Source organism: Empidonax traillii, unplaced genomic scaffold, assembly GCF_003031625.1.
Source record: "Empidonax traillii isolate 1590-97213 ecotype Southwest subspecies unplaced genomic scaffold, ASM303162v1 scaffold130:size970688, whole genome shotgun sequence".
NCBI lineage: Eukaryota > Metazoa > Chordata > Aves > Passeriformes > Tyrannidae > Empidonax > Empidonax traillii.
The window spans coordinates 757,910-829,069 of NW_020955323.1; the positions used below are offsets into that span (position 1 = coordinate 757,910).

The following is a 71,160-nucleotide window of genomic DNA, read 5'->3' on the forward strand; positions in this document are numbered from 1 at the left end:
CAGTAGTTTCCCTTCTCTGGTTAGTTCCATTTTCTGTGCTATCTAAAGTATCAATAGTCAGATTAACACCTCTTTCAAATGTAATCATTTGCCCCCTGTGCAATTCACTTGACACTTGAATGATGAAGAAAGGCACCGAAAGGAAGCAAAAGAAGTTGGAGTGTTTCTTCCAGCTCCACTACTGAAAGCAGGATTCAGAGGCATGTTTTAGATACCTGCCAATGAACATGTAACTCTTGGGTATCCCTGAATGCTGATTAAAAGTGATTCTTGCTGAGGTTGTGCAACCAGTCTGAGCTGTGAAAGAGTGGAGCTAAAGGTCATTACCACACAAAGCTGCAGTTTAATCACTTCTAGGTACTACATAAGAAGTTTTTTTTTTTTTTTTTATTGGTCTTGTGCAATTTACTCAAATGCAATAGGCTGTTGAATGATAAACACAAAACAAACTCTAACCCTTTAGCCTGAATAATTACCCTGACAGTAATAAAATTTGGTGACAGGATATTACAAGTCATTCTTACTGTGGTGAAGCATTTGTGTAAAAACAATGGGTGTGTGGTTAAACGGTTTTGATCACTGAAGGAAAATGCACATCTGAATATTTGCAGTTTCACTATGGTGCCCAAGAATAGCTGCACACTACTGTTGCTACTGGATATGGCTGCTGCATAAAATTGAAAGATATGAGTGAATTTGCTGTTTCTGTGTTGCCATTGACAATCTTGCATTCTTTTCTCTTCATGCAAAGCTTGAGTGGTGTCCCTGTAAGTGTCTGTGGTTTTAAAACCAGACAAAACAGAGTCTTAAGATAACTGTAGATGTTAAATAAATAGCATCATGAGCTAGCACCCCCTACTTTGCAGGAGCTAAAAGCACCTGATTTCTATCTTGACTTGACGACTCTAAGAATAACAGGTGATAGATAATTCTACTGATTTTGACTGGAAACTATGTAATATGTTACAATGTGTCTATACATTGGTCTATTTGGGATCAGAATTTGTCCTCAAAAGACTAATTCTTCTGAGCTCTGACACAAAAAAATATTAGGCATTGATCACTTCTGTTTGATCTGATAACATTCATGGATGAAAAACTACTGAAGCCCTCTCTGCATAGTCTCCAATGCAGCAATGCCATTCCTATCTCCAAAGCCCTGAATGCTGTACATTGCATCTTCACCCTGGAGACCATCCAGTACGAATTCTGCCTGTCTGTGACAGCAAGGCTCTGATAAAAGTCTGTAGATAAATTAAATCATCAGGTCTTTTCTTCCTCTGAAGGTTAATGACACAGGGGAGGCTGCTGAAACATGAAGTGGGCAGACACAGTGGATACAAGTGAGCTTAGAGCCAGCTTGCAGCAACTCCTGAAAATTTCATGGTATTTAACTCCTGAGGAAAATAAGAACTGCCTATCAGGACGGCGGGTCCTCCGACATTTTGAAGCTCAACACAGTTTTGTTGTTTTGTCCACAGAGAGCTTGTCTTCTGCATCAGCTCCAGACTTCCAAATCCAATCTTGAAGCAAGATCCAAGAACTGAAGATTCGATTCATTTGCTCAGTAGTTTCCATAGTTCAGCTCCATTGTTCTGCTCACGCATTAATCTGAAGCCTCGCCTAAACCTTCCCTGCTGCCAGGATGAGATGTGGGCAGCAGAAGACATGGCAGTTTATGAACAGAGACTTTGACTATTGACCATTCCAACTGGAAGCAAAATAACTGAGCAAATTTTTCTTAGTGACTTTAGACTTTGGATCTTCATACTAATAAAAGAAAAAAGAGCTAATGTTCAAAGAGAGCAATATCTGACGTGTAATATTTAGATGACGGAAGTTTAAAGACCACTTGGATTGCTCCTGTGTTATCACAGTGCTGTAATTTCTTCAGGTGGTTAAAGTTTTGTTGAAAAAACAAAATTCCTTTTTTTGTTGTTGTTGTTGTTTTAAGGTACCATGCTTTTGATGGTGCAGTGGTAAATACAGTGGGTTGCTAAGATGAGTGTTACAGTTCTTTGTGTGTTGTGTCTTGGACCTCATCTGTCCACCTGTGCTTGACACAACGGATAAGCCCTGAAATGTAGCTCTAGTTCTTATGTTCTGAGGAGATTTGGAGTCCACCTCTGATTTAGAAACTCTCTAATACAGGGACTCTTTCTTCCTTTTAGGGTGAGATAATGCTATTGATGTTGATGAGGTGCATTTATAAACCAATACAGAGCTCCAGCTTTTAAAATACATCTTCTGTTTATACATTGTTATTGGGACAATGCAGAATGTCTGTAATTTCTGAAATCTTTTCTTTTTATCTGTGCTTCAATCTGAGTCAGTTATGTCCCAATTAAAGACCAGACTGAGTATAAGAAGTTCAAGATGTGGCTTGTTGCCAAATTCAGTTTTGTGCCAGCTGAAGCTACTGACCTTAAAAAAGCCATTTTCTTGACTAAATTTGGTGTATGTTGCAGTTCAGGGAAATACACTGAGAAAAAAGGTAGTGATATTCAAATTCAGGCAATCAGTACTTCCTGTGGCTAAGTTGTGACCCCTGGGTCATGTTTAATAAGGGTTTGGAATGAGGTGAGTAAATGCCTTTGTCTACCTGATTAATCAGTGTGTGATGTGCGGGTGTGTAACATGCTCTAATGCCCATTCATGTCATTTCCACTGCAGTCCCTGCCATAGAATCACAGAATCAGATGGGTTGGAAAGGACCTCTGAGATCATCTAGTCCAGCCCTTGGACTTGCAAAAGGGATGCATTTGATGGGTTTTTTTTTGTTGAGCTACAGCAAATCTGATTGTCAAAAGGTACTTTAGCCTGTGGGAAGTCATGAAAAATCATTAAACAGATATGTCATGGTGAGCATTTAAGTGCAGACATTTTACTTGAACTTCTATTGTGTTCAGTTGTGACTTTTTCTGTGTTTTAAGCTATCAGTTTCCCAGATTTAAGTTGTTTTGAACAGAGATGATCTGCAATAAATATATAACAAGAACAGGGATTTTTCTTGGGGTAGGATGGCAGCAGAAGTATGGCATAGCTGATTCTGAATTGGGTGGGGGATGGATTAGAGAACTTAAGCTTGCGATGACTCTAATGGCAAATGAATTCAAGACGAAATGCATCACATTAAATTCTGTACCTTTTATGAGCTTGTGGTTGAATTGCAATTACCTAGTTACCCTTGATAATGCTATTAGAACTTACGCAGCAATCCACTGAGAGAGTGTGAATATTCTGCTGAGTTACCTCAAGGCCTGTGTTCCAGCCCTAAATGATTTAGAGAGGAGCTACTGCTCAAGTTGCAAACTTCTCTTAGCAGATTTCAGGCCATAGCTGGGGCAGATGACCATGCTTTGCCAGATGCCTCTTCAGGACAAGCTCAGACATGGCTTATTTGGATCACATCCTCTATTTCAGAGCATATGGGGTATTTCATGTGAACAAGATAAAATGAGACTTAGTCACTGTTCCAGTAAACCATGCTGGATTTTTTTCCTGATGTCCAAAGAAGAAAATACAGTGCTGAAAACTTTGTTAAAAATGAAAAAAAAAAAAAAAAATCACAGGAAATGGAAAAAAAGTAGAGAATAAACAGAATGCAAGAGAACAAAAAACACATTCATGCTGACTGTAAGCAGAGAATCAGCCTCTTCTGCCTTGCTAGTTTCATGACCTTTGTCACCCATGGCATTGGACTCCTTGTGGGGCATTGATTGTGTAAAAGTTTGAAGGGCAAAGATTATTTGGGCAGAAAAAAATACATGTGAGTGTTTGGAGCAGCCATTGGTGGCCCCTTTCTGCAGGACATTGCTTATACCCTGAGCAACATGGAGGGCACCAAGTGCCATCTACTGCTTGTCCTGGGTCTTTGAATGGTCTCAGAAGTTGTTTACAGAGGTTGCTGGAGGATTTGGAACTTTTTCATCCGTTCTTGTTGCATTTGGTTTCAAAGCAAATTAAACCACCCATCTTGCACAAAATGCATGTTGTGTCTGATGCCAGGCTGAGGAGCATGTTCATTGCTTCACAAGGCTGCACGGGTTCATTCAGTTCTCAGTGTAGAACCAAGGGAAATATTTGAAAAGTAAACAAATGAAAAACCCAAGCAAATAAACACTAGTAGTGCTTTCATTCTCCATCATCATCTGCCAGACTTTTCTCTCCAGGAAGAGAGTTTCTACGCTTCCAATATTATACAGGATGCAATTTCTGGCTTAGATAGAGAGAAATGAACCACTGCACCACTGAGGCAATCTCACTAGTTGTACTTGCCTCATCCTTAAGTACTGTTATACTGCATCTCATATACCCAATTGTTTTCTTGCCAAGTGAAGTGTGATAAGCGGTACAAAACAAGCTGTAAAATCTGACCTGCCCTGAGTTGCAATAATATATTGAGTCCAAATTCAGGATGCCATTGAAAGAATTAACCAAAATGCTCTGATTAATTAGGATTATCTAATTAATATCTGGTGACAGATAAAGAAGTTGGAGCCAGCAGAATACAAAGAGGAATAAGAGGGAAGTGTAGTGTCTGAGGTGTGGGTGCATAGCCCCTTGGTGACAGCATGGTCTCAGTGTGCCCTTCAGTGCCACGGGAGGACTCCTGCCCGTTAGTGCTGCAATAGCTCTTGCTCTGGTGAACCTTGCCAGTGCCCTGGTTAATGTGCCAGACACCTTTGAGCTTGTTGTGGAATTTCAAGCACCTTGAAACGCTTCCTACCCACATGGCCGCCAGAGGCTGGGCTCAGCTCCCCAGATTGCTGCCAGACATTTCCGACCAGTCGTTGTTAGGTAACTTCATCCCGGCTTTTGTTTGTGCTGTTTGTGTTTGCAATGCCAAGAAGTCTTTTTATGCCTTTGCCTGTCAGGTTCAGCAGGAGAATATTTCATCCCTTTTGTACCAGATTGCTCAAAAGCTGAGGTGGATGTTTCTGTGGTTTGCTTGCTTCAACCTCCAAGTCTTGTGATTCTGGGGATCTGTTACTGCATAACAGTGCTTGAACCAATGTCTTTCAAATTTCAGTGGGAAGTCCTGGCATGGGAGAAGGTTTTGCCCAATATGTGACTCAGACTTGCATCTGTCATCCTTGGTATAACCCCAGTTTGACTGCTGCTTTCCAGTAGATGCAAAAATACTGTGTTCCGTTTCCAGGCTTTTCTGAAGGAGTGCTTTGGGAGAAGGCTATTGCTCTGAGGAGTCAGGAGGATTTTGTTAGGGGCTCTGTACCCTCCAACATGTTTCTTCTGCCTCTGAGCTCACAGGTTATTGCAATGAATGCAGCTCGGATTGCACTCATCTCGCTCTCTGCGAAAGTAAAAAATTCTGAAATCCTCGTGACACCCCCACGCTCCTGCCAGTAGTTGCTAAAATGACATGAAGCTTTGTGACAACAAGCTGGGAAATTTGGAGTGGGGAGGAGGTGGAAAATGGATGCCTCTATGTAAGTTTTTTGTGTAAATTAACATATAACATGGTTCTCCTGTGTCTTCTCATCCGCTTGTGGTGAGACCCGCCTTTGATATGGATTACTTTGTGCCTCTGCCAGACCTTGAGCTACGCTTCTGCTATGAAGCTGGTATTTTCTGTTAGGAAGTGGGAGGGAAAGGGGATTACTTGTCTATTAATTATAACAAATGACAGAAGGGTAAGCACTTAACAGCAAACCCAGTAGTGCTCTTCAGCTGTGCTGAACTTTGAGCTCTTGGTGGGTGCTGTCAAAGGCTTTTTGCAATCAGGTCTATCATTTTCTCTTATGAATAGCTGGTTTCTGTTCAGGGTGATTCCCACAAAGTACTTTCTAGAAGATATAAGAGCTGTTTAGGAAGCAGTTTTATTTTGTCTCTGGCAGTTTCAGAAGGCTGAACCCTATTTTGCTTTGAGGATCGTCCAAACCTTAAAAAGCAAGACAACATTTTTAGCTGAACCGAATTGCATAATTCTTTCTGAAATGCTGGAGCACAGTGTCTTGACTCTTTCCATCTGGGCTAGAGTGTTTTGCAATGTGATTTGCTGCAGTTGATACCAACCTCAGCAATAGTTCAATTAGTCAGAAGCAGACAGTGTCTTCAGGCCTGGTCTGGGATGGCACTTCAGGCACCAGCTCGTGCTGCCTTGAGTACCTTTTAAGCCTCTTTGGCACACAAACTGCTCCTTTCTTAACCTTTCAAACACAACACCTGCCACAACATGGTTTGCCCCAAGACTTTTTTGAGCTTCTCTGACAGTCTGCCTGTAGCTTTAAATTAATTTGCTATGACTGTAATCACATCATTTTGACACTCTGTAGCAATCCAGAGAAGGTTCTTCCTGGTAGAGGTATGCAATAGGAAGCCAAATGCTAGAAAATATTCCTGCAATACCACATCTCTGTTTATAACTGGTAACATCCAACTTAAAACCTTCCTTGAGGCAATTATGGCACTCAAGCTGGGCTCATGTCTGTATCATGTAAGGAAATCTGTCTCTCTGATAGCAACAGCCCACAATAAACACTGTGAATTCTATAAATGTCAAATCATCGTCATCAATGAGAAATAGGTCATTAATTATATGAGTATTTGGCAGATAATTCTGAATAACAGAGGAAAATGTGCAGGGCATTAATCTGTTTAATCACCTTATAAAGACTAAAAACTGCTTGAATATAGTAAGCAGTATACACACCACAAAAAAAGACTTGTCCTGTGGTAACACCCTTTGTTGTCCTCTTATGAGTGCTGGGATCCCAAGCTTACTCATGTTTCAGTCCATGGTGTGTAGTGCAGGTCATTGTGAGTCTTCCTCCCGACGTGCAGTCACATCCCATGCTACATTTTATACACCCACATATTGTTGTAAAACCTTTGGTGTAAGCAATATCCTTAATTATTTCCTATTAGAGTAATACATCCAGATCCCATCTAGTTGACCAAATGTAAGGAGAGGGTCCCATATTCCCATAGAGCGGGAACTACTGTAGAAAGTATTTGACTTCAGCTTCCCAACACAGCTGGAGGACAGCCCAGGGCTCTGGAGATTCTGCCAAGTGCTGGAAATGATGAGTCAGTCTTTCCTTTCCTTTGCCTCTCTCCTATTTTCTTCTATTTCATTCAAAAATGGTCCACATTTTTTTTTATAATGTTTTTGCAAGAAGACGTATTAGGAAACAATTCTGTAACACCCAGCTAGATTTTATCTCACTTGCATTCTCATTGTCTCGAAATTTTGCAATTTGTGTTTGTTAAAATAAAATTTAAAAAATCTATGATGTTTGTCTGAGGAGGTGTATCCAGGCAGTATAGCTGATGGCTTCACTTAGTTCCACGTAGTCACTGGTATAGTTTATATTCAATATTACTACTTCATCATTTAAAAGAAAATAGCATCCATGCTCTTCCTGGGATCCTCCTTTTTTTCCTTGTGGGTTGAAGTGCTATTTGCTTTCTTCCAGTCTTGAAGTAAGTCCACATGCTCTTCAAAAATACACACCAGTATAGATTGATTCATTATCTCACAGATTTCCATGTATCAAATAGTTGTCATAAAAGTTAGGAATTTAGAATTTTTTCTTTTCCCATCTCCATTCCCCTTTCTTTTTCCCGTCTCCACCCCAAAAGTGCAAATGCACAAATCAAGTGATCATACAGTAGCTGCTACTCAACAGTGGTAGATGGAACTAGATATTCTGGAGAACATACTCCTCATAAATAAAACCATAAAACTATCCTAATATCTTTTAATAAGCTTACTATGAAAGATCAAAACGTACATTGTGACACACGAGAGACCAGAAGAGATCAACAATATAATTGAAGTCTTAACTCTGTGGCAACAGGGAGTTGTTAACATCAGCTAAGCATCTTTGCTCAAGAAGTAGACAAAGCAAGCAGCTTTTTTTTTTCTTCTTTTTTGTTAGTTTTTTTAAGGGTTTTTGTCTTAATTCACTCACCTGTTTCAGTAGAATATCAGTTGCTGTTTCTGTAATCTCCTTAGCCCTGTTGTTAGCTTCTTGCTCTTTGCTATTCAATCTGCTTACTCAATCATCTTTATACTGTGACAGCTACACCCTCACGCAATAATCACCTGTTTTTATACAGTGCATTCACCTCAGTGATTTACCCAGCCTACTCACAACCTTACAAACCTGAAAACACTGGGTTTAATGGGATGCTGTCTACCCTCTAGTTTCCCAATCTGTTAGTGGTATGTTTTATGTGATTACAAGATCACCTCAAGTATGGCAAATGGCATAGATTACTACATATCAATACGGTGAAGAATTTAAATCTGAAATGGATTTTCCCCATTCAATGAAAACAACTTGAAAAAGGATTTTCTCAATGAATCCACTCTTACAGTAGGGAGTAGAGTTTCCATATGCTTGTCAGACATTGAAACTTTTCTAATGGAGGTTCAGTGTGCAGATTTAAAATTGGGTTTAAAATTAGAGAAGTGAATCACCTTTGCATCCAGAGAGCCCTTGTTATTGTTGGTTCAAGTCATCTTATGACTGCTGTTTACATAGACAAAAGTCTGGGTGCTGGGGGACATCCCTCTCAATTCTTCCCTGGTTTGCATGTCCAAAAGCTGGAGCAGTTGCCTATAACAAGCTGCAGGTTGTTATTCTTTAAAGAGTGTGGGCTGTGGCTCTTTGCTCAGAGACACCTTGCTGTAGTGTTTCAATAGCCCTTTTACCAAGTCCTAATAGAGATTGTTCAAGAGCAGCTGATGCAGCTGTTCCTGCTCATATCTGCCTTGCTGGGCTTCTGTGCAGGTTGCAGGGAATAATAAGCAGTTCTGTGCTGTCACAGGGTTGGTGCAAACAGCACGAAGAGCTTCTGTGGAAGAGTGGTTAACTTTCATCATGCAACATTTTTGTTTGGTCAATTACTTTTTTCATTTCGTACTGACCCTTTCCCAAACCAAATGCTTTTCTTTCTTTTTAAGTCAGAGACTACTTAAGGGCAAAACTTGTTCATCTCCTGGATATAAATCTTGATACAGAGATACATCATAGGGAAAAAATGATCTATTGCTGATTGCATAAGTGTTGCTTAGGTAACACATAATCCCATATAGTTAACTCTGTCCTCCAAGTTTGGTCACTGTCATCTGTTGCATCCTTTAACTCTCCTGCAGGCTCTTCATTTTCAATACAGTCCCTTCCTGTGTGAATGTCAGGCCAAAAACAATGAAAATTTTTGTGTGATCTAGGTATTCCAATAATATAGAGAATAGCAATGTTTTGATAGACAAAGTCAGACAAGTATACATGGGTTAAAGATCTGGGAAAAACCCTCAAACATTACTATAGCTTTTCCTAAAGCTTAACAGGCTCTGTGTGAACATGCTCCAGAACTTTCCTGGTTAGCAAAACATCTATGTTTTATTTCAAAATCAAAAAGTAGTTTTATTTCTTAATATCTAAAGGATGGGGAAAAATGCTGAAGGAGTTTATATGATCAAAATACAGGATGTTTCATAGGACATAACACTGCTCAATGGGTGAAAGCGTAAAGTGCATAAACTACTGAATAAAATTGCAGGACACTAGACTTTGTGTGAACCAGGAAAGTGTCTTTAGGTCTGAGAAACCTCCAAGCACCCTTCTTATTTTCTTCTCTGGAGTAATTTCCTTGGCTGCATCCCTCCCAAGGATAACAGCAGTAAACCTTAGCCCTGCCAGAGGGAATAAGGTGGTGTGAGCAGTTTCACTTTCCTAATGGCTGAAGACATTGGCTCCTGTTTGTTGCTGAAGGTAAAAGGATGGTGCCAGATGATTGAGTCACAAGGTTTAAAAGCAAGATTTATTGGTTGATCTCTGTATATGAGTGACTGGCAGGCTTTTAGTGGAAAGTTTTGCTCTCTGGACAAGGGTGTATTGTAGGTGGAGTCGTGGAGCGTAAGGATTGTCTTCCTAACATAAAGATTATTGGATCTATGGGTTTTGTTATTAAAGGCTCAGACTGATAGTAATGAATGCTTTCTTCTTGTGGTCTTCCCTGAGATTACTGCCACCATGTGAACTAGTTACATGAGTTTTTAAAGAGGAATTAATATAAGGAATATATATACTGTAAAGCTAGCAGTGATTTTGCAACTCTATTTGTGAGTATAATAGCAGCTCTGATGGAAAAGCCATTTCAGCAGGCCAACAGTAATCTGCAAATTGCTTATACTTTTTGGAGCTGATATGTCAGAGCTTTTCACCAAAGTCTTAAGGCAGCTTTGGAGGAGGGGAGTAGAAAGGAAGGGTGTCTGGCCTGTACGTGTCATTGGTTGGAGAAGTGATCACCGCCAGTATCACACATTTCTGAGAACAATGTAGCTGTAAATAAAAATGCAGATAAATCAGGAAATATTTCTTCTCCCTAATTTTGCTCTTTTATGCCATAACTGTAAACATTAAAATTTGCATGCTTCTAAACAGCATTAATTGGCCAGGTATTTCCCAATGTACTCAGTAGACATTACTCAGATGTTTAACTTCTGTTACAATATCATCAATGAGATACCTGTTGGTCAGTAGGACAAAATCAACAAACAAACTAATGCATTAAAGTTCTTACAATCCAGCAGTGAGCTAACCTTAATTTCTAGCCTTTTCCAAGGAATTCATTGGATTAAATACTGGAGTTACTGATTGGATGCCAGAGAAAGGGCGTTGTTTCTGGACACCTTCCTGGAAGATGCACTGAGAACAGCAATGTTCTCCTAGTGCACCAACATGGGTTCCTGGTAACCCTCAGCTCTCCTGGGTAATATACTAAGTATTTAAATTTTTTGGAAGAGGGCTAGGAAAGACTTGAAGGGACAGCCCTTTCACAGCTCCTCTTCTTCAGAGAAAGAAGTTTGATGTTGTGCTCCCTGCTTCTTCCTTTTCCCAGTCTGTGATTTCCCCAGATTTATATATTTAAATAAGTTTGTCTCCAATCAAACTTTATCTGAGGCACCTGTTTGTGATTTTCAGTCCCCAGGGACTAAGGAATCCCAAAGACCATTTAAGAGTGATGTTCCTAGGTGTGTTTTTGTTCCTTCCTACTTGAAGGATGACACTAGCTAATTCTAGACAGTGATTTTCAATTAATTATTGTGGACTGGAATCACAGCTGCATTTGGGACAAACTTGAAATGTATTTACTGGAAATGGAAATTTTAGCTGAAAATTATTTGGCAAGTAACAAAGCCAGGAATTATCTTGAGAATGCTGCATTTTTTGATGCACTTTGGTTTAGGTTTGTTGGTTGAGGTCTGATCTTTATTTGGCCTCCTGCATCATGCAGTCCTGTTTTATGTCAAAGGAAATGCTAAACCACAGGACTACGTTTGTAAAAAAAGAAAAGTTAAATATGGGAAGGACATCTGAGGCCAAAGAGCACTTACTGCAATAAAATCCCTTTGTATAGTAAGCATTCAGTGAGGTGATTTTCATGGCTATACACAATTGGAGTTAACCAACAGGCTGCTTCCTATTATAGCTTGTAGCTGGAGGGGTGTTTGCAGAACCTCTGAGCATATACCAGCTCTTTTGAGGTGGTAGCTAAATATTCTATTTTAACAGTCACTTATGAGGTTGAGATCAATACCTCTAAATCAGATCCAGGCAGTTCTGGTTACATTAAACACTTTTCAGAATAACCTTTTGTTTTGCCTTTTAACTGCAGGTCATTGTGAGACTGGTTTAGGGAGAGGTGCTGCTTGAGGGTAGGTAGGCAGAGGGAGCTGAGTAAGGTGCAATGATTTATTAATCTGACCAGGTGCAGCAGCATCACGAGTTACTGGCCTGGTGCCAGTCCTGTGTGGTTCAGGCAGTTCATCAGCAGGCTGTCCGCAGGCTGGCACTCTAGGAAAACCATTTTTGAATGTCTGGTGTCCTTCCCCCCCCATTAATAAGCGGGGGAGATTCTTTAGGGATTTGTCTGTCCTGGGTCTTTTCCACTGAATTACAAACTCTGCTGGAAGACTCTCAGCAGGTCTGCAGTATTTGGTGAAGAGAGCCCTGATTTAGTCCAAAACTGGAAATAGGAGTGTGGACATCATGCCTTGTCAAAGCTCACTATTCTAGTCACTCAGTAGAAAGAAAAAACATTTAGAAAGGCTGCTGAGCAGAGGGGAGAGGTGTGGCACAAGAACAGGAGCTGTACATCTTAGGCAGCCTGTTTTGGTGCTCACCTCGCTTGTTATACGCTTTCTGTTCCTTTTAAATTAGCACAATGCACAACGCACCTTTGAAAAGTGATGTAGTACTCCACCATCTGCTCCAAGTTCCACTAAAATCTCACTAAAATTCCCTTTGGTTCCCAAGGACTAGCAAAAAAATGTTAGTAAATGGTTAAGAAAAGCAAGTCTTGTCCTGAAAGATGCTTTAATGCCTTCTCTGAGAGTTGAAGAGCAGGGATGCCTCAGCCATAACACCCCCAGTAGATACTACAAGGTCTTTGTCACAAGAGGGTGGCACTTGATGAAGACAAGAATATGGCCACTTCTTCACCAGCCTGGAAAGTACCATGTTGGAATTACTGAGTCATGAAAGTAGCTCTGTTGTCTATGCAATAGCCTGCGGAAAGGCTATTTTGTTTAAATGTCCTGGTCAGGGACAAGGAAAAACCCTACATCTCAAACAAAATGTCATGGATTTACAGAATAAAGAGATGAAGTTGGTGTTTAAATGAGGATTAAGATTGGGGAGTTTCTATACATGGTATGTAAGCCTGAACTTACTCAGCAGCAGTTCTTCCCCAGGCAGCCTTGGGTCCTGCTGGTTTCACCGTGAGCAGGTCTGTTACCATAGTATATTTATATAAAACAAAGACGAAACTTGTAATAAAATGTCAGTCCTTTGGGTTTCTGTAATTAGCAGACTGCACTTGAACAATCTGAGAAGGATAAAATGGTGCAGTCTGGGATCTTCTTGCTCTGCGGATTTTAAGTAATTTCTAGCAGGAAAATGTAAGAAACTAATGGGAGAACATCCATCTTAACATGCAGCAAAGGCAGAGGGAAGCTGAGGCTGACCAGGTTCCTCTCATCCACAACTTTAATTGGTTAAGTGCATTGTCTTCTTAGGAATGCTGGCTCAGTGTTCATTGATGAACTGGGAGAGAGGAGCATATTTTAGAAAAGCATACTCTATAGGTGGCTGGAAAACTTCCACTCTCAGTATTCCTCACTCAAATAGAGATGATTTGCCATGAAGACGCTATATTTTAACTGGTTTTGGTATATTCCCCCCCTCCCCTAATAATTTATTTGTAGTTTGTCTCCCACTTTCTGAAATTTCTGTAGGGAAGAAAACATTCATTAAACAACATGTGGTGTTGAGCTTTAGATGACAGAGCAGTTGGATGTGTGTCTCTGCAATTCAATAAACAAAATAAATATGAAAGATAAAAGGTAGTGGAAATGGATTCTTAAACAACTGTCTGCATCTGCCTGCAGTCCAACAAAATAAATTGCTTCCATCATCTGGCTAGATGTCTTTCCTCCTAAACACAGGCCCCTTTGTGGAATTCTTAATGAATATTGCAAAAGTAAGTATAGTTAAGAGTCATAAGAACTGAACTATCAGGTACTTGGGGAGTGAGGAAAGCATTGCTCTTTTCGAAGATGATAATGACTTTTAATAAATGTTAATTAACAGAAGTTCATGGTGTGAAAAAGTGGCCAAGAGAAGCAAACCATGAGGAGTGAGTTTGGCCCCCTTATGAAAGGCTTATCACCACAAATAGGTTGTACCTTTCACCTAACAGGTATCAAAAGTGTTTTGCAGACCATGTGAAACGTGTGTTTGTTCACCACTCAAATGCAGCTGTTGGAGAGAAGGAAAAGAGTGGCTGCTTAACAGCTGACAAGGACAATCTTCAGTGGTTTAGAGCAGGAAATGAAGACAATTAATATCTAGTTGAAACCAGATGTCATGTTAATTAGGCAAACAGTAAACTAGTCCGCTTTCTTCTGAGTACAGGCTGTGGTTGCTGCAGGTGTCGTGGGTGAGGGATTACTTCATGTTTGGTTTTCTCTATCTGTGGTCAATACTGTCCCAATTTCAAATGTTTGTCTAGTCTCTTCTGGAAGCCAAATAGGTCACATTAATCTTGCTACATATAAAAAGCCTCAAAATAAGCTAAAAAGATAAAATGCATAGAAGTGCCTCATCGTTTGGAGTTGTGCTTACTATTAAGTAGATACCCCTCAAGGGGACCTGTACAGCCTCTTCTATAACATCCTAAAGACACATGGAGTTTGGCAAAGGGTCATGGAATTTCTGGAAATAGTCATGGAATAGCAGAGTTTTCTTTTGATTCTTCTGCTGATCTTGGAGCATGAGCTCTGCTAAAATAACTCAGTAGGAAGGTTACTAGCAAATGCATTTTCATAATTTATTCATGGGTGTGAGGAGGAACCTTGTTTCCCCATCTGACAAAGAAAGTTGTGACGTGGTTGAAAATCTCTCCTAGGGAAAAATACTAAATAAAATTTCAGTTTAGTCCAGTGACGGACCATTGATACATGGTAATTTCAATATATATATATATATATTGTTGTTGTTGTTTGTTTGTTTGTTGTTTTTTTCCCCTCTGCTTTTCTTTACATTTTGGAAAATAGTCACTGGAGGATTGAAGGTTCAGGTTCATTTGCACCCTGCACCCCAAACCTAGCATATGCAATAAAATAGTTGTACTCTCCTTGTTGCTAGAGGTATAAACCACTGGTGATGCTTATATGGTGTCCAGCAGCCTGCCTGTCCACAGTGGGATGAACCACACCAAGGAAACAGCTATCATGTCTGTGAAATTCCTGAGTGCTGGGATTACTTTAGAGACAGGCCCTGTACCCAAAGAAAAGCTAAAACTGCATTATTGGCCTTCCCACTGGTGAACATCCTGAGTCTGGCTGACTTTAAAGGGGGTGTGGAGGTCCAAGTGTAATGCAAGGTAAGGATTGCCACCCACTGAGGCATGGTGGCACACCTCTCACAAGTGTAAGGAAAAACACGTGATGTAAGCTCCCTTCCAGGTGATTAACCTTTGAATTTTATTTTATGTTAGGTATGTATGCTTGTGATTTGTTACTGTGGGTCACCAGGTACATGATTAATTGTGTATATGAATTTATTATATTGATTTTCTGTATATGTAGAACTTCTCTTTCCAATATAGATAAAATAAATGCAAAATTTGCAAATTTTCTCAATTCACAATTCATTCTCAAAAGTATCGGATCAGGCTACATATTTTTCCTTGATTAATATTTCTGTTCTAGTAACATTCCTCTCTACTGGAATGAGTGCCAATGGTCTACATATGTCCTTCTTTCTACCTCAGTTTTTCTCATTTTGCAAGGGGAAGATTAAACCTTCCAGGTGAATCAGTTACTGTTTTTAGAGGACTTTGAAGTATTCACTAAAAGGTGCTAGCATAGAAGTGTTGTACATGGAGACAATCAGAAGTGCTCAGAATGTTCTTATCAGCGCTTATTAATCACCAGGTAAATTTATAGTGCTGGGCAAACATTTCACTGTGATAAGACTTCTGCTTTAGCATTAGACTTTGCTTTAGCATTAGACCTCAGCCTTAATGCTCACCAAGGAATAGGATCTACATGCCATGCTTCCTGTCATGCAGTACTGCATCATTTCCACTCTGCAGAGTGTGCCTATGGAAAAGCAGAATGCAATTTAAACCTGCAAGACACTTTCAAAACATATTTCAGGGCCATGTTACCTGTTGTGGCTTAATTGTAATTTTAAAGTAATGTTAATATAGCATATATCCTGATTATCTGTGTCTGGGGTATGTTGATGGGCTTGCTCCCAGAAGAAAAACGCTGATGTTATTTTTCCATTTAGAGCAGGTGAGTGTAAACAGAAGAGCAGACTGCCTTGCAGCAGTGCAGGTGAGATCCCGTCCAGTGATGCTTTGTGTCACAGAGTGTAAATACTCGGAGGGAGATGGTTTGTAGGAGGAGGATGTTAATGTGGATGAAACTACTCACAGAGAAAATTTAGCAGGAGAGGAGGCACAGGCTGCTCGATGTGGAAGCAGCCTGGGAAGGCTGGAGATGGACTGCACCACAGAGCAGCTGTTTGCATTGCAGGTGGGCTTCCTAGGGTGGAATTAAACATTTCTCTTAGGTTTTAGAACCGGAACATATCTAACCTAATTGCTTTTAAAGAGCAGGTGTACACATTTGGTGTGCACTACGTTTCCCCTGTAACAACAAAGTGAAGAAAAATGTACTGGAAAGCAGGGCTGATCTCTGTGTTTCTGAGTGCAACCCAGCTTCTGACAGAGCTCAGAACGTCTTACCCTTGTCTGCCTGGCTGCTAGGCTGAAAGAATTATTACTGATTTCTCTGAAGCCATTTGACTTGACCTTTGGAGGGCTGTAGTGATATGCTACATGAAAGGACAGTAGGGGCCAGTCAATCAAAAGATATTTTTTCCTCTGCACATGTGAGTGACAGCTGCCCTTTAGATAGGGATAGCTTGAAAAGATTTGATCTTCAGTACAGAGTGAAGAGGTTCACTCCTAATACAGGCCACGTACATCTGTGATGTGTTTTGTAATGTAGCGTGTCATGGCTCTTATGATACTATTCTGAGATGTAGGGTTTTTCCTTGTCCCTGACCAGGACATTTAAACAAAATGTCATGGATTTACAGAATAAAGAGATGAAGTTGGTGTTTAAATGAGGATTAAGACTGGGGAGTTTCTATACATGGTATGTGGATCTGAGGCATTGCCTGTGTTTCTGTTGTGTAATGTATTGCCATTTCTGGCAGCGCATGCAATGTTTACCTCAGTGTGAGTTGAGATCCCCTACAGAAAGGCTTTCAGCCTTTCACTCCTTCCAGAGCTGCATTAGCAGTGTTTGCACAAGGTGGGCATGTCAGGTCAGACCTAGTCTGGCATCCCTGCAGGATCATTTGCATGTCCCCCTGTAACCACCTCTGAAGTTTGGATTTGAAATTGTGAGATCCCAGCATGAGATATAAGGCATTAATGCTTGACTAGAATTAATTCTGAATTGATAGTCTCAGAGCCTGTTCCTTCTTTTTCACTATTGGACCTGGGGTGGCAGTAGTGGAAGGAATCACAGTGCCAATGGCACTGCTTGTTTGGAGACACTAAATATAGAATGTCAATGATGGAAAGTATCAGCTTGCATTGGTGGTATCCGTGCTTGTTTTTTACTTCTGAGGATTCTGTGTGAGATCTGACCCACTCTTTCACGGGCAGTTTCTGTTGGACCTTCTTAATAGTTATTTGCACCTGCAGTGTCTGTCAAATAAAGGCCACCCAGGTTAATGGTGTTTACATTTGCAAGTGAGAGGTGACCTATATTTAATGAACAAAATACTGTGTAAAAGTGTGTCACTGTACTAGCAATGTTGTGCTGCAACTTGTGTTATCATCTTGACACCTATGTGTGTTCATTTCTCTCCTACTTCTTGTCATGACCTCAGTGACCTTGTGCTTCAGTGTGAGAAGGAAAGCATGTAAAAAAATTCATGCCTCATTAGAGTTCATCCAAATGGGAGGAAGAACTGGGACAAAACCAATTTGGAATCTTTGGGAAAACAAATGTTGGGTTCTAAACAGATTATCTGCATCCTCTTTATAACTAACCTTCCTACGCCTATGTTTCTGGGGCCAGTATTGACATCGACTTTCAGATACAGAGATCAAGGCAAGCATCTTCATGCCCTGACAGCTGAAAAAAATCCATCAATATAGTGCCTCTGAAATGGTGAAGTCTACCAAGCTTCGTCTTGTGCTAAAATCTTTTGCAATCATTGTATTTTATGATACTGGCAACATAAATAATATTTAGTTGAACAAGTAGCGATGAGCCATATGAAGGTTAGGAAAAATGAAAGTGAATTATAGTTCATATTTTCTATGCAAACCATTTAGGATGGCAACTCGTGCCTTTTTAAGGAACAGTACTTCTGCAGCTGAAACCTGTTTGTGTGATGTTGCCTTTTCTGGCAGATAGACCTTTTCCCAGTCACCTCTGGCAGCTATTTTTCTGTTGTATTTTCTTTGCTTGTTTTTAACAATAAACTATTGTAGGGAGACAGTGATCCAGACTGGGACAGGCAGTAGGGCTGTGCCCATCCCGCAGCCACAGCTCTCTGTGTCATGAGCCCCACTCAGGACAGTAACAGGTACCAGAGATATGTATGCCCCGAGGCTCCATCCCACGGCAGGCAGGGAGGTGGCCTGGGAATTCGCAGGCACACTTGACAGGTGCTGCAATCCTGCAAGGTTTGTCTCAAAGCAACACTTGTTGCATAACCAGGAAAAAATTAATCAACCTACCAAGAAAACCGAGTTCAAGGATTTCTGCACGAAATACCCACAGTAGGTCAGCAGTGAATGTTGTAGAGGGCAGGCAAAAGAAACAGGCTTTGGAGAAGCAGCCCATGCGTTAATTTTAATTGGCGAGGACAAGAAGGCAAAGCCACTTGGCAGGTGTTGAAACGCGGGGCGTTAGCAGGAGGAGGGAAGGAGGAGAGGGAGGCAAAGCAGCAAACGTGGGCGAAAAACCTGCCCTGTTGTTACCTCTGATCAAAATACCCCGTGGGGCACGAAACATCCCGCAGCTCCGCTCTGGGAGCACCGGGAAACACCCGGGAGTGCCGGACCCGCCTGGTCTGCCCCGGCCGGGCGATGCCGGCCCGAGAGCGCCCTCCGCTGTCCGCGACCGGCAACAACAGCGCAGGGCCAGCAGGGCTCGGCTGAGCCGCTCGTGGACACGGACAGACGGAGAGTGCACCCAGGGGAGGAAGTGGAGCCCACGGAAAAGGGGATGCTGTTATGCCTGCGTGTTCTAGCTCTGCGTTATCTTCCTACCAGTGACCTGTCACAAAGAACGGGGAGCTGGAAAATCCTCAACTTAACGGAATTATTCAGGAGGCTTCCTCTCTACAAGCAACAGCAAAAATTCTATGATGTGCTGATGCTTCAATACGTACAGACACAGGTACACCCACTGTGTTCATTAATTGGAAGTGTAACAGCTGTATTTACTCTTTCCTCTTTCACATTTAGGGTGCTGGAAATTTAATGGAAAACATCTAGGAATATTTCTTACACTTTCAAGATCTTTTTTTCAGTATTATTTTAGTAATTACTGTAAGTAAGGAGTCTACTGTTATGCTTGTTAGGGAATTGTTTCATGTCCTGATATTTCCTGCTCTTTAGAAACCACGGTTTCCCTTTCTAATGATTTCTTCTTGCTGTTTAAGAGTTGTTGTTACTCAGGTACAGACTGAACACCTGAACCCTACTGTGTCTGCCACCAGCTACCTCAAGGCAGGGTAAAGCTCATTAGCTTGTTTTCCAACCTCAGGTGTGCTCAATATGCATCCACACCACGCAGCTGTCCGGCACTGAGCCCGTCCAAGTCAGCAAGACATCCTACTCCTACAGTGTACTCTGCTTAATCTAACTAATCAATACTGACAATGGTGAGAAGCAGGAAAGAAATGTCAGGTAATTAATTCTGAGGACCTTCTAATTATTGCTTCATGAAAAGCACCCTTTTCTCGCATCCTCGACATGTTTGGCAGGTTTTTGTTTTGTTTGAAGACTTTACAGAACAAACTAGGACCTTGAAAGACCAGGCTTGGAGGGGAGTTTGGTACCACGCTGAGACTGACAGAGAAGGGGGACCCTGAAGGTGAATTTGGCATTGAAGAAAAATGCCAAGTTTGCATATCCTTGCCTTCCTTATAGAAACAAGCACTATGGGCATCACAGCTCTTTAAAAGGAAGTATCAGTAGAATACATAACTCATGGGTTTCCACTAGTTTAAAATGCCAGCAGAGACTGGGGAGAGGCAAGTCTGCTTTGGGATTCTCCAATATTTGAGGCACAAAGCTCATGGAATGTTTTATTTCTCAGGTAAAATGGTGCACATGTATTTTTTGTGGCTTTCATTTTTCCTCTGTAAAATAAACATCTTTAGTAAAGAAGTCCAGGTCCAAACAGGATTGGGGGAAGTTAAGAAACACAGTTTGGCTGCATTTTATAATAAAACAGCACAAAATCCAATCACAAAGAGTAGGTGGAAGATGATATCTGCAAGAGAAACAGACTAAATGTGAGTACTTCTCTGTCAGCTCCCTTTAATTTTCTCTTCCCACCCCCTTCAGTGCAACTGCATGCCCTAGTGTGGCTCTGTCAACATATCAAATGTTAACAAACAGACTTTGAAAATTGTGTTTCAAACCCTCTCCAAATAGAAATGCTTTCAGACACCTCTGTTAACCCAGTAAAACATGATTGTTCCTTTTTGGGAACAGGGTGTGACAATATAAGAAAGTAATGTTCAGTATTGGAAGTTATAGCTATGATTTTTTTTTGTCCAGAGTGAGGAATGTGCCAAAAGGAGGAAAATAAAGTGTATAACATTGGAAAAAAAAATATTTTCCCTTCTGTCAAACTTACTACATTTTTCATTTTTTTTTTTTTCTCTGAGCTATGGGTTTTATGTTGACAAAGTCACTCAAAATCCATGTTTGGGATTGATATTTTCATTGTCATACTTTGCTGTTTACCTGAGAGTGTGTAAAATCTGGATAAACCTTTGCCTGTATAAAAGAAGAGGAAAAAGATTATATTGGGATGACATGTTTAAAATAGGGTAAAGTGCGCCTCATAAAAGCATAAAACCTTTGCCACATTTTGAAATTCTAGGTATTTCTTCCTCTTGGCTTTACTGTCTGAAGGTGTAAAAGGGTCGTCGGTTCTTTTATCTTCTAAAATTGATGGGGGTTACAGGTGCAACATAGTGAATTGTAAAAATGCTGTTCTATGTGTATTTATAATTTTAAACTGGCTTTCAGATTGGGGTGGATGTAGTTGATAAACTAGTATATGGGGCTCTAGTGAAAACGTGATTTGTTTCAAGGACTTGTTTCAAAAGATGTGCTGTATCTACAGGATTAAACCAGCTCGGAGATAAATTCCTGGTGCCCCCAGGAGGCAGCAGTTAGAGGAAACAAGCTGTTTTACAACGGGGAAACCCGATGGCTGTGCAATTTGTGTCTCAGGAGGGATAGGCACGAAGCAACCCCACAGCACTGGCAGGTGTTATGGGTATGCTAAAGTACCAACCCTCAGCGTAAAGAAAACCTCTCCTGCTGCTCCTAAGCCTGACCTCTCTCCCGGTCCCGAGCAACCTGTCAGAGCACATCTGAGCTGCTGCCGAGGTCAAACGCGGGTGAGCAGAGTTTACCCTGCTGACTCGGGGTGTGAGAGGTTTGGCTGTTTATGGTAAACGCCAAATGGGTGCCTCTCCTCACTTTGTAAATGAGGGGAGTTTTACTGAACTCTTCTGCCAGGGCTTGGAAGGGACCCACTTCTGTTCAAGCCTCCTGCTGCCGTGGGGGAAAGGGGTCTGGCAGAGCGCTTTGGCTCCCTCTGGTTACTCCTAAAGGGAGTTGCTTCCCAAAGGGAGAAACATCCCAGAAACCCAGTCACTTACTGCGTACAGAGATCTCTGCCACTAAGACACCTCCGGTTTGTTCCATGCGTTGTTTTCGTCTGTCACATATCTTAAGAGATCGGAGAGAAAGCCATATATACCAAAAGAATTATAGGATGATCCAAACACAACTCTCATGTTTCCAACCAAGAAAATTGCCACGTATTTTCTAGGTTTGGTTTTTTTTTTCCCCTGCCTTTAATTATTGGGATTTTGTGGTGCAGGAGAGATTTAGGGAGAGTCTTTACAATGCATTTTCAGAGCAATTTGGTGGACTGCCCCTCCCTCCCTGTCTTAAACAAAACTCCTGTCAAGACGGAAGGGGGAGAATAGAGCTCGATCTGTTTAACCCACGACCTCTGGGAAGGCTTCTGTGATTGTTTATTGCTAATGATAATTGTTGCCCGTTGGGTAGAAACAGGAAGCACCAAATCACTTCCATATAGATCAGCTCATGTCCAGCACTAATGATGCCTGTCACAGCTGACAAGGTCTGTATTGGAGCCAGTGCTCTACAGATTAAAGGTCCTTGTCCATCCCCTGACCTTTGCAGATCCCCAGCTGTGGGCATTTTTATTACAAACTCAGCATGTGGTAATTCTGGTTATGAGTTGTTTGTAAGCACAGACCCCTGGCTTGGTTGAACCTTAATTGCAGGAGACCACCAGCTGCATTTTTGAGTGGGAAGTGGGCTCCAGGGATGTTAGACTGATTTAGCAATTATCCTGCACTGGAGAGTGAGGTGGGAATTCCACCCACTGCCTGAAAGGATGATATAGATGTTTAACAGTACTGTCAGAAGGGTAGATATAGAATAATGGGTTTTTGTTTTCTTTTAATTCTGATCTGTGACTGAATAAAAAGTTGAAGGAGTCTTTAAAAACAAACAACAAAATCTAAGCCTGGAGTTTTATCTTTTGCCATCGAAACTTAGACTTTCTAACAACGCATTTTTGTCAAGCCCGCAAGCTTTTTGAGCCAAGTCCTCCCAATGCCCCAAGGGTGCTTTTAGCACTGAGATCCTTGGTAAAATGGAAAAAGATCTACTTTCTCCCATTTTTTTCAGGCTTGAGTTTCACTGTGGCTGTTTGTCAGACAGGAGTGTAGTCTGGGATATAGACAAGAGCTGAGGTTTTCAATGGCTACCTTGCTTCTCAATATGTTTATTCAAGCTTCCCAGTGGTGCATACGGTGCCTGTGGAATGACAGAAGCAGTGCCAGTGGCACAGCTGGGTACTCAGATTCACACACTGCAGTGCCTCCATCCACTGAGAGCCCTGGCACTGCCTCTACACCTGACACATGCCCTTGGAAAGGTCTCAACATCCTCTGTCTAAATTTAGAACTGTGTATTTCTCCGGGAGGGAGGACTTACCACTGGGCAGGAGAACTTCTCGCTGTCACAGACGTGTGTCTCGCAGTGCAGCCACACCTTGGACAGCTTGGGGATGTTCTGGAAGCGGAAGGCATTGAACTGGAACGTCGCCCGGTTTGTTTTCCCGTTCTCGTGCACGATGATGGAGTAGTCTGCGGCACACCTGTGGTTGTGCATGGAGAAGCAAGTGTCAGAGCCCCTGTGGCTTTAGTGAAACATCTCCTGAGGTGGCAGTCTGATGAATGCATTTGCCCTGCTATGGACCAGGTTCTCCCTTGCTTCCTCATCCCTCAGCTCCCAGCTTTCTGTCACCCTTGGGACTGGGCTGAGTAGCTGTTCTCCCCTGGGTCCCACCAGCACCTACCCCTTGGTGATCAGAGGCCAATGGATCTGGTAGAAGTACTCTGAGGAGGGAGTTGCCCAGCAGTTGTTGAGAACAACTTTGAACCTGGGGAGATACGAGCTCCAGATTAACGAGGAATGTCCCAATTACCAATTTATTACTGATTCCTCCTTCCCTTGCCTACCTGTCGCTTAAGCCCTTAGCTTCCACTCCAGCAAATATGTCAGAACCAATTTCTGATGTTTCAACGACGAAAGGGGCTTCCTTTATACTTGAAAACTTGGCATTCTTTGGAAGACAAAGACAAAGATGTCATACATTACTAGTAAATTGCAAAGCAAGGCATGATTCAACTTCAGACCCCCCTGGAGAGACTGACTCCAGAAGTCTGCGTTCTTATTACCTGCAAGCTCCAAACTCTACACTTGGTAGTAGAACTATTGCAAGCCCAAGGTAGCATTTAAAAATCTTTTTGTTAATGTTTGGCTTATAATGACAAGTGACAGAATTTGATGCTGTTTAGGCTGTAGTATGTGCCATATCACAGAACTTGCAGCAGTACTGTCGCAAAAGTCTTACCAGTCCTTGTGCTACAGTGAGTGGAACCTGATATAGTGCTGCTTTTTCTAAACTCTATTGCTTCGCAGTGGTTTAGGGTACTATCTTGCTTTTCTTCACACCAAGTTTCTGTGTTGAAGGCCTGATTTCTGTTCAAGTTCCAGCCCCTCACACTGAGTTACAATCCTTTGCTGTTATTGGGGTGTCACAGATCAAAAGGCAGGTCAAGCTGAAGTGTTTCCACTGGATTACACGGCAGCTTTTGTGCTGCTTCTGGATGAGGAAATGGGCTCATGAAGCACCTGGAAGTGTAGCCCGCCAGAGCAGAGGGCTGTGGAAGGCAGCAGCAGAGATGAATACCATGGCAAAATAAATCTTTAATTTCCATTTTCCCAGTAGAAAAACCCTAAACCCGAAACATTTAATTGAAATTAACCTTTTATCCCCAGTGAAAATGAGAACAAAGTAAGAAAGTAGTGGTCTGGTAGCTTTCTGAGCTTGTTCTGTACTTGTGCTCACCAGGAAAATATATTACTGCAGTTCATTCACTCCCTGCTTGACTCCTGGGAGCCATTAGAACAAGACAGTCATTTGGGAAAAAATTAAAGTACCAGAGATCCTTTCCTCACTGTCTATCATTTGTTTTTGTAGCCATTCTGTCAGTTCACAGAAGCAGTGTGGTGCCTTCTGGGACCTTGCCAGTACGTATTACCTAATATTATATATTAGTTTGCTGTGTATCAGAAAAAAAGACCACAGGGATGGTCATGTGGCACCCAAAGCCTGTCAAAATGTTTAATGATCAATTAGCGCTCAAAATGTAGCGTGTGGGAGAAGAGATTTCCACCTTGTGGTAAATACTCCCTCTACCTGGCCTATAAATTTAACACAGTATGTTGTGCTTTTTCTAGCTGTGCTAAAATAGAGAGGCTGTTTTGGTGCTTTTGCCTGTGCTTTGATGGAGAAAAGACTCCAAGATCAAGAGCTGGCTGCTCCAACAGTGCAGTGGAGCTGTGGAGAGGAGAGGGAAGTTTCAAAAGACCTCCCTGATATCCAGGGACAGTATTTTGTTGGCAACAAAATTCCAGCATGACATAAAGATCTTTGGGGTACGTGAAATATTTGTCAGGTGAGAGGATCAGGGAGAAAACTGCAAGAGAAATGCATGGAGTTTTGCTGTGTCTGTAGAGACCATGTGATAGCAGCAGAGCCTGCAGATGCGTGCTGCTCTTGCAGTGGGACTACAAACAAGTTTTGCTTTTTATTATAAAATCTGTCAGCAGGTTAGAAATGTACCTCTCAGCAGAAAAATCTGCCAGTTTTTGAGGGATTAAAAGAACAGTTGGCATGTGTCTGCTATGTTCAGTTTAAGTACATCCCTGTTAATCAGCAGAAACAAGGACCCCTGCCAACCCCACTGCAATTATCTGTTCCAGGCTATTAATGTGCTCCATGACACATAAAAGTCAGCAGCAGCCCTGTTTTTTTCCAGCTCTTCAGGCTGAAGCCTGTGGAAGGTGAAGGTGAAAATCTGGATGGCAAAGAGCACTTACAGAGTAGAAGTTGAGGGACAGCTGACTTTCGAATGTGCCGGAGCTCCCGTTTTTCACATGGACAGTGGCCACCCTGGGGACATGACAAATTTCTGTATGAGTGAGGTGTGGTTCTGAGGACAGGGTAAGATGCACTCCCAAAAGAGGACATACCTTTGGTCAAAGGCAGCCTGGTTCACCAGGTAGTGGGCATTGTATGTGCAGGTGAACGAGTAATTCACAGGCTGGTTCTTCACAATTACTGAGGAGTCATTGGAGACGATGGAGTTGTAGAAGTGATAAACAGGATTCTTGAACTGTGGATGGTGAGACCGAGAAATGTAGGCAGTACTGAGTCTTTGAGGCATCAGGAACAACTTTATAGTTTGAAACATGAAGACTTTATCACCATTCCCAAAGAAACATGGTTAGGTAGCTCTTTATATGCTGTGCTGCCTATGCATATATCTTACCATATGTAAATCCGGTGTAATACAGGTGCAAATGAACAACTAACACACAGACTAGTATCTCTGAGCCTTCAAGTATTTTGCCTGTAGATGCAAAGCATAACGATGTGATTCTTACTTCTCCCTAATAGTGGAGTTTGCCTCCTTCTTCCATCAGTACCTAAAGCCTGCTCCAAGCTGAAGAAGACAGGACTTTGTCCAGTGAGTCCAGCCATTTCCTGAGTCAGAAGTGCTGACCTTGATAATCTTACCTCTGACTGTGTCCCACAGTATGATTTGTTTTTAGGTGACAGGTCTGGGATTGTGAATTGGTAATATCCCGAATCGTGGATCCCATTATAGCAGATGCCTCCAAGTGCCAGCTGATTGACCTCCCATCCATAAGGACACTCTGGAATTCTGGTAATGATGGTTTTAGGATAGCAGTATACCAGAATTACATCTAAAAGGGAAAGAATACATCTAGAGTTACTCACTTTCAAAGCAGTGGGTCTGCACACTGACATTCCATTGGGTTTAACCTTCTGTGAGCAGGGGGGTGTGCTGGGAGGTTCCCTAACATGAGCAGCTTTTGCTACACAAAACCTTCTAATCAATGCAGAACTTTGTGTGAAATTTTTATCTTTCTGGAATAGCTGATTGAGAAGCAGAGACACTGCTGAGAAACCTGAAGTGAAAAAGGGCTGCACTGAGATCTGTCAGAGTAGCTTATGGTGCAAAGCTGGCTTCTGTAATGCCACTGACTGGAAAAATAATATTGGTGAAGTTGTTTGGTAGGCTTCATAGATCTGCACCCTTTTGTAGTGGTGTACAGATCTTGGCCACAATAGATATTCTGCCCTTTCTCTTCTTGCACCGGCATTGCAGTGCCAGAACAAATTGAATTTTTCCTATTGTCAAGTTAAAAGCTAAGATCTGAAAATGAACTGCAAAGCCTAGGCCTGCTAATAGCAATATTAAATGAACCAAACTCCCAGCCCTGTTAACAGCAGCGCAGAGTGGGATTGCTAATACAGCCATGAATATTGAGCATCATAACATACAGACTGATTGCTTCATGATAGCAGAATTGGACATTTTTCAAAGAGCATCAGCAGTACTAGTTTGAATGTCTGATGGAAATTTAAAGGGCAAATATTGACTAACCATTAGTGACCTGAAAATTCAGAAAGGCTTCCAATTATTACAGTGAGAAAAAAGACATTTTGCCTGGAATGATTTAATTATTTCTTTTAAAGCCCTTGACACTCTCATTTTATACTAAAAGCCTCATTTTGCAGCCTTTCCATGTCTCCCTAGGAATACTCAGTGAAAGTCAACTAAGGTCCTTAACAGTTTGCTTCTCTTTGGTCAACAAACCTTCAGCACATGCAGGCTGATTCTGCTTGTGTAGATGGTCAGATTTATAACTCTGGCAACTTTATAGCTATGAAAATTCCTGCAGTTCAGAGATACTGCTTGTGCAAATGAAAGTACTGAAATAAATGACTAGAGGTTCAAATACTTAGGATATACAATAAAATTACTGACAGAAATCTGACAGCAGTCATGCACTAAAAGCAAGCACTATATCGAGGCATATTCCAACACATCTCTAAAGCACGTTTCATAATTATAGTGAAATCTACATTGCAGGTCTGTTTGGCACCAGCTCATTTCAGTCTCTAGGCAGTAATCAGTGTGCAATTAGAGCCTGCTCTTAGATGATGTTTGTATTTTTCTTGTTTTAATATAGCAGTGTTGTTCAGGAGTTCAGCCCAACATATTCAACCACTGGCCATCTGATTGCAGTCAGTGGGACTAAAGCCCAGCTTGGGCAGCAAAGACCTGTTGCATCTAGTTTGCCCTACTACAGATAACTTCTAATTGTTGTTGTTTCCTTTGCCATTTTACGCTTTTGTCTTTCAATTTATTGCACTATGATTGTTGCACAAAATGAAGTATATGGCTAATTGTCTATGGGGCTAGGACTTCACTGGTACGTGCTTTATTGTGCTAGCTAAAAGCAGATCAATAAACAAAATGTAAGGACTAGCTCTGCAGAATTCACACTTTAACTTTCTGAAGGAAAACCTTTTGATTTTGAATTGAAAAAAAAACCTTTGGCCACTTAATTGTAAGAGAAGATCATAAAAGACTGAAGTTATTTTACCTGCTTTATTTGGACTGCAAGGCCCCGCAAGAGCTCGAGCCAAGATGACCAGCAGATACACAGTAAGGGTCAGCATTTCTTGCAATGATCTGAGGACAAAGAGAATAAAAGCTAAAAATGTCTTTAGAATTGGAGACAAAAACAATACATTGTCTGCAGACCTGAAACTGTCAGTACTGTTATACGTGGGCTTTTTGCAGAGAGAAAAAAATAACATTAATGATATTCTGTCACCCAGTGTAACTGCATCTACAGGATAAATATTTCCAAGACCATTACTATCAATGGGTCCCTATTGTGACAATATTACTATTTCAGTATAGTGGTGGCTTTTAATCATTCTAGTTTGATTTCTTACAAAGGTTCCAAACCTGAAGTGTTAATATTACCAAATGAAACTGAAACAATATGATCCGGGAAAAAAAAAAAAAAAAAAAAAAGACGGAATAGAAATTACTAGAAGAAATATGATACAAGAACATATATAGTGTGCTTAAAATTTAGTGCTAAAACTATTCTCTGTGATGATGGCTATCTTGATGTATATACTCTTCACTTCATGTAGCTCAGTTCCGGCAAATTATGCATTTTCTCCTTTGGTGCTCAATGTTGAGTTTTACGAAAACATACATAGCAGTAATTTACATTTTCTTTCCAAGCCTCAAATATGCAAGTTGTTTCCCACAGGGAGAAGCATATATTACATGTGGGATTGGGGCTGGAGTTCTCATATTTTCCCTTTGTAGGGATATATTCTTCAGTATCAGCCCTCATATACACATCACTAAGAAGACTGTCAGAAGTAGCTGATATCATTTAAGTAAAGAAAAAAATCATCCAAACTCAGTATTTCTAATAAAAACAATCAACTTCAACATTTTCACTCAACCTCTATTTAAAAATATATATTTATAAAAGGCTCATAAAATATATTTCAGTGACAATTCCTACTAATTATAATCCTAGGCATTCTAAAAGAAATTAATTGTTATACCTACAGGACAGGAAGGGGATAAGTATTCAGATTTTCATTCCGGTCTTATTCCAGTAGCTGCACTGTCGGCTCTTCCCAAGATGTCCTCTTTCAAATGAACCCAGCTGGCATTATCTTCGCTTTATATAAGCAATCTTGTAAAAGGAGCCCATCTCTGGTTAAATCTCAACCCGCCAGTATTGTCCAGTGTGGGAGGAAAAAAAAAAGAGTTTTAGAAGAGCAGTTCTCTTCCCCTAGATGGGACTGTACTGTTGCTGCAATTTGATTTTTAAAAAGTTTTTCTATGGTGGTTTTATTAAAGATCTTGAAAACAACTGAAGAGAAACCTGCTGAAGGTACTAAATTTTTGGTTTACAAGTTAATTAGGAATATGTAGAATTTCTGCAGAGGTGAAGCCACAACTGCCTTCTAGAATTCAGTTAAAAATTATTTATAGGAATTAGAAGCTTGTCTTAAATGGCTTATTGACCGTGTCAAACTTTTGTGCCATGCAAGTGGACAAAAGTAATGGCAATAGATCATAGACCACCTTTGGGGTTGGGTTTTTTACTTACGTTTTCTAAAAGTTCATAGGCATGTTACCTGAGTTTAGGTAAGCTCTTCCATAAGCCTAAGCATTATATTACATAATTATAGTACATAATACTACAAAATTATAGTACATAATACTACATACATATAAGACTATGAAATATAAGTTAAGTACTACACTACAGGCTGTGTAAAATTTACCATTGCACAGAAAACGGAAATAAATTTCCTTTTCACATGCCCATCAGTCATGAGGTTGCCTATGGCAGTCTTGGTCAGCTGGTAGGATTTTCTGGTGACCTATTACATCCTGTTTGTATCAGCTTTTAGTGACAGACATGGAAAAAAAACACTTGGGTTTGCTACTGCTATTTTAGATGCCTGCATAAGAACGTGGGCTGTAAACACTTGCAGTGTAAACTGGCACAGCCTCAACTTTGGGCATGTGTGTATCTACCCAGTTTCATGTGTTGTTGAACTACTCTGATATCTGTCTTGAGTCACGAAACACGGAGGATCTCACTGACCTTGCTTGTGGGACCCAGCCCTGTGGCGCTGCTCACAGGTGATTTGGTATCTCCTCTGGGGGAGAACCTCATTCTCCCCATCCATGGCAGGACTTTGGTGTGGATGTCCCTTCTCTCAAGGGATTTCTGGCATATAGGAGAGACACGGTATTAAAGCTGTGCTAGTTGTCTTTAGTCTGGAGCTTTTGGAAGAGGAGAGTGGAGCACAGCGGCCCTGACATTAACCCAAAATGCTAGACAAGGAGTTTTTAGCTGCCTGTGGGTGAGATTTATGGGTGCACCTTGAAGACAGCATTCACTACAAGAAGAGTTTCAAGCTGAAAGGCATGAGCACAGCAGAGCCATGACTGCATCATGCCCTGTGAGGGCTGCTGGCTCTCAGCGGTGATGGTGTGCAGGTGAACTGCAATGATACAAAGATGTAATTAGGGTGACTTCTGCTTCTGGCAAACGGATCCAAATCCCTAAAGAAAGGTTGTAAAGCCTGTACGTTTCTCTGCTTAGTTTCAAATAGTAAGTCTGAATCTAGATAGAAGCTTCCTAAGGATTGCTATACAGAGCAAATAATGGGCTGCTCTCACTATTGTTGTGAACCAAGTCCTGCAAGCCATCACATTCTGATTTGAATGAGATTACTTAAAGATGGACAATGGATAAAATCCCTTGTTTGCTGTTATTGTAATTGAATTAAAGAATAATCCACTGAACAAGGACCAAAGCTCATAAATCATTTGGTATTACCTAACTAGGGATTATCCTCATCAGAAATCCTAAAACAAGGAAATTTAATTCCAGGTGTCTGTTTTATAACCTCACCTCAAATCCTGCAGGCATTGAGGCCTAATTTTGATTTCCTAAGCCAAACTGAATAGACACTGTGTAAACTCCTTTTTGTCTTTCTCTGTGTGTGTGTATTTGGTCTGTAACCAGGAGCCAGGGTTTATAGTGAGACATTATGATCAACCCTGTTATCAAGAATATATAACCCAGTAACAAGGGGAGGCTTGCAGGAGAAAGCCTGTGACTCTGGACATGAGAAAGCCCTCCTGACCTTGTACAAGCTGATTCTTCAAGCTCAAGGGATCAGTTTCAGCCCTGGGGTTGGACTTGGTCTGTCAGGTCTGCCCCCAAAGAGCTGATTTGGAGCATAAGATATTTGGCTAACCTTGATTAGCTATAGTGGTTAACCTCACCATAACATTAACAAAGCTCTTGAAAGGCAGATTAGCTTTTTACTGATTTAGCAAATACTGTAATTAAATTAACATTGGTGTAATGCTAGAGGTTTCAGTGGAATTACTCCAAAATGCATCTTATCCCACAATTTGTAGAAGAAAATAGATCTCTTGCTATCTTCTCACAGAAAACTAATCTCCATGTACATAATGCTCCTTTTAGGCAAAAGGTAGAAAACAGAATGAAAACCATGAAACAAATTTGGCAGAAGTGCCAGCTGGTGTATAGTAGTCTGCATTTGCATAAGAAACAAGCACAAAATGTACCTAAGCCAACCAGCACTTGATACCTGCACTGATCAAAGGTGAGGGCTTGGGGAAGGGTTAGGTTTCTCTCAGTAATTGCATACATAGAAAAAGGAAAGCCATTAACTTGTAAAACAGACCACTGAGGATTGTTGCAGTTCCCTGACTCTTTCCAAGCCCATTGAATAATCTCAGCAATCTAAGTATCTGTAAAGATTTTGACAAAGAGCAAATGAAGGCCTTATTGAGAGTTTCACCTACAAGGGCATTTTGTCTCTCCAGCCTTGTTCCTCACATTGTGATGGAAAGCTGTGTGAGTATCTACTGTCTGGTTCTTACACGAAGCAAATGAGGTTCTGCTGTTTGAATCTGCAAGGGATATTGTGACATCTAATTTTCATTGGGTTTGGATAAAACAATAAAACTGAAGAGTCCCTTAGATATCTGGAAGGACTTTATGGGACACTGAGGATCAGTGGAGACAGCAAGCTGATTCCAGGAGTGAGATCTGGTGACGTTCATCTAGAGGCTGAAATGTGTTAATGATGGTGTTTCCACACCCCAAAACCTGGCATACTCAGTTTTGTCTGCTATAAGGAGTGTATTTATCCCACAGGCATAGAGACATCCATGCTGGGTCTGGAAGCATAGCAACTGCATTTGTATTGGGCCTGATCTGAGTTAATGGGTCCTGTTGAAAATGCAGCACTGTGTTGGTACAATCAAACTTTTCCTGAAGCTTACTGTGTAGAGTTGTTGCCTCAAGTCATAAATACCTTACAGATTTAAGATTGTTTTGCCTTTTATAGAGTAAATACCTTTCCAGTAGTTTGTTACTCATGGCACGTGGTTGGTCACTCACTTCAGCACATGACTGAGTCACCACCCCTGGAGGCAATGTAGATGTGGCACTAAGGGACTGATTAGTGGTGGACTTGGCAGTGTTAGGACAGTTGAACTTGAAGATCTTAAAGGTCTTTTCCAACCTAAATGATTCTATTCAGTGAATGTTTTAGCCTTGTTAGCAAATTACAGAATCATGCAGGTACGTAACAGAGCCCCTGGCACCCACAGACACTGCAGCCTAAATCCTCAGGTAGCTGATATTCTTCTGTAACTGCACAAAATGTATCAGAAGAAGGAGAAATCAGAGGAAACTATCTTTGTAGAAGAGTCGCATAAAAATCAGAGACAGATGTTCAGGCCACTGGAAGAGACAGTCTTCTGCTCTAAACTTCCTCATGCATCACCTGTCTGTCTGTAACTACGCGACACTGAATCATAATTTTTCAGCAATCACCTGCAGCCATAGGCTTGATGAGACAGTGCTGCTGTCGTTACATGCACTGCCAGGGTGTGGGTGAGCACAGACTCTCACCTAAAGAAGCGTTCCCTTGACATTTCTGCTGTTCAAGACAAGTATCTACAACGGCAAGTCTTGCCGAACACAAAATTGTGGCTGAAGTAAATAATAATATTTCATGTTCAGTTGAATGCCTGATCTTATTGCTGTTTAGCTTTGCCAGCATATTTAGAGCAATATTCTATGGAAGCTTCTCCAGCAAAGTTCTGCCTGGAGTTTGCTACTGTTGGAACAAAACATCGGTTTCCATCTGAGTTTCCTTGAAGCCTTTGTGTGGGTAAGTGCTTTATTTGGTGTATTTTTTATGGGCTGTCTTGGAGCTAGCTAGTTATGCAGGATAAGGATGGGGCTTGATTTAATAAAGACATGGTGCTTGATTTAATAAATGCATGAGAGATGTAAAACAGGTCTTGCGAGACCAGAATGGATGACTTACACTGGTCATGTGAGACCTCAGTCGTCCTTGGGCTGCCACAACTTGCCAGACACTTGATTAATTTGCCTAAATGAGGGGTGTATTGTGTTAGCAGGTGCTGTAAGGTGGCCAAGATATCCTATGACACCTCTAGGACTACTTTTGGAGTGGGATCTGGAAGCCAGACAGGATACTCAAGGACACACAGACTGGGTGTCTGTGTGTGGGCATCTGAATTGAGCCAGACACACTGCCCTGGTTGGCTTGGCATTATTTTTGTTTGCCTTTAGTCTAAGCAGCCCTGCACACTCTGTGCCACACATGCCTGAGCCTGCTCCAGTCGGCACAGGGCCCTCAAATTCCTCACTGGGTGCCCAAGGCAAGCTTCCAGGTAGAAGCTGGAGCACTTCTAGGGGAAAGATAGCTTTGAACCCTGCAAGCGAGGAGAATTGCATCTGCTCTCCCACAGTCCTGGGCAAGGGCTCTGACCACCAGGCCTGTCTCCTCCAGCTGTTCTTTGAAGAATGTGTGGCTGTGGCTGCTGAGCTCGGCTGTATTCAGAGCTGCTGTCCTACCTGACATGTGCCAGAGCAGAACTGCAGGAATTTTCTGTTGAGAACACGTGGATTAAGTGTTCTGTAGTGGGACAGTGTTATTGGGGAATAGCATTCTGTAATCACCTGAATGTGGCCTAAATCATTTCTGGTTAAGTGCTGTTTTGGATCTCAACCATATTGTCCTGTATAACACCTTGTAAGCCTTTTAGTTCTTGCTATCTTAACAACAGGTCTTGATCTCCTGGCACTGTGGGGCAGAAATCTTACCTCAGTGTGGGAGAGGATTTTAAGAGTAAGGTGAGAAAGAAGGAAGAATGGACTTTTTGTGTCATTCATTAGCTTAATCTTCTCAGGTTGACAGCTGGCTCTGACACAGTGACTGTTGCTCTTCTTGCTCCAGTAATGCTCTCTTTCCTGGGCATTATCCCACTAGTGCTGGAAAAGTTGCAGATAGATGATGTTTCTCTGCTTGCACTGGATTATGTCACTACAACTTTAAAAGAGTCTGCATTAGCTGTCTGATCTTCTGCTTGATTCTCAACCATGTGTATTGGCCATAAATAATGCTGCTTGCCCAACCTGCACGCTTTGGTACGGAAAAGCTGACAAAGCCAGGACTGCGTTGCATTAAAAATATACCCAAGGCAAGTTTATCCTCTGGTGTCCCTCAGTGGCAACTCCATTGATTTCTGAGAAACTGACCCTAAATGTCTGCTGCTTATTTTAAATATATAGCTAAGTAATAAAAAAAAACAAAGGAAAGAAAAGCGAAGGGGCGAACTGAGAAAAATTTCAGACGGAGGAATGCTGAATATGGGACTTGATTGCCATATAGCTTGAAAGTGTCTCTGTCCATTCACATTCCCAAGCCTAGAAAGCTTTCCTCAGATTTGCAGTCTTTATTGCCCTGGGAACCTCGAGCGCTCCTGCTCCCTTTGTAGCACCTCTACCCCTACCTGAGCTACAGAGCCCTTCTCTGGCTTCCTGACTAACCCATGGTTTGAGCCAGCTGAATTATAAACCTGCTTTGTGGGATTGAGATGATAGGATCACACACACGAAGGACTGGTAAAAATCAGGTTCTTGAAATGCTCACCATAATTCCTATCCTCTGAAGAGTTAAGATCCATGCATTATCCCTGGGAAATAAACTTTCAATATCTGTAGTGCTGCCCTCTCAAATCAAATAAAAAACCTCTCCACTTCTATCAACAGCAACTGCTGATTAAAATCACAGTTTTGGTTTCCCAAGCTACATAATCCTGCTAGCTCGTTCTAAGACCTACTTTCCTTAGCACACTGCATCCATTATACTGGTGTTGTCCTCATTTTTGAAAGTTTGTGATTTTTCAGCAGTCTGATAGCATCATCCTTGGAGACAGGCTCTTTTTCTGTGAAAGGGATCTGTTTGTTATCAAGAATTATGTGGCTCTGAGAGCTACATATACCAAATTTAACTGCATTAATTAGCTTGTGCTGTGCTTGTAAACTGATCATAATAATACTTATCACAATCTTAGTGCCATTATCTCTGTTTTGCAGATAATGGAACTGAGCCATAGAAAGGCAAAGCCCAGGGTAGGGCTCTTGAGATGCTCATACTGCTCTTTTCCTATGTCGGTCAAGCAGAAGCTACCCAAGCAAACTTTGGGTGGGTTTGTCTGTGAATGGATTGCCTGGACTCCCAGGCCATGTCTTCTGGAACAGAGGACTCCCACTTTTCTCAGAGGCTATTTTGCCACCTGAAGTAATAAACTCCTCCTGCTTGCCAGTTTAACATTCACACCGGCCTTTATGCCTTATTGACAATGATTGGATGATCAGCAATCCATTACCAGTTGAGTGTATCAGGAGATTTTCCTCTTCTGGTGCCATAAACAAGTTTTTCTTCCCACTTTGTCAAGACATAGCCTTTAGTGCATTCAGCCTAAAGGACCAAAAAGGTCACTTTCTGAGACTTCCCACAGATAACAGACCAAATTTCAGATCAGTTAAAGGATGGGGTTTTCCTAAAATTCCACCAACACACTAATGATGGGACCCATTGAGATGGTTCTTTCTATTCACCGTGTTTCATAATAGTAGAGAGATGTTACAGTTTCATGTGGTGGAAAGAAGCAGAGCAATTGGTCTAAAGGTTTGAGGCACTCAGCTGGGCATTCATTTACTTGTTGCACTTATGACTCAACCAATTGCAAATAAAAAACAGATCTTACCTTTTTAAGTGACTGTTTGAGGACTTCTTGGAGAATTCACTAAAACACCAAATGCAAGAGATGGCTGTGGTACTCCCCATGTACAACTCTTCAGGGATTTTCAAGGGCTTCCTCTGATAGCCAAGAGAAATCTGACACCTTTGTATTTTCTTCTGCTGAGCTGTAGCTGGTGTTGCATTGATTCACTCAAAATCAATTTGACCATCCCATATGACGGTCAAAAGTACTATTTGCTAGCTTTTAAAAAGACAGTTTGTCTCTTTTAGTGTGGCTTTTAGTAAAGTAATTTGGAGGAAATATGCAGTCTGCCGAAAGATATCATTTTGATCTAAGCTGGCTGAACAGAGCATTGTGGTTATCTGAAAAATGTATGCAATTATAATTTAACAGTGGTATTCATATGGTATTTCCTACAAGCTATTCCAAAAAGTATGACACTGCAGTTCTTTCATGAAAATCCCTCAGGATTACCTTCCAAGGGATTCATAGATTTGTTCTCAGTAACCCACTATAGCTCCAAGTACTCAATTCTCTAGGACAGACTGTGCTGAAGACTCTAGATTGATTATGCTGTTAATGACGCAGGAAGCTCTGCTTCTGCTTGTTTATTCTGAGTTCAGCTAAAATTAGAAGTTGACCTCATGTTCCTGAATTAATTTAAAGACAAAAATACAAGTTACTGATTCTGATGATTTTTTTCTGGAAATATGGTCTCGAGAGCCAAAGCTCAGAAGTATCTTCCTTGAGCTGTGAGTCAGTTTTTAAGTGATTTGAAATGAAAGGTGTCTGAGCCCATATATGATATATATGAGCAGTAACTCCTGACCAAATTCCAAGGTAATGCCTTAACATGCTATGCTGGACATCTACAGATATATAAGATTTTGAAAGATCAAGAGGGTGTCAAAGCCTTGCTTTAAATGCTTGAAAACAGCTGGGTAAATTCAGTAAGTGTTATCTGGACAGACATGATCTATTGCCTGTTTGGCTGTGCCAAAAGCACACGAAGTTGAAGTGTTACTCTTTGCATCTCTGGATGGTCTTGATATCTAAAAAAAAAAAAAAAAAAAGAGTAAAAAGAACAGGGAATACCGTATCTTTGACAGCAATAGGTTGGGAAAACACATTGTTGATGTTTCAGAAAGGGTGTAAGCCCTAAAGTGCTGATTTTGAAGCACTAGGAAAGGGTTTGCTTTCACACTTTTCCTTAAGATCAGTTTTGGTTTTTCTCGGTAGACTCCAGAAAAAAGTGTACCCAAATCAATAGCCAGTTCTGAAAATGTAAGCCAGTTTTAGAGTATTCTGAGACACTTTGCTAGAAACCCTTTGGAAAAAAAATGTATTTTAAATGCCCACACTCTACATCTAATTCTGGGGACAGGAGTGGTGTTATTTTGACATAGGTAAAGCAAATGAATATGAATATATAGAAGATACAGTGATGATAGTATTTTCTGTGTTTGCAATACCTTTCATTCCAGGCTCTCAGAGACCTTTATAAAGATTTTACTCCAGTCGCCAACTGGCCAGGAGATGGTGTTAGTGGTGTTCTATAAACAGACAACATGTGACACAGAACAGCAAAGTGACTCACTCATATGAAATCTGGTATAGGCATTTCACCCTCCTCTGCATGCTGTCCCATCTCTTGGGTCTTTCCTTGGCCTGTTCTGATTATTTGCATTATCTACATTAATTTTTATTTAGTGTTGCCCTTTCAATATGGCAAGCAAGCAACAATATGAAGGCAAACATAATTTTCTTGGATCTTTGTGGATACATTAGTTAACTAACAGTGCAGGTGATTTACTATAAGGTAAGTTAAAATAGAACAGACCAAAGCCTACATCACTCAGGACTAGCAGAAGTGAGTGAAAGAAGTTCAGTCATCCAGACATTTTTTACTTCTCTTCCAAGCCTTAATCTTGTGGCTAGTAACAAGTAGTTGGGAAAGATATTCCTCTCTAGGACAAGAAATGCCATATGCTCCATTCCTCCTTCACCTCCTGTCAGGAGCCAACTCAGCTGACATTCCCAGTTGCAGACTGACCTCAAACCTTCCAGTCTCCTTTTCTATCAGTGTTGTGAATTCCTATACCAGTTCATTTCTCCAATTCCTAGTCTTCATTTTCCTTATGTAGTTGCAACCCTTACTGTCTGTCCAATATGCCACTATACCCCACACTGCCTGCAGGTGTTACTATACAATGTCACCTTCTGGTATTGTAGGCTGGCTTCTCACCCTCACATCTCTTTCTTTGTTTCCTCTCCTACCACCCATCTGTTAAGTTACCCCTTCCACTGAGCTTAGCAAGCACTTCTGCTCCTACAATCTCCTTCACTTCACGATTTTGCCCATGCTACTTAAATGTGTCTGTGTGTGAGATTTTGTTTGTAAGTCTTTCCTCCCAACATTCCTTCAGTTTGTGCAGTGTTTCCATTGTGGTTTCCTACTTCTTCTTCCACCTCTGCTCCTCTCACCAGCAGGATGACATCAGCTAGAAATGGCTCTGAGGGCAGGGAGATGGTGTTGGGCAGATGATGGTGGTCAGCTAACACAATTCCTTGGCATCAGGTTGTTGCTGTGTTCTCAGGTTATTCATGCATGGGTTTGCACTTTTTCCAGCTATTTTAATAATTTCCAAAGGGAAGGAAATAAAGGCTCTTGTGCTTCCTGTGCTACTGCACAGTCACAGCCAGCCTGGACCCTTTAGTCTCAGTCTAACCACACTCTCCTGAAGTGAAGTGAGGAGGTCAGGCACAGCCTGAGTTTTACTGCTTAGAGGCCCCAGAAGCTCAAAGGACAAAGAGAGAAACTATACCTTAATATTTCATTTCTCTGCCTTCTTCAGGGATGTTTCCACATCTCAGTGTGCAAGAGGAACCTGCCCCTGATTTCCCTTGTGTGTGAACCGTCCTTGCCTCTCATTTTGAACAGATCACACAAGAGGGGCAGTTCCTTTTTTTCTTATCTCTTATTTGTCTGTCCATGCCAAAGTTGGGGGCATCCTGACTAGTGGACAATGTAGCTCTTGTGCAGGGACAAGCCCTGATATTTGTATCTAAAAGCTGTATATAGCCATCTTATCTACAATCATTATTATCTTTTAGATTTAACATACTGGACAGAGTGTCCTGGATGGCCTGGGAAAAGAGCCATTGGGATTAAAGGTCACTGAGATCAATCATGCTGATGATTTATTTATGTGGTTGAGTATTGTGATGGTGATAGCTTTTTCTGCTTGGCCAGTATGCTTAAATTTTAAAATGCTTTCTTTTGAAATTACCTTGCTATTCTATGCAAAGCTTCCTTTACGTTTAGCGGTACTTAGCACCTAAATACCTTTATAAAGTTAACCTAAGTGATTTAGATGGCTAACTCAAATTTTTCAAAAGATGTTATTTAGGAATCTAAATCTAGTGATTCTCAGGATCACAAAACTGATGGACTTCTTTCCACTATTACCAGTACTGGAAGCTTCTTCCTCTATATTTGCCAAATAAATCTATTGCATTTTGAGTTTCACACAAAACAGCTTTTTGAAAAATAACTGCTATCTTTCACTAAGTACCTTTTCCAATTAAGCTACTTTGTCTGCAGTGAGACTACTTTACAACAAGGCTGTTGAGCCCACCATGTATTCTTCAGTTTGGTCTTCATTCTGCAAGTACAGAGAGCCTCCATCACTTCTGAGGGCAACTTTGAGCTGTTGCCCTGAGAAAGTTGGCAGAGAGGGCCATTTGGAAAAGTGGTGTTCACTCTAAAGATGCTCTCTTGCCCTTAAGTTATTTAAAAATGACATCTGGTAAGAAGATAATGCTCCATCCTGTCAGGAGAGTATATCTTTGGGATATATTCATATTTCCAAAGGGTTCCTTATTTCAATTTTTCAACCAAAATCTTCAGAGAATGAATGCAGAAATATTGCAGTGCTCTTGGGGATTGAAAGCCTGAAAATTGATCAGTTGAGCTTACAAATCTGGAAGTACTTCCTGTTTTGGAAAGTTTTCTGTCTCACTGAATTCTCTGAAGCAGAAATCTTTTCTCCCAAGAATTATATAAATTGAGTTTTTTACTTAAGAAGGGTGGAGGAAAACATCTACTTATTCAATATGCTTCTTTTTAAATTCTGTTCTTTAAGAAATTGAAAATGCCTGAGTGTGTGAGTAAAACTGTGTTTGAATACAAAGGACAGTTAATACAGAATTGGAAATTTGTGTATGAGAATGTGAGAATGCAGAAAATAGGCAATTGTGGTTTGGGCACACACATATATGGAATCCTAAGGAAAACAGCAGTAGAATTCAGGAAATATTTAATCAGAGTTTTGGTCATACCTTTGGCTCAAGTTTGGTAAATATGTGACTACTCAAGGTAAGGATGCCAGAACAGGAACATTTTTTAACAAGCTACTGACTGTTATTTTAAATGGGCCTTGTAGCTTCATGGCTCTCTTAGATATAGTGCTAATAAATTTCTTGGGTGTAATAGCATCGTGTTTTGTTGAAATGTTTTATTAATTTACTAGAAAATAATTTTTTCACTGTCTTTTAGCTGAGAAATCTTTTGAATGCAATTTAATTGCTGCTAGTAGGATACCCTTCAGGAGCTTATTATCCTCACTCTTGATGGAATTTCTGTTGCTGTAGTGATGATGTTTTTCAAACATGGTTTTGGAAAAAAAATCTAGGGTTATCATTAGTATATAATTATGATAATGAATTATGATAACTTCAGTTTGCCTTCCTGTGATACTGTGTACATATCTACAATGAGATAAGAGTCTTTAAGTAGCATTTACAGTGATTATATTAATTAGAGAGGTGTTAGGGTAGTATTACTACTTTATAACCCTAGCACTGACTATTTGATAGTCCATGTGCAAGGACAATACTTCCTTTTATTTTGGTGAATAAAGACTATCACAGTTACCTGGATGGCTTTAGCTGGACTGTGAGTGTACTCATGGCTGTACAGCAGAGTATCCCATGTCCAGTCATCCAAAAAGACTAATTTCAGGGCATGGCTGCCTTTATTTGCTTGTGTAGACATGCTGAATGTGAAACATATTTCTGAGAAACCGGAAGAAATTCAGGAAATAACAAATAATTTGTATATACTGGCTACATGCATTAAACTGTGTAAATTCCTGAGTAAGACCGTGCTTGCGCTTTGAAATCATAGCTTTTCTCATTTTGCTTTCTGCAGTTTGTTTATCTTTTAGTAGTCATACTTATTGAACTTAATAGTGTTAACTGTATCCATTTAGACAGAAATTAAAGTGAGGACTCCTCTTTTTTTTTGATTATTATTGGTAAGTTCTTTTTGTTGCTGGGTCTGGGTACATATCTACATAAAAATATATTATAATTTTGAAAAATTGGATTAGTCAATTTTTTTTTTTGGTAATTTCGCTCTTATTGATAGTGTTAAAAGACTGCAGGATTAGCATCAACATTACAGTTGGCTGAATGGTCTTGGTGACACTTCAATCACTGTTAAAACAGATTTTGTTGCATGAAAGACCAAGGAAAGGAAATTACAGAGCCTGGTTTAGGGAAAGATTTAAGAGTGATAGATGTACACATAAAGAACTAGGGTGCCAAAGTAAGCTGGAGAATTCCGGAGTGGTCTGGTAAGCTCCAAGGCAGAACTGAATTCAACAGTTGCGTGCAGATCCTGATAACTCAAGAAACACCATTTTAAAAATTGTAGAAAAAGAGTATGGTTTCCTTTAATCATTGTAGAAGGCTCTGAGAGGCAGAGGTGAAGGAGAGAGGGGCAGGCTGATCCGTCCAGGCACTAATTAGGGCCAAGGTCTCTTTAGGAAGTTAATGAGTTTCTAAATAGCTAATAGCAGCTGATAGGGAGCGGAAGAATACTGGGTCTCTGCATCCTGCTTTTGTTTCTGCCCTCAAGTGAGAGATACCTTTAGGAGATAGAGTGTTTTCTGGTCAAAAGTCTACTAGGAAATAGCTGCTTCTCATGTGCAAACTTTTTTCTTACATAATGTGAGGGAAAGTTGAACTGTATTTTTTGTTGTCTGAGATTTGGGATGATTTACCTGAGTATTCCTTGAGCCTTACTGCAGTGCTCACAATTTGAGTGATTTTAGCTGTTATGGTCTCTCTGCCCCTGCCTTTGGGTATGCTTCTGTAAGTGTCTGGCATAACTGCTCTTGTTTGCACTTCTCCCCCATCTTTGTATGCCAGATAGCTTTTGCCATCTTCCTGACCTTGCTGGGTAAACATTGCGCTAACACAGCTTTTGCACAGCATTCATTTGATTTGGAAAAGCGTCGAAAGGCTAAAGAAGTGCAAGCAGGTAAGTGAAGGAGAAAAAAAGAAATAAGATGAGAGGCCAAATGAGCACAAAGCAGTGGGATGATGTGCTCTTAGGACAGAGCAGGAAGGGGTGTATTGGTGCTTCTTTGGTGTGTTCACGATGCTGTGTAGATGCGTTATCCTGAACCAAGACAGAGGCTGATGTGTGTGTTCAGTTGTGGGCGTAATGCACCCACGAGCTAAGCACACACCTGCAGATATGGGTATCAACTGTGCAGCAACAGTGAGGATTTGCTTGCTCAGGTTCTCAGCTCTAGAAGGGTCTGGTCTTCCTGAACTGCTTCCACAGTGGACCCGACTTCATCTGTTTTTTTCCCCACAGGACTCTCTGATACTCATGTCTAATAGGTATTTAATAGCATGCATGGGCTAAGTAAAATATTTTTTCTGCTCTAAGACTCTTTTTCATTTTCACCACCTTACCGCTTGGTGGATCTGCATCAGGAAAGACCAGTGCATTTCTTTCCAGTTTGAAATACTTGTCATTCCTGTGGCGGCTCATTTTGAGTCACACCTTTTCTAATCACTATAAAAGTAACATTAATATAGCAACAAGTAATTACAAAAACCAGAATCAATTTGGCTTACACTACAATTGAGTTTCATTCCACAGCTGTGATTAACTAGGCAATGTTGGAAGGAGTGTTGTGTCCACCACCTGCCTCCCCTGTGCTACATTTCTATTCCCTGTGTTGTTCTCACAAAGAATAACAAAAAGCAAGCCTCAGAACTGAGACATTTCTTGATTGAATGTCATAGAGAACAGGAATTCTTCCGTGATGTGGTGGCATGACTTGTGCTCTTGTTGAAACAACCCACAGTGGTCGCTTAAGTCTTATGATCTCAACACTGAAGGCATTCAATGTTTCCAAAACAAATTGCCTGCCACCTTCTTATCAGAAAAAAATTAATTCTCTCCCACCTGTAAAACAGGTGCCTGTTAATTTTTTTAAAGGTTATACTCTGCTTTTACATGGCTATAGTTGTTTTGTCATAGATCTAATGGCCTAAAGATACTGCTTTACTTATGCCATGTTCATCATTTTCTGGTGACGGCTTTTGCTTAACAATCTCTGGCCCAGGACTTTGGTTAGTGGACAATATACCTCACAGCCATACATATATAAACTGCTTATCTGATCAGGATATAGCTGATTATATGGGCAGGATTTCATGAACTTCTATATTGTTCCCTTTAAACTGGCATATGAAAGGGAATTGCCAATGTGCTATGTGCAGATTGATACTATCCAGAACGTGGTGCCAAGGAAACTGATTTATTCTCTGTTATTACTTTGTTATTCATCGCATTGTGCAATACATCAATTGCGAACATAAATACATTGGGTAGTCCATGGATAGGAATAAATCCTGTTATGTTCAAGTACGTACATGCTAGGTGCTAGCCCTGGAACAAGGAATCAGAAGTATTCTGCAGGTTGTTTGGATTTTTCATACTCTGTTATTAGTACTTTCATGATTTTTTTTTTCATTTGGCTGTTTCAATTCTGATCCTAACTTTGAAGAAATTACTTGAACAGAACATTTTGGACTTTCTTCTGAAACAGTGCTTCCTGAGTGTGTCTTGTGTATTTTTGAGCTCTGGGTGTCTTTGACAATTGCATAAACTTTTGGGAGGATGTAATTTCCCTTTAACTTTCCCACCAGGATTCAGCAGCTAAGGTATGTTTGTTTGTTTGTTTGTTTGTTGTGTCGGTTAAGTTTGTTAGGTGTAGAAGACAGAATGACTGTGGCATTATGTAGAACACCTTCCTTTCTCTTGCATCTCTTTGTGTTCAGATCAGAAGCACTTGGGGAACTTTGGGGTAGTAGAAAGCCCCTTTCCAGATCTGTGTGTCTAGTTCAGTAAGGACTGATGCAGTGCCTTGGATCTCTCCTAAGGCTCGCTCGTTACTTGTGCAATGGTTTCTGTAAGACAACTTTCTGATCCAATTTGAGGGAACTTGTAATCAAATCCCATTATTGGATTCATAAGTCCTTGGTCAGTGCTGGTAGGGTCAATCATTTAGCAGCAGATTCTGCCAGCTGTGGTCTTGGACCAACTGAGATCTTCAGATTCGTGTTGACTTAAGGACAGTGAAAGACATCAATCCATGCAACTTTTTCTACAGTCTGTAGAGACTTTTCTCATTTCCACTGTCACTCTCTCTATTTAAGCAGGGCTGTGGTGACAGAGGACAAGCCTTGGGCACAGGCCAGCTGTGTGATCAGACATGGAATATCACCCTGTGCCTTTGGCTGCCCTTCAGCTTCTGCCTTGTATTTTTAGCTTCCAGTCTCCTTACAGGGAGAATTATCTCTTCTTACAATATTTGTAGCACAGGGGATGGATTAGCCATTCTGCTCACTCCACCTCTGATCTCTAGTAAAAAGTAAATATTCAAAAGTGATTCCTTGGTTTTGGTTAAGGAAGAATTGTACTTCCTAACATTACATTACTTCCTTGTTTAAGGGAATTTGTTTGAACTGGTATCCGAGCTTGGATGCCTTTGTCACACAACAGGTGCTTCAGATCCCTAATCTCCTGCAGTCCAAGCTGATATTTATTCCTGCCCCATGTCAGATCCTTTTGCTTGGCATAGCAGAGCATACCAGGCAACCCACAAATTGTGCTGGTGAGCATATTTAATCGCAGATTACCTATAATTAGCTCTATCACAGTGAGATCCCTGGAGATCCTCAGTAGCAGGATAATGTCTACTCCAAGGACAGAGGAAACCCTGCAGGGAGGATGGGAGCCCAGCTGCGAAGTTCTGCTGGAGTAAATCTGAGCTGGTTAAAGCCTTTGATGATCAATCTCGAGTTGTTTCTAGCTTCATATTTTGAAGTCCAGGCTTTGGCTTCCTTGAGCTGTAAGACTGGGTAAATACAAATATCTCAGGGGTTCGTATCAGTCCTGTGCATCCAGATAAACTCTTAATTTATTTGCTTTAATACTGGACTGTCAGGGCTTGTCATCTGGGATGGGGTTTGCCATTACTACAAGACAGTGGTTTCTCTGTATTTGGACTAGTCACCTTAAACAAATTTTATACTCAGTACTGAGAAACTTAGTCCTTCAGAGCCTGTTATGAGCCATGCATCTGGATGCTTGAGGCATCTACTTTGGAAGCAGAAGGACTGTGCCCTAGAAATTAACATTTCTCTTCAGAGGGAAAGACAGATATAGATATTTAAGCTTAGCTGGATGAAGCTCACCCAGTGTGTTGGCCCTTCAGTCTAGTTCATCTTTTCCTTGCTGTCTCAGTAATCTCTCAGTATTAGCAGGACTTGGCAGGACTTGGGACAATTTTTCTAGGTTGTAGGAGGCACAGAGTAAACAGACAGAACATCAAGGTACGGCAAATCATTTATATAACTGGTTTGGACCTGTAAGTCCACTCCAGTTTTGTGTTATTAATGCTTCTTTTCAAAAAAACTCCAATTTATCATCCCTGTTGACTGTACCAGAGCACAACTTGCTACCTTGTAGACCTTGCAGGTCTCACAGATGCCCAGGGAGACAGAATCACAGCTCCTCTTGGGCTAGACCTGGGGTTGCATTATTGTGGTCACAACACATGCAATGTTGTCCCAGATGGTTAACACCTCTAGATTAAGAACCCACAATGGTTTTCTGTGTTGCTATTTCAGACTTTCCCACCTGATTAGCACCAAATCTGTTTTCACTCATCAGAATATCCACTAGATCTATCAGCAACTGGATTTTCCCAGGTATTAGTATATAATAATCCTATTCTTATAGGGATATATTTAAGAAGATTAAAAACTGAATCTTATGATTTGGAGTGAGCTGTGCCTATGTTTCCACACACCTTCCCCACCCCCCAGTTGATGAAACTGCATCAGGATCACTTTTATTACTTGAAAATCAAAAAGAAATGTGTGCAAGAAATAGAAGCAAGGAGACATACCTGAGGCAGAAAATAGAGATCAAGAATATAGAAAATAAATTAGGAAGGCTAAATATATACATATTTGGAAGGGTATAAAAAAATCAAAACTAAAATATACCATATTGTTAAGGAAAGACAAATTCCAGTCAGAAGTTTACTGCTTAACATGAAATGAAATCAAATAGCAGATGGTAAGAAAGCAAAATTATTCAGGTCTTTCACTCTGAAAGTTTGCTGTGTCCAGAAGTTTAGCAAAATTAATCCCAACAGTGTGGTAGGACCTTAAGTCAGAAAAGACAAAGAACAGGTTAAAGAATATTTTAAAGGTTGGATGTAGCTCTGAGCAACCTGGTCTAGTGAAAGGTGTCCCTGCCCACATCACAGGGGTTGGAACTAGATGATCTTTAAGGTCCTTTCCAACCCAGAACCATTCTATGATTCTATGATATAGAAATTACCAGAATATGTAAAAACTGCTCTAGGATATTTAAGGAATTAGCAAAAACAACCACTGAATTGTTACTTATCTGTGGCAAATGTTGTGGAAAATGAAAAGACACAACGTCATTCTCAGCACTGTTCATCATTAGATTTCCATCTCCAACAAATAACCTACTTTTTCCTTCCTCTTGTTCATGATCATATTTCTTTCTTATTGCCTTTTATGTTCATTACATCTTGAATCTTTTACTCTTTCCAAAATCAATAGCCAGGGGTTGAAATGGAAATTTTGAAAGCGTGTTTCGTACATTTAGACATGCTGATGTAAAAATGTGAGAACTCCTCTTAGCCTCCCTTCTGCCCTACTTCCTCTCCATGAAAAGTGCTGGGTTGAAGTATGGCACAGCAGCAGCTCCCAGCTCATCCCAGTTGCTGTGGAGAGGTGTCTGCTGGAGTACACTGCTGTTACAGGTTTTTGTTACTCCCACTACTGGATACTTAAATTGCATGTTATCTGTGTAAGCCTGCCATTAAGACAACTGAAACCATACATGCATAATGAGTTGGAAGTGAGTTTCCAGTCTTGCACTTGGCTCCTGCGAGTAATACACGTGTCACAGGCCTCTTCAGCATCACTGAGATTCCCCTCCTGAGAGGGAACTGTTCAGCTCGACACGTGTTTGAGGGTCAGGACTTAGATTTATATCTATATTATCTATTAGTGCTTTTCTGCCTCAAACTGCCCTGCATGTCTGAACTTACTGGAAATACTGTCATGTGTATGTGCAGTGCTGTCTATGTAAAGAGAACAGAGAAAAGTTAGCCTGTGTTCACAGATTTGTCCACAGATTTGAAAGAGGGAAAACTGAAATGCTGCTCTGTTCAGAAATATCACTGCAGAGACCTGGGGAGATGCATTTCAGTGCATGAACTTCTATCTCAGAAAAGATCTCTCAAGATGCATTATACCGTGGCAGATGTTGCAGAACATATAACCTTGTCAAGAATCCTGGCATGGAGAGGTGAATGAAGGCAGGAAGCATTCAAACTACATCTCTCCTGAAACCCAATGATATTGTTGATTTTAAATCATTACTACTGAACTGTGAGCGCATCCTCTCTCTCCAGAAGGCACTGTTACAGCATTTCTGACCTAACATCTTCATTTTTATAGCAAGTGATTGGGACAACCATATTTGTAGATGAAATATGAGATGAACAACAAAAAAAAATTCCTATAAAGAATAATTTTATATAATACTTGTCATCCATTCTTTTATTCAAAATATCCTACTGACTCTGGTGCAAGACGTTATTAAAATCTCTGAACATCTAAAATGTTAAGAACATTTTAGATTTGGTTGGATCTTACATGTGACTGCACCATATTAAGGTTTATATATTTAATCTTGAAGCTCACATTGGTTACAGCTGAAATAGCCAAGATATTCCAGCATGACAATATGAAAGGTGGAGACCATAGCTTTCCAAAGTCATCTGAATGGGTGCATTGTGTGAAACTCTTTAGCATTATTGCCATCAATTCCAGTCCAACTGATCTCAAATTGTCATCAGTAAAAGTTAGGACTTTTTAAATAGTTGCTGAAAATATCCTTCATTGCATTGCTGCAGTGGTGCTGCTGCAGAGAGTGGCTTTGGCATCTGGAACTTAATGACACTTTTTCTTTTATGCTTTTCCCTTGGTGCCTTCATTGGTTGCATGTTTTCTGACACGAGGATTTTGTCTAGGTAGCCACAACATATCCTTGCAATTTTAAAATCAAGAATAGAAAATAGAAGTTGACTTAGAAAATAAAATTATGAAAAAAAAATTATCATGAAATGTGAAGAAAATAACTGGTGCCTAAGCTGATTGAGCATGTATTAGCATCAGTAAAATCCTTGAATCATAAAACAGTTTGTGTTGGAAGGGATCTTTAAAGGTCATCTAGTCTAGGTCCCAAATGATGGGAGATACAGCAATCCATTGTGTTAGAAAGATGCTACTGGATGAAAAATATTTAGATGAAATTGTAACACTACGTGTTTTAATGGAAAAATGTCAACATATGAAACACGTTACTTCTCAGTGCCAGGTGTTGTCCAAACTCATTATTAATTTTGAGCAATCCAGCCTTGCTGGTTGCTGTAAAGGCTGCAGAGGTGATGACATGGGTGTGTGTTAAGTGTCAGTGGATCATATATTTCTCTCTTGCAGGACCTAGCATTCTTCAGTCTTAAGAACATCTCCAAATAACTGTTCATCATCCTTCCCAATATCCTACCAGGTTGGTAAGTATTTTGCCATTTTACAGATAAAGATAATGATAAAAATGTTAATAATTTCTGACCATATGGTATCATATGGGAATCGTAAAGGGTTGCATAAAGTGTGTTATTCCTCCACTTGTTGCAAAGCACCCTAAGGGGCATACAATGTCTTACGCAGGCAGCCAGCAATGGGTACCTAAAGGAGAAGCTACCAGATGCCATCCAGCCTCAACTTACAGCACTCATGGTAGATGTTAACATGCCTGTGTCCCATGCAGAAATCTCACTCTTGGCTTCAGCAAATAATGACAATCTTCATCTAATAGAAATTAATTTTATGACCACGTGGACAGTGGGGGAAATATAGTCTTACTCAGCACTCTGTGATTAAAATGATTGACTGAAAGAGACATCTAGAAGTCTTGTTATGAAATATATTTATCCTGACAACCATAGTTAAAGAGCATTTACAGTGCACTGAAAGAAGCTGCTACAAGTGATTTCAGCCATTGGTTCATGTCCAGTAAAACTTCCAAGATAGAACTTCTTGACTGTTTTAGCATGAATGCTTGAGAGACACTTGGATACTTTGGGAATGAGGTTAGGTGTTGATTTATATAGAAATGGTTGATAAACACCTTCTACCCATTGAGAGCATGTGAAACCTGTGCAATGATCTGTTCTGCTTCAAACTTCTGACCTGGGGTAACCCATGTAATCTGTCTACCCTATTTGAGTGTTGTAATAACAGCTGTATGTCCTTATATATTCTGCCATCATAGTAATGGGAGCCATGTAAATGCCTCAGCAGGACAGATAAAATAGCAGGGGACAGACATCACCTCTGGCACCTCTCCTGGGTACCTGCCCTCTACACATGATTCATGTCTCATCCAGGTAGATTTTATTTATGTCCTTGTTCATGACCACCTGTGTGTTAGGAGTGCCTGGCCATGGGAAGACTGTGCTTGTTTAGTCATGTTTTTAGCATAAAAGAAAAAGAAAATAGAATTAGAGGTGTCTGTACAGTGCTAAGGATACTTGCAGGGTGGAAAATAAATGGTTCTCAGGTGTCTTAGAAGGGAGCAATATGTGGAGCAGAACAGCTTGAATTCTTTCAGAATTGCTGCCTGTTTTACGGTTATCTTTTCATGTGTTCCGTCATTGTTATTTTTTAATTGAGGATGAGAAATCCATGATTAAAAATAAGTCTGTGGAATGCTGCTTTGTATGTACCTGTTAGTTAAAGCAACACAATTAGGATGCTGTAGATGACGGACAGTTCTGGAATAACTGGTACGGATACACATTTAAAAAAATTAAGAGACGAAGGTCAGAAGATAGTAAATAAATGCTTCATCACATTTTCCAGATTTTTCTGTACTCATAGATCCTTAGTTTGTATGCAGAGGTGTTAACTGTGCATATAGAGATAAAATGGCAGTTTGCCAAGAGCAGGCAAGGAATGAAACTAGCCTATATGACAGTATACTTGTTTCCAAACTGTAGGTGGTAGAAACCACTTTGGAAACCTATTTCATTAAGGAAAGAATGATGTTCCTGGCCAACACAATTATAGTGTTTTCAAGCACAGCTGTATTGGATGTAACTTGTAGCAAAATGTCACATTGAGGAAAGCACCTTGTTCAAGAAAAGAATGATTTGGTGATTAATCCCATTGACACTACTGTGGTCTAAAGGGCTTTGGTAAATGCAATGTAGTTTTAATTAGGGAAATATGTTCTGGTAAATTGAACTGCTGCCATACAGACAAACCAGATTATTATTTTTCTCAATTGGGAATTTAAGTGAGAGAAAAGGTATGTTATCAGTATTTAACTTATTTTCCTTTTTTTACCACTGGAAAACAAAATTAGGCCTTAACCCGGAAAGTCTTGTAAAGGATGTATTTTTAAAGCTGCAATTTGACCTCATTCTCTATGAAGTCTCTTTTCATTCTGGGGCTCTCCCTCCCCCATGTTTATGTTCTCCCTCAATAACAGTAAACAACATTATTCCTCACAAGCAATAGGATATGACTGAGCACAGCTCCTCATACATTTCTCCTAATGGGCTCTGCTTCTTTGCACAGCTCCTACCCCTCCCTCAGTTATTCCTCCTGCCCCTCCTTCAGTTATTCCTCCTGCCCCTTCCTCAGTTATTCCTTCAGTCCTTCTGCTGCCTCTACATTTGGGCCAGCGGGATGGTTTCAGTGATGACTTATTTTTCAGCTGGATGATTTCCCCCATCTGGCTCACTGCACACCTCCCTGGTGAGGGATACATTTTGTCACTGGCACATTTTAACCAAAAAGTCCTAAAGGAAAGGTGTGTTTTCTTTCTTTTGAGAGAGGAGGGAAAAAAAATGGAAGAGGGGACTCAGGAAGGGTCAGGTCTTCAGATGATTCTTAAACCTGGTCTTTAGTCTTTGCTGGATAGGCTGAGTGGGTAGGCAAGGTAAATATGCCTCCTTAGACTAGTGGGTTGGAAATAAGCAGGATTAGTTGATTCTAATCAGGCTGGGGAAAAGGTGAAAAACAAACTTTCTTTTCTTTCAGCATTCCTGTCCCCCTGAACGCAGCCCAACACTGTCTACCTTAGTCATCCAGTCTTACTATTTCTCGCTGTTTGAATATATTTGATTCAAACATATTACCTCTTAATCCATTGTGAACACCTCAGTCAAGGAAGCAAGCAGTGCCATAGACTGAAAAAAAGAAGACCTGTGTCTTCGTCCAGGCCTGATGGTGTTTAAAATCCTTGAGTGTTTTCTAAAGGTGTCATGCAGTTAAACTGTGATAAACTATGCATCTTTCAAAAAGTATTTCTGACCACACAATTATTTGTGGCCATCCATGCGCATCTTGATTGAGGAAAAAATTGTTTTGTTATGACAGTGAAAATTTGGAATAATCTCAATTTCTATTGATGCAAAAGGGACCAGAATCTGTCCCATACAGTACTTTATACAGCACTTCTGCAATGCTGAAGTATGTAAAAGGGGGTCTTGGAATGCTCCTTTTATAAAGAATGAAACTCATTTATCAAAAAACTATATCAACTTCAGAAGATATTCTGAAGGTAGTACAAAGATAATTGGATATAATTTCTTGAATTCAGAATAGATGTATCTATAGACGTGACTGCCTGAATTTAGACACACTATGAGATAAAATTATTGCCTGAATTAACAGTTTTAATTAAAGAGCACTGATAAACTTTGTGCACTGAGAAACTGAGTATGTTCACCCGTACTAAATTTGAGAAACCTGCAGTGCTCTGGCATCATAAATAGATACTCAGACACCGAACTCTAAATGTCTGAACAGTGCATGCAGAATGGGATGACAGGAAGAGAGAGGCCCAAGTAACCTCAGTGAACAAAAGTATCTGTTTGCTAATGACCTGTTTGTTTTAGACCAAAAGTTTATTATTGCAGTCAGTAAAGATATGAGTTGAATTGCACACAGATTTTGTGGCAGTGTTGGTCAAAGTTTGTATTAACAGATTTTGAAGGATAAAAAGTTGACAATGAATATCCACTTTGTGGATTAAGGTTACTAGCAATAGAAGTACAGACCATCTACTGAAATGGATTTAGTGCAAAAAAATGTTTTCTGCAGGTAGAATTTGCTTTCTGGCACTGCTCTGATGATTACTCAAGATCCTGTCTGTGCCATGGATTTTCATCTGCTGGTGGTGTTTGCATTAAGTTGTGTAATTGCTTCTTAATGCCTGTTACGTAAGGATGCATAGATTGCAGCTCCATGAGGTATCCTGCACAAATCACAGGTGATAATGTAAGCATGGTTTCAAAGGTTACTCTCAGTTGAATTAATTTTACATTAATCAAATCCTCCCTGCATAAGTCAAATGCTTGATTAAGAGAGAAGTGTACAGTGTAAGTTCAAATAGGGCTCAGAAAGTAGGTAGGTAGCTGTTGTTGTCCTGTAATACAGTATATAAGTTTTTTATATTCATACCATATGCCAGTGTGATGCAGCCTTCCTGGTCAGGGTGGAAGATTTGCCATTGGCTTTTGCCATGCTATGATTTTACCCCAACAACCTCAGGCTATATGAGCTAAACCACAAATAACATGCAGATAGAGAAGACAGTCAAGACATAGTCAACATTCACAAGAGGAATATATTTATTTATTAATTTATTTATTATATTATATTATATTTACTGTGTTAGCCCTTGTATTTAATTTTAATTAGACTAAGTCAGGATCTATACTGAGGAAAAAGAGTCTAAAGATTTCTTGGACACTGCACCAAATATAGAGTTTAGCATGGAAAGGAAGAAACTGAAGAGATTGGAGATGAGAAAACGAATCTCAGTTTAGCAAAAATGAAACAAGTCTTTAAATCTGAATCAGAAGGATTATAGACACAGTTGCAATTTGAAATGTGGTTAGCTATAACAATGCTTAGCTCCTTTCCTTCTCTAACACTAAATAAAAACCTTTCTAAATTATTCGAGTTCCCACAGCAAATCCCACAAGTTAGATTTAAGACATGTCCTCACTGGATGGCTCCACCAGCATACCTTTTTTTTTCTAGTGTAGTCCTTTGAAAATGCACTCTTTGCTTTTTATGGAGCCTCTTTAGATTCTGAATATCAACTGACCACAAGAATATCACACACATCTGTGGTCAGGAAACATCTTGCCCAGAATAACAGAAATAGCACAGAAGCAAAGAGAGTGGATCATGCTACTGACCACAAAGCTGCAAAATGGCACAGGGACTGTCTGTTGCTCTGCTTCCAAATTTTCTAAGTATAGATGTGGCTGACTTTTGCTCCAGATCTGCCTGACCCAGGTTTTAGGAGATTTAACGAGGCCTAGATTAGAAAATAAATTATGTTTAAAAATATATTGGCACTCACTTTGAGGACTGATCAGAAGGAGATAAGATAGCATAATAGTGCTTGAAATATTAGTTAAAATATAGTAACTAAGATATTTTTAGCAACAAGTATTGCTTGTGTAAACAAGCTATGAAATTTTGCTCCATGTTTCATCACACCAGGTAGGATTACTGATGGTACCTCCTGGCCCATACATACTAATGATCTACCAGAGGAGATGAAACTGAATGAGGAATGGCCAAAAATGTCAGGATAATGCCATGATGTGGGTTAGACTTGGGGCTGATATTTGCCCCATAATCCTCTTTGAAGACTGTTCCAGAAATTACTTCTTAAGTGCGTAGGGGTCTTCTCCAGTTTCCCACCTGGCTGGTGCTTCCCAACCGTGTTTTATTCATTAACTTTATTAGTACACTCTAAACTTGTGTTATGTAAGGAATACTAAACACTAACCCTCCTCCAAAACATACCTGAAAACTGTCATGGGTGAAAATGCACAGAAAGTTCTTTTCTGAAAAAAAGCTCACGGGGAAACACCTCAGCTTGTTTGGTGGAGCTCAGTTTGATCTCAGAGACACTGCAGTAGCACGGATAGAAAATGAGAAGAAAACGTTTTGCAAGGAGGAGTCTGGGGCAGATGCATGCCCAGTATATTCTGAACACTAAAGCAGATTTCTGAATGCACATTCAAAGTGCACTGGCCTGTTCATTACTTTTTGTATTTCATAATATGAACACAATGTTTATAATTTATATACTAATAAATATTATGATATAAACATAATATTTATAATTTATATTATCATAAATATTATGATATAATAATAATATTTACAAACTCAAAAAAAGGGGAAAATTTAGGCTAGATATAAGGAAACAGATGTTTTCTGATGACCATGTAATTTTTCTGAAGCAGTGGCTGGTCATGTGTGAAACACCAAACTAGTAAAATGCTCTGTTATTTTATAACGAGGAAAGGAGAGAGCTGCAAAAACATCAGCTCTTAGAAAGAGATTATTTCATTTCCATATCCTCTGCCATTTCAAGTGAATATCCTGGAATAACCAAGCAATTTAATAGTTTAGTGTATAAAAATAAAAAGATTTGTGCTTTCATGAAGGTATAAGATACTTGGGAAAGTATTAGGTTTTTCAAGCAGTGAAAAAACCCACCACCCTATGTAAGATTTTATCATGTTATGGGTTGCATATCTGTTATTTAGTAATGGAAAAAGTATGCTTTTGCTGGAACATTTGGTATTGTTTTGGTCAAATGATCACCCATAATTTTTGATATCTAGCACTGCATTACAATTGCTGGCTGGGTCTTAGGACTCAAACAAGGACATTTTTCTGCAGTTCCAGATGCAAGAGACACATAAGTGGGAGTGGGAAAAATGCTTTTGTTTGGGAAACACACCATGGGAAAATTGCTCAAGACGATTTGAATGTCAGAATTGGAATGTAACAAGTGGTGCAGCCAGATTAGTGGAAAGAGAAGGCCAAAAGCTAAAAACTGCTTTTTGTCAGCGTTCTTGGTTAATTTGAAACAATTTATAGTTTACTTTTTGCTGATTCATAGGTAAAATTTCAGTTACATAAAGTTAATTTTCTATATGTATGGTAAACTAAAGTCAGGAGAACTTGTATTTTTTAGTGAGAAAGACTTACAAAAAGGAAATATATCTAGACATCTATGGGGAGGTTTAGTTCCTACGTGCTTTGCAAAGCCCAAATCAGCAAATCCATTTGGTTTGCTTGAGTAAATTGGGGGGCAGGGAGTGTTGCCCTTTGGAGATGTCTCTCTGTTCATCTACAGAAGGATAATCACATGGGGGATTGGCAAATACTGGGAGTGTAAAGCCTTCATTAGAATATATGGCACTCTGCATCAGGATCATTGCATCAGATCAGAAGAGATGCCCAGACACTTTCCTAACTCTCCCAAGGTTTTTACAAAACACATCTCCAAAATTCTGAGAAAATTTCCCAGCTAGAGGGTCTTGTGTCTTTCATGTCAAAGGCATTAAGACTCCTCCAGTGTCCCATGCAGCAGTGCCTTGATTACAGTCCCAGATACCCAAAAACAAGGGGAGGGGTGGGATATCATGTGATTCAACACCTCCGACCTATGATCTGTTGCAAAGGTTCTTGTGCGTTGGCTGAAAGAGCTGTCTGTGATCCCAACTTCTAATATCTATAGTGCTTTCAATTATAAGATGTGACAAGTCCTTCTAAAGCCAACAGCTGCACAATTGAGCAAACCTGAGCAGTGAAAACTGCTTCCTTTTGAGACACTGATGACAGACTTGCCTAGCACCTCATATTAATTAGGGGTGGTGTTATTCTAGAACAATTGGCAATCCCTGAAGGATGAGTCACAGCAAATTTGGTAAGATCACAATTTTGTGATGTTTCTATGGGATACCATTTTTTTTTTCAAAATGGTCCATAATGCCCTTAGCTCTCAAATTTCTTTATTTCTATTCCTTAGTTTCTTGTTCGGAGGGGTAGTTCTGGATTCCTGGAGAGTGAAGTAGTGAAGTAGAGTAGAAAGTCTTTGTCTTCTGTGGGGAAGTTGTCAACATGTAGAAGTTCATTGGGCTGACATAAAATAAAGTCATTAGTGAAACCTGAAATATCTGCAAATGCAAAGCTAGATTTATCCTTTACACAACAGTCTCCCACATGTACTGATTTTTAATGATGTAAAAATAATACCATTGTTAATCCAACAGTATTTACAGCCTATAAAGAGTACATTAGTTGTTTCATCTGTTGTTTTTTCAGATAAAATCAACTCTTAGGTAAAATGTCAGCTTTGCAAATACCCTCAACAAAGAAAAGCAGAGAGCTGAAATAACCACCGGGCCAACATGTACCCCCTGCTCACAGCAGGCACGGGGAAGCTTGCATTGTTATGGCAGATAATTGCTCAAGGCCTGAGTATGGGAGAATCTCGTTCCACATGCTGCCATTCAGTATTCCTAAATGAAAAATGCTGGCAAAGTCCTTTTGATAGTTAGGATTTTCTGATTTGTACGAAATACAAGTATGTGTGTAATTTCTTGGTAGATAAATGGTGAAAGGGTAAAAGTTAGTTATACTGGTTTTAGCCCAGTTAGTTATACTAGTTCTTTCTGTTGCAACAAAAGCTTTTTCTGTACTAATGTGAGTAACAAGTTCAAGGGAAAAGCCAGGAGCAGCTTGGGCTGAAATGCCCTTATCTTTTCAAAATTACAGAAACATGATATGCTATATTACATAGGAGAGAGTCACTGTACTCCTAATGAATTTTGCATTTGTTCTCGAGATAAGGGAATGAAATAGAAGAGAAAAAAATCATCTGTCTTGAAAGGAGATATAAAGTATAAACTATTTCTACACACAATCTTATCAGTCCATTTCGTGGCCACTTGACACTCTCAGATGCTGTTAATATATTGTATACCAAAGGCAATACTGCTGACACTGAGTTCTGCCACTGCCAAATTGCATATTCATTATTGTTCATAGTCATGTGAGGTTGAGTTCGGTCATTGCGAACAAAGAACCTTTGTCTGGATCTTTACTCCCTCCTCGCACAGTTTTTGGTTTCCTAACTTTTGTAGCATTCCCTGGGCTGAAAGTTTCTTTTTAAAGAGGATGCTGTGTACTCTTTTGTAAACATGTCTCCATTACTAAAAGTGACATCATGGGAATCGCTGGAAATGAGCTTGGGGAACAGACCCAGGGTTGAGGCAATGTAAAAAGAAGTCCCCTTGTCCCTTCTCCCTCCTCCTCCCCATTGCATTGTCTAGCAAACAGGTACTTTGTTTAACTCTGTTGGAAGCTTCATGAGGAATTTAAACATAGGAAGGACTAAGAAAAAAAGGGTCCTGCCAGCTCTTTCTCATCTGCAGCCTGCTATGCACAAATGTGGTCAGCAGCTTATTCACACAAAGCCAGGGTTCTGCTCATTTGCCATCATATGCAAATTACCTCCCTGGACTCGCTGGCACGGTAAACACTTCGGTTTAAGAAGTTTAAAAAGATGGATTGCAAAACTCAGGCATGCTCCCACTCCTACTGAGATCAGTGGCAAGCCTCCCATTGACTTCAATAGAAGCAGGATAGAGTCTCCCTTTTCTGGAAGCGAAACCCAGCAGTATTTGAGCTTTTTGGAGCACATGCAGCTCTGAAAGTCTGTTCCTTTGAGGCACTCCAAAATTTTTCCCATTTGCTTGATTCCATGGCAACACAACATCACCACCAAGCTTTCAGTACTGAAATGAGATTTTACTACTAAGCCTGAGGATTTATACAACTGTAAAGAGATCTTGCTAAGCTGCAATTCCCATTAGACCAATTCAGGATCCTTTTCAAATGAGTGACAAAATTATCTCTGGATTTATTTTACAATGAGCCAAGAATTTTCTAAGGTTAGAAAAACAAGAAAATTGCTTTGCAGTCATAATGGAAACATTTTTTAATTATTATTACACAGAATCACTATGAGTAAAACACTGTATCTATTTACTGTTCTTTTCAAAACAATCTAGAGAATAGCCTAAGCAGTTTTCTCATGAATTATACCAAAATCAAACTCTAAAGGCTGCATAAAATTATGATAAAGCCACTGAGGCTTTTCTTCTGATTTTTGTATTGCTTATATCACAGCAATAAGTGGTTTGCAACCAGAAGAAATATACTAGTGTAAGAATGTTCAAGGACATGCCAAAAGCTCCATATTAGATTCTGAATGTACTACAGTTAATTTTATAGTTAATTTAACAGACAAGCTTGTTTTACACTCAGTGGATGAGAGTTTGCTGTGAGTTACACTATAGCACATTGAAACCTAGTGCACTTGTTGATACCCTATTTTTATGTGTGAAGGGGAAAAAAAAAATCCAAATTATTCCATACCTAGAGAAGTGTGTAAGCAGTCTTAAAGGGACTATTATTTGTGTGTAAGCAGTCTTGAGGGACTTTTATAAAAATTATCTACTAAGAAGTTCACAAATAACAATACAAATTCAGTGGAACAATTAAATTATTAGACAGCATTAGTAAGAATTTTCACTGTCTTATGTTTCCTGCATTTGCTTAGTCTCTGGATATAACTGCTCATTACCATCTGTTATAATCAGTTTTCATGTAATCCAGCTGTTGAATCATCCCCTCCAATGTGATTTCTGACATGATTCAGGCTCTGACTTCCCCTGTTGCACTCAGACAGACCCATGCTGGAAGCAATGATCAGGATGTGGGCTGCAGTGTTATACTTTGACTACTTCTTTGATCTGCTCCTTATGCCGAGAGAGTTACAGGAATACATGATGTAACACTTGATCTCACTTTTCTGAGTGGAGTTCAGAGCTTCCCCTTCTGATGCTTGCAAGAGGCTTGACACCTAGATCAAACACCATGCAATCCTGAGCATGGGATGTGGCCCTGCTCTGGGTCACAGAATCGGAGACAGGCCTTTCCTTCTCTGGCCTCCACTGGGGCAATGAGATGGTCATTGTGCAAGCAAAGCTGGGATGAGGATGTAATAACAGAGATCACAGATCTGACAGTAGCACGGTGACTCTGTCAGTGAAACTCTTATGAATTATTTCTTTTTCACACAGACTCCTGGCTTGGCTCTGATTAGTGAAGCAGCTACAAATCCTCTTAGCTGAAGCAGACCCAGTTGAAAGCAAAATCTGCCCCCTCTTTCCCAGTTGACCTTCAACAAATCACTTCCAAGAAAAAGTTGATATCAAGTCAAAAGCTTTGTTATAAAGCTGGACAGTTATGACACCTTGTATTTCAAAGTGGCCAGAGATTCTGGCTATGTTCCTTCTCAAGATCAAAACTTCTACGTGGGTGTTTGGTACACTTTCACCACCTCTCCTTCAACAGAACTGAAAGAACCACTAATCAAATTTGAAATTCTTGGCCCAGATTATGAGAAAACTGGATGAAAACTTTAGTACGTGAATGTGTTCTAAGAAGTACCATTAGAAATTGTCCGTCCTTTATACAAACTGTAATGCCTTAGAAAACAGTGCTTTGCAATACACAAACACTGCACTGCTTATTACACAGAAATGCAAACTTTATGTGAGTTGCACATATTTGTGAGTTTCACTCTCTCACATCTTAAACTATTTTTTATTTGAAAAGTAGGTGTCTTTGCAAGTCTACTTTGCAAAGAGTATCTTTTCTTGCTAAAGGGGGAAAACTCAGACTCAAAATCCCTTCTGAGCCATAAAATGCAGAATGCTCTTTGTAAACTATATGCTCTAATACTCCAGTAGTACTCCCCGAAGGCACTCAGTTGTGGGGAGTGGGGCAACTCATGTGTGCATATAGCAGTTGTTTTTTTGTCTATCACTTCTTATGCATCTTCTTTAACGTGTGAAAGGCATTTGTAATTCTTACTTAACAATTCTCATTTGTGATACATTCAAAATGACATCTAGAAGGAAGACCTTTAGGAGAATATCTCCTTGGGTTATTTAAATTTGTAAGTAGAGTATTTGTATTAGCATAAAACGATGTCTTGTATTTTGCCACTTTATTCCGGTGTTGCACTGCAAACACTCGGACGTTCAAAGAAGTAGTGTAGGCACTGGTTGGTCTGTAACTCAAGCCACAGAGAACCTGTCTTTAAATAGCCCAAGAATGCCAAAGCCAAAGGATACTGTCGCCGATGTTTGGTTAGGTGCAGCAATCTCAATCAACATTTACTTTTGCGCTCAGTAAAAGGCAAACTGGCACTGCCGCAAGGCCGGGGGGGGGGGGGGGGGGGGGGGGGGGGGGGGGGGGGGCAGGTCGATACCTGACCCGAAATTTCTGCAATTGTTCTCCACGGCAACTCTTGGGTCGCCGTAAACCCCATTTAAACACCACTTAAAACACCACCATTTCGCATCGCTTTTCCAGCGATTATTCCCGTTTTAGCGGTTCAGATTCGCGGGCGATGCAGCCGCGAGTCGCCGCTCCGGCCGGGCGCGGGGGCGGTGGTGGCGGCTGTTGGGACGATGCGGCGGCTGCCCCAGAGCCGGGGCGGGCACGCCAGGCACGGGCCCCGCAGCGGGGGTGCGGGGGGGGGCAGAGGCGCCGCGGCGGGGCGGGCGGGCAGCGGCGGGGCCCTGCGGCCGGCGGGGCTCGACAGGGCGCTCAGGAAGTCGCGTCAGGGGCGGGGGGCAGCGGCGGGGCCCGCGGTGCGGGGCTGCGCGGCCGGGAGCGGAGCGGAGCGGAGCGGAGCGGAGCGGGGGCGGCGCTGGGCGGGCGGAGCGGGGCGGTGCTGCCCCCGGCGGCGGGGCGGGGCAGCGCAGCGGCTGCCGCGTGGCGGGAGGGGCGGTGCGGCCCCGGCGGGCGCGGGGGGACGCGGGGCGGAGCGGCGGAGCGGCGGAGCAGGGTGCGGGGGCTGCGGGGGGCAGCGCGGGCAGGGCGCGGGGAGCCCCGGGGTACCCTCCGTGGCCCCCTCCGTGGCCCCCTCCGTGGCCCCCTCCGTGGCCCCCTCCGTGGCCCCCTCCGTGGCCCTGTGCCCGCGGTCGGCGCCCGCCCCCCCCGCGGCGGAGGGGCCGGGGAGGCGCGGGGCGGCCCCTTGGCAGCCGCGGTGCCCGGGGCGCTGCGCACCCGCACCGCGCTCAGCGCCGCGGTTTTATTTATAGCAGGGCTGGAGAGCGGCGGCGCTGGAGCCCGGAGCGCTGTGGAGCCCCGCTGAATCCTGCTGAGCCCGCAGCCCTGCTGGAGCCCTATTGATTCCCCGTGAGCCCTGCCGATCCCTGCTATCCCGGAGCGCTGTGGGTCCCTCGGGATGGCGGTGGCCGGCAGGTGAACAGCGCCAGCGGCGGAGGGGAGCGGGAGCTCGGGGTGCGGGTGTCTCACAGGTATGTGTGCGGGGACCGCTGCTGCTACTGGTGCTCACACGAGCTTTTAATGCCGTATTATTTTTTGAAGTTCACGTTTTGTGTGTGCCGGTGCAGCCAAGGTCACCTTGAGCACGAGGAGGACGCGTTTCCCTTCCACTGTTCGGAGGTTTACCGTTTTTTTTCTTTTTTTTTTGGTGTTTATTGGGGGATTTATATACTAAATTGCTCTGATTACAAAATAAAAGCAAATTGAATGAAAAGAGCTAGCAGAGACAAAAGGATGACTGCATGGCTATATTGGCTCAAACTCCAGTTTGTATTGAGAACTCTGCTTGGGTATCACCAGATGGGCTTGTGGCAGCTTGGACGGGGCACTAAGAAAGGCAAAAACGTTGTATTAAAGTTTTAGGCCTTGCTGTTGCAGATCTTAGCATACAACATACAGCATGGGATCATTCTTTATGGCTCATAGCTTGGCCACGACTGAAGTTTCTTTGCAGTAACAGAAGAGGAAGGTGCTGTCACTTTACAGTTTCTCTCGTTGACAATTCTGGGATTCCTATTTCAGTGGCTCTCCGTAACAGAGCAGTTTAATTTGTAGTGTTTTGCACTTATATTGTACCTCAGTTGTTTTTATATGTTTGCCCTTTCTTTTTTCTTTAGCGAAGGGAAAATGATTTGCTATGCTTGTTATATAAACTATAAAACTTCCATTTCAAAATAATAATGCAAGTTTAGACTTCTTTACTGCTTTTTAATCCCATAAGCCTGTAATGTCACTTATGTCAGCAGCATGTTCAGATTTAGGGGTGTTTTTTTATAGAGCACTCCTGAGGAGGAGGTTGCAAACTGGTTTGACTACATCTGGACCAGACACATAAAATATACTGTGAGATAGAATTGGGAGAGAACATTAATGACATTTTTTGTGGATCATAGGTGTCCTTGAGAAGTAGATAATAAAAGAGTGAGGTCATGGAGTGCAAGAGAATAGTAAAATTTTGAAAGTGGCTGAAATGTGTATCCTTGTGGCTGCATGGTTTAAGCCATGCTGTGAAGAATAGTGGAAAATTATAAAGGGACCATAGTGACCTTTAATGAGAAGAAGAGCAGTGAGAGAGAAGCATGCTGGAAGCTGATCGGTATGCTGTGCTTATGGAACTTGAATGTGCTGGTTTTTTTAGCATATTAAAATTGTGCTGATTTTTAGCTGCAATGAAACTTCTTTAGAACTGAACTTTTATTGAAAGGTGAAAAAATACCAATTTGCTAATTTATTGCTAGATGCCCATCACTGAGATTATGTGTGTGTTTCTGTATACGGGAATGTGTGTGTGTGTATATATATATATATATATATATATATATATATACACATATACATATATATATATATACACACACATAATATATACACACATGTATGTATGTGTGTATATCTATCTATCTATCTATCTATCTATCTATGTTATTATTTTGCAGTTTCTGATCTTCAGTTCCACTCCTGTGTCATGGATGAAACCGCTTTGTCCCTCGGAACAATAGATGTTTCCTATTTGTCCGCCTCAGCAGACTGCAGCATCAGTAGATGTAAGCATTCCAGTGAAGAATGGGTAAGTAAAAATTGTGAATGTTACTGGCCATATTTATTTTATTGTTTCTTCAAGTTGAAGGTGGACATTTTTATTGTTCTGAAGAACAAAGATAAGGCATTTCCTCTCTTGTGCACGATACAGTTTGGTCTTAATTTAACTTGAAATGTAAGGAGGAACCAACAGTTCAGTTCTGTGCCAAAGACTAATGTTGCTAGAGAAGAAATACCCTATCAAACCCTATTGATAGTCTTGCAGTCTTCTGGTCTAATGTTGCTAATCATTTTATGTAGCAGTTAATGTACAGAATCCCATTGTGGAGTAGCTCAAAAGTCAAGCAGAAGTCAAATAGAAAACTTATTGCTCTTCTGCAGGATGTAGTTTAAAACACACAGGCAAAAAGGAGCATGAAGCTGAAGATGCAAAGTTGTGTAGCCACTGAAGCTGGGACTTTTTGTGCAATACAGAAGGCAGAAAAAAATGGTGGATATGAATAAGAAACCTATTAAAAGTCTGTCCTCTGTTGAGTGAGTCTTGGGATTTGGAGGAGACAAAGGGTCAGTGAGCAGATCAGGCTGGGTGGAGCTAAAAGAGCCACATGGGGACTGGGTTGATGCTGGTTGGTTTAGCAGCAAAGGTCAGGAGAACTTAAACATGGATTTGGAGAGGAGGGCTTTGAACTTGATACAGAAGAAGAACTGGAGATGTGTTTAGAGTTGAGGGAAAAGATAGACGTCCTGGCAGCTGGGTTTTCTGTCTATCTAGATCTAAGTGACATCAGACAGCACGCTGCAGTAACCAAGAGATCTGTGGGATAAGGGCAGACAGAACAGAAGAAATAGGAAGCAGCTTTTCTGAGAAAGTAGTGGTGAGTTCAGTAAAGGGTTGGAGGCAAGTAGAAGAAGGACACTATTACAAAGTTGATTTAATTTGGTGTTAGCATTACAGAAAGTGAGAGAGAAAGGGATTATGGCAGGCTTAGGATCTTGATGCTTCTTTATTTCAGATGGAAGATTTACTCTTGGAATATTTCCCAGTTAACTTCAATACTCTTGCCAAGTGTCATATATGCCCAATTAAGTTTTTAGGCATCTGCAACATTGCTTTTGACTTTCTGGTTGTTTCTCACTGGGCTGAGTATATGAGGATGTGTTTGGGTTTTACGGCCCTTATGCTGGTTTATGGTATTGGTTCTACCCTGCTTCTCTTCCATGTAAATGTGCTATTTAAAACATCTTTTTGGTTTTGTTCTGGTTTGTTTCTGTAACTTCCCTTGTAGTACTGAAAATAACTTCCCTTTGAGTAAAATGTGTGGTTTAGAAATGGCAGCCCAGTGCTCATTCTCAGGCAAGCAGTGATTCAGTAGACTTTAATCGGAACAATCAGTGTCTTTGAAAGCATACTTAATGACAATATTTACATGATGTTCTAACATGAAGAACGAGTTCTGTGAATCCAGCTACTTTGGATTTTTTGGTTTTATAGTCTTCAGATAGACAGTGTAACCTTGGAGAAGGCACAGGGGTTCCTTTTTCGTATCACTCTTCATGAAACTGCTGGAAAGTGCTTTGAGAGTCCGTGGAGTTAATGTTTTGGATACACTGAGTCTTCTTGCAGTTTTACAGATGTGATGTTCAGTTGAAGCTTCAAATATATTGTTTATATTACAAGCACATTTACACTATTGAGAATGTAGTTTGCTGTTTATTTCTTTCACTTTTCTCAGCTGGCAGTTTTATTGGTGTTTCTTAATTAGTTATTATTTCTTTTAAAATTTTGTGTGTCAGCATGTGCTGCAGTGTTTAGGTACATCAGTACAACACTGACATTTTGCTTTTATTTCTTAAAATCACATCATCTGGAGATAATATAGTTTATTTTAGAAAAATCTTGGACAAATTTGTGCTTTGTGTAATTGAGGGGTAATTTTTTTTGTATGTGTGTGTCTGACAACTCCTCTTACTCAAAGTTTTCCCATACACTGTAAAACGTACATTTCTTTATATTTACACAGTGGTCTTTTGTTCTGCAGGGAGAGTATAACTCTCGTCCCACTCTCTTCCGATCTGCTACTTTAAAATGGAAGGAGGCTCTGCTGAGCAGAAAAAGGCCGTTTGTGGGACGATGTTGCTATGTATGCACTCCCCAGAGCCGGGTAAGGAGATTATAGACTGGATTATGTTTGACAATAATGCATAGTTGCAGCATAATGAAGTTGCAGTAGTTTCCTTACTTTCAGAATTAAGGTCACAGTGTTTTTACTTCGTAAAGTTTTTCACTATTGTTTGTGGTTATATTTTCTTTGTCATGGAATTAACGGATGACACAGACTTACTCTGATGCTTAGTCTCCCACCTTTCAGTGTGGATTTACTCCTTGCACAAAACTCTCCAGCTCCACAGAATTATCTCTAGGAAATGGTATAGCAAAATTAAGTTAATAACGGGAATTTGGTGCACATGGAAGTGTTAAAACTTGCTTTTAGGGCACTTTATTTCTCTATCCACAGAATAAATGCTGTTTCAAAACTAAGCAGTATGGCTCCCTTCAAACTTGGTCAATCCTGTTCAAGAGAGGACAAGTCAGTTTTCTGCACCTGGCTGATTCCTTGCTCCTCTGCCCAGCCTGGAAACAAGGAGTGCCAGTTGCAATAGTGGGGATATTTGTCTGCTGGGAACAGTGTCAAGATGGTGGCTCTAGAGGGGTTGCGCAAGCTGATTTAAAATGTGAACTTCATTGAACTGCAGTGGGCAGGCTTTCTGTAAGCTGAAGATGCAAAATGCTGATAAATGGTGTAATATAGTTTGCAGTCAGTTCATCCTGTAATTTTACAGTGTGTACACCCCGGGCTTTAAATTGCATTGTTCCACCAGCAATGAGCTCCGTCACTGGCTGCACTAAAGTGAAAATTTGCTTGTCTCTTTGACCAAGGAAAAGTTATTATTTCACTCAGTTCCTCTGCCAGAGCAGAACATTCCAGCAATGATACACAAATGTGGTGTAGAAATCCAAATGTACTGTGAAGGCTACGTATGGTTTGGGCAACAAGACAAGGAATTAGATAAACTGAGACAACTTCTAACAGACAAGTCAGGTGCTTTGGCTTGTGGAAAGGTGTGTATGAATCCTCAGCTTAGGGCTTTATACATTTAGTAACTAGACTGTTAGTAATTAGGCTGTTCGTCTCAAGCTGGGAATTATGCTTTAAAAATAAAAATCTTGTTCTGTATTTTGTTGCTGATTTTTTGGGGGAGACCAAGAACAAGTCACTTTTCTTTGCTGGAACATTTCATCAGCTTTTAAGATGCACAAAAAATCGCCAGTGAATAGTCAAAGAAATTAGTATTACCTTGAAGTTTCCTCCTAAGAGCTTAAAGCAACAATTGTTTGATTGAATGTACAGCACAGTTATGCTTTAGCATAACTGTTATCCCATAGTTATCCCATTGCAGAATTGATGGTGAGGCAGTTCTGCAGCTCTGCTGCTAACCATCTTTCTCCTTCACTGTCCTGTTTTTGTCTTCTTTGACATGCACAGTTCAGTAGTTTCAGCTGTCATTCACTGCTGGCAGGGTACCAATTTTATAATTGCATATTATCTGGATAGAAAGAAATTAGCCTCTTGGTCAAGGTATTTCCTTGGAATATGGAAGATTAAAGTTTAGGTCTTCCTGCCAAGGAATATTTGTTTATCCAAAGTGGAACTACTCCTAAACTCTCCCTAGTTAATAGCTTGAAATGTGGAGCCTGTAACAAGGATCTAGAAGGCTGAATTGAGTTTGTTGTTCAGGCAGAGCAGGAATGTGGAGATTTGCCACCAAACCATGGATGGATATCCTGACCCTTGGGCTGTTGTTACAGGATGCCTGATCTGCTGGCAAACCGGGTGTCACAGGCTGGGCGTCAACTGCTTGTGGTTATACTAATGCTGAATGCAGCATTAATGAAGTTCTGACTAAAGATGAGTTCTGTATTATGACAAGTCCTGGTTTATGTTGCATCAGAATACAATGAAATATTGTGGCTTGAAGGATACAGCCAATACAACCACACAGTAAAGCCTAGGGAATACTTAGAAAGTATTAGGGTTTGGAATAGAAACTTGAATTTCATTTTCCTTTTTGAACAGTTTGTGTGTACTGTATAAGCAGGTTCAGCGCTTCTGTGGTTTGGGTTTTTTTTTTATAGTACAAATGGAAAACATTGCATTATCTTAAATGTTATGATGAGTGTAACAGACACAGCTATTCTTATGTAATGAAATAATTCACCAATCTTTTCTTTTCTTGGTTTTACAGGATAACTTCTTCAATTCTAGTATTCCTTCTTTGGGTCTACGTAATGTTATATATATCAATGAAACACACACAAGGTAATGTAGCAAGTCTTTCTATGGCTTTTAAAATTCAGTGTGTTCTGATTTTATGACAGAGAAATCTCTAGGGTAGTCCAGGCTGAGTGAATATATATTATGGTCCTAAAATGCAGGAAGTGGTGCTGCCTTCAGGAGAGTAATGTACTTGTTAAATCTGGCTGTGTATATTTTTTGGGACCTGAGCAAAGTCCTTTGGGTTTATAGACAAGGAGCGTTAGCGTCAAACTTGTTTCACAAAAACCAGGGCACCTCTAGTTCCTTTAGTGCAAATGGCAACATCTGTGGCATAATGCTGAGAAAAGCTGATTTATTTCCATGTGTGGAATGACTTCAGGCTTCATTTTAATTTACTGAGCAGATCTGGCTCACAGTTTAGGCACTGACTGTTATCAGTAATGGCAATTAAATCTGAATATGTCTTGAGATACTTGTTCTGCCTCAGTGGCAGAGTGCAGCTCCTGAAAAATGGTGTATACAGCCTAAAAATGATGATCTGTCTTTGCACTAGTGCAGGCATATCTTGAGTGGTGGGACAAAGATACTGGAATTAAGCACAAATATTCTGTTCTTTGGAAAGTTAATAATGTTTGCTAAGTGTTTTTTACAATAATCATTAGCATAAGCAGGTTCTACAGTGTTTGCCATGGAGTCAGAGCAAACAAAGAGAGGCCAGCAGCCTAAAAGAAATGAGCCAAAGTGTCTGAGTGGAAGAAAGGCAGTATTGTGCTGTGCTTGAGAAGGAGGAAGCTAATGTTAGAAGCTGTTCTTTATTACACTTGAATTAATTATGGTGTTTTTTTTAAGAGTTGAGTTTGTAGTTTAGGATACAGAGAAATGACAGAAATAGTGTTTAATTTTAACTGGGTTTTTTAAAAATTAGTTTCAGAAGTCTAATGTTTGAATTGTTTTGAATGGTCAAAGTTACTTAAATTGGAAATAAAAGGGCAGAAAATATGGGTTAATGAATTAATCTGAAATAAATGAATGCCTTTAGCTCAGAACATCATTATGGTGTGAAAATCGACAGTTTTAATGAAGTTCTGCAGTCCCATGGGGTTACAAAGTCACAGTTTCCTGGCCTTAGAAAGCAAGAGGGTTCTCTTTAACTGCTGGAGTACTGTAACTGTATTGAGATGTTATCAGAGCTTTTGGCTGAGGTATGACTGTCAGTTTTTAATGTATCTTGACTGAGTCCGTTCTGTGTCGTTTTTGTCTTTCCTCATTACTACATGATCAGCAAACAGATTTTTCTAATTAAACTATATCATGTCTAAGCTGTAAAATGAATGTAGAAGTCTTCACACCATGACAGATACCTGCAATAGCTGTACGCTGGTGTGATGATATGTTCATAATTACCAAAATCATTGTCAGAAAGAAGCATATCCTTATCTTTGCTTTGTAGAAAAATGAGTAAGGCTCTCAAACTCCAAAGAGAAGGGGAAAAGGAAAAAAGCAATTAAAACAGAGTTATCAGTCTGCTTCTCTGACAGCATGAACAGCAAAATTCTTTGTCCTTTGAGGCAATCTGTGAATATTTGTGCAACCATTACGTGTCACACTGGCTTGTGCGCTCATCTTAATTACAGTGCAAGTGGCCTGTGTGCTCAGGTAGTTTGGCCTTTTGCAGCGTAAAAGTTCCTTCTCATCTTTCCTAGCTGTTTATAACACATGTATAAATTTACTGAAATGTGGTAGGGAGGTTTAGCAGCCAAGATCAGTAACTCAGGTGATGACAAGCAGCGAGACCTTGGCAGCACTCCAGCATGGAAACCACCCACGGTTCAGTTTGGGACACTCGCTAGAAAATCAGCCATGCATTGCACCAGCAGACCTCAGGACAGGGGTTTTATGTAACATTCAGTTCTCTGGTCTCAGGAATGGCCAGAATTTATTTTTTTTTTTTGTCCAACTCTTAACTCTGCCTGATGGCATCAGCTCTGCTGTTCTGGGGTCCCAGCTGTTTGTTTTGTGGGGTGACCCGCACAAGTGATGGCTTGCCCAGTCCTAACCTGGTGGCTGAGGGGGGTGAGAAGGAAAATACTAGTGAATATTCACTGCTGGGGAATGGATTTTTAGCCCTTCCTGTATCACTTGCATCTTCTGTGATGTTTGATGTTCTAAGTAGCATTTTCTCAGGTGATTGCTGCTTATATGATCTAGATAGTAAAGGACAGCGTTAATTTGAAAAGAAGAGACTGTCTGCATAAGAGAAATTGCCTTAAACACTTGAATTTGTAGAGATTTACTGATTTTTCAGTGGTTCTTCTCCTGCTAAAACTTTGCAAGGAGAAGGTGTATAGGAGGCAAATAAAACTGGGTGTTTGAAACCACTGGGAGGGAAGAAAAAGTTACTAAAAAAGTGTTTTTAGTTTTGGTAGCTACAGTTTGCATTAGCCATTTTCAAAAGTTTCTGAGAGAGTTTACCCTGTGCTTACGTGAGCAACTTTCCCAAGAGAACCCAATGTTCCTTCAAGAAGTTGACAAACCTCTTAGCTGGGCATTTGCTTTCCTCAGTGGAAAGTCAACAAATTGGAAGTCACGACTACCTCTTCTCTTGACCTCGTTGAGCTGGGGGAGTTGGTTCCAGCAGAGAGACAAAATGTATGTGCTGCTTTGTTTGCTACTTTCCTGTGATACCGTGGGTGTTTTAAGGCCAGTATCACCCTCCATTGAAGTGATGTAGACTCCAGTTGTCTCAGATATTTTGTGCTGTGTATGAGTTATTTCATCTATAACATGGGCATATTGGCAATTTACTAGAAGATAAAGGAAGCTCCTAGGCAGCCGTTCATAAAACTTCACTTAACTTTTGCTACTTAATTGTATTTTTAGGTATTTTTCATACTGGTTTTTTTTTTTGGCAGTCAAAGATTTTGATAATCAGACTGAAAAAACCTTTTTATTTTTGTAGGTACAGGGGGTGGCTTGCAAGACGGTTTTGTTATGTCCTTTTTGTGCAAGAGAGGGATGTTCATAAGGGTATGTTTGCCAAGAATCTGACAGAAAATGTGCTGAATAACAGCAGGTAAGAGAATGCATAATATTTTTTAAATTTCTAGCATGTTTGATATAAAAATTTGGAGACTGCAAGTTTTAGGAATCAGACTATTTAAAATACTAGAAAATACAGTGTCTTTAGCACAGCCTTTCAGGGCTGTAGCTTGCAATTTCTGTTTGAATAGTAAAAGAGGGGATTAAAGAAGTACAGGTCTCCAGATGAATGATGCCTAGTGGGGGAACACCAGCCAATACACAGAAAAATAAATTGCTACACAGGAGCTCTTCAAACTTTTGTTTATGTAATTCATGTAAAGCATTACCGCCAAAGTTATGCTGCAGTCATCAGAAAATGTCAGTGTTTCAACAATAACAGGAAAGCAGCATTTTGAAGTACCCTGAGTGTACACCTGGAGCACGAGGCAAAAGTAGAAAATGGCTATAGAGTGAAATTCCCACCCTTTACTTTGAGGAGCTTGTTTTCTGTTTCA

At 40.6% G+C, this 71,160-nt stretch overlaps 3 protein-coding genes and 1 long non-coding RNA gene across 10 annotated transcripts in view; 3 read left to right on the forward strand and 1 right to left on the reverse strand.

Moving 5' to 3' along the window:
* Positions 1–19,865: 19,865 nt before the first annotated feature.
* On the reverse strand, positions 19,866–38,925 carry TECTB (tectorin beta). Of its 6 annotated transcripts, none has more exons than XM_027883635.1 (14): positions 38,825–38,872; positions 35,622–35,713; positions 29,971–30,373; positions 28,917–29,046; positions 27,919–28,007; positions 26,018–26,208; positions 25,471–25,613; positions 25,318–25,390; positions 23,391–23,494; positions 23,228–23,311; positions 22,864–23,026; positions 21,489–21,558; positions 20,560–20,592; positions 19,879–20,080 (listed from the first exon to the last, which is right to left on the reverse strand). In XM_027883635.1, the coding sequence occupies exons 5-14, from the start codon at positions 27,992–27,994 to the stop codon at positions 20,028–20,030; spliced, it is 990 nt and encodes a 329-aa protein (XP_027739436.1). In that variant the 5' UTR covers positions 27,995–28,007; positions 28,917–29,046; positions 29,971–30,373; positions 35,622–35,713; positions 38,825–38,872; the 3' UTR covers positions 19,879–20,027. The 6 variants fall into 6 exon arrangements, with proteins under 6 accessions (XP_027739440.1, XP_027739442.1, XP_027739436.1 ...); XM_027883636.1 differs by having other exon boundaries at positions 29,971–30,434; XM_027883638.1 differs by lacking the exon at positions 29,971–30,373 and having other exon boundaries at positions 28,917–29,066.
* LOC114057397 lies at positions 32,595–48,993 on the forward strand. Of its 2 annotated transcripts, none has more exons than XR_003571208.1 (3): positions 32,595–33,091; positions 46,002–46,082; positions 48,924–48,993. It is a non-coding gene; the product is annotated as an uncharacterized LOC114057397 (long non-coding RNA). The 2 variants fall into 2 exon arrangements; XR_003571207.1 differs by lacking the exon at positions 32,595–33,091 and adding an exon at positions 39,025–39,173.
* An 11,811-nt stretch (positions 48,994–60,804) lies between these two features.
* Positions 60,805–61,554, forward strand: LOC114057391 (spidroin-1-like). The gene has a single exon (XM_027883631.1). The coding sequence runs from the start codon at positions 60,805–60,807 to the stop codon at positions 61,552–61,554; it is 750 nt and encodes a 249-aa protein (XP_027739432.1).
* Positions 61,453–71,160, forward strand: part of GPAM (glycerol-3-phosphate acyltransferase, mitochondrial) — a 31,160-nt gene continuing 21,452 nt past the window's right edge. The window contains exons 1-5 of the mRNA XM_027883632.1: positions 61,453–61,720; positions 63,185–63,315; positions 65,327–65,449; positions 67,593–67,666; positions 70,584–70,697. Coding sequence (XP_027739433.1) covers positions 63,214–63,315; positions 65,327–65,449; positions 67,593–67,666; positions 70,584–70,697 — 413 coding nt within the window. The 5' untranslated portion in view covers positions 61,453–61,720; positions 63,185–63,213. The remainder of the gene's footprint in view (positions 61,721–63,184; positions 63,316–65,326; positions 65,450–67,592; positions 67,667–70,583; positions 70,698–71,160) is intronic.

What these genes read in the sequence shown, in the direction of transcription:
- LOC114057391 (XM_027883631.1), top strand. Translation starts at nt 60,805, where the DNA reads ATGCAGCCGCGAGTCGCCGCTCCGGCCGGGCGCGGGGGCGGTGGTGGC.
- TECTB (XM_027883639.1), bottom strand. Translation starts at nt 27,994, where the DNA reads ATGCTGACCCTTACTGTGTATCTGCTGGTCATCTTGGCTCGAGCTCTT. An exon ending in ACTGTGGGACACAGTCAGAG is followed by an intron (nt 25,614 to 26,017) that starts GTAAGATTATCA and finishes CACCATCCACAG; the next exon opens with TTCAAGAATCCTGTTTATCA. An exon ending in GCTAAGGGCTTAAGCGACAG is followed by an intron (nt 23,312 to 23,390) that starts GTAGGCAAGGGA and finishes GTATCTCCCCAG; the next exon opens with GTTCAAAGTTGTTCTCAACA.